General features: G+C 35.1%; 2 protein-coding genes across 2 annotated transcripts; one reads left to right on the top strand and one right to left on the bottom strand.

Annotated features, from left to right (window-relative positions):
- Window positions 1–18,455: 18,455 nt before the first annotated feature.
- Window positions 18,456–34,177, top strand: LOC129226669 (membrane-associated transporter protein-like). Its single transcript, XM_054861299.1, has 5 exons — window positions 18,456–19,782; window positions 22,275–22,595; window positions 26,660–26,832; window positions 33,197–33,356; window positions 34,110–34,177. Exons 1-5 carry the CDS (start codon window positions 18,456–18,458, stop codon window positions 34,175–34,177), a joined length of 2,049 nt encoding a protein of 682 aa, XP_054717274.1.
- A 15,030-nt stretch (window positions 34,178–49,207) lies between these two features.
- On the bottom strand, window positions 49,208–64,507 carry LOC129226668 (uncharacterized). The gene is made up of 5 exons (XM_054861298.1): window positions 64,383–64,507; window positions 61,188–61,298; window positions 60,863–60,961; window positions 60,670–60,780; window positions 49,208–49,481 (listed from the first exon to the last, which is right to left on the bottom strand). The coding sequence occupies exons 1-5, from the start codon at window positions 64,505–64,507 to the stop codon at window positions 49,208–49,210; spliced, it is 720 nt and encodes a 239-aa protein (XP_054717273.1).
- Between the last annotated feature and the right edge of the window lie 7,582 nt (window positions 64,508–72,089).

Genomic DNA, 72,089 nt, shown 5'->3' with positions numbered 1-72,089 from the left:
TGTAATCGAACCAATTGCTAGTAGTCAGTTTTTAAAAAATGCAATGAGAGTCAGTAAAAATGAAAGACAAAAAGAAGCTCGGAGTCGGAGTCGACATGTTTTCTAACGACTCCGACTCCGACTCCTTTACCCCAAAATTAGTCCGACTCCGACTCCACAGCCCTGATTAAAACTGAATTCTTCAGTTTAAAAATCATATCATGTGGTTTGCAATCAGCTAAATGAGCGTCACAAAAGCAACTTTTCTCCACGACAGCTCAATGCAAATGCTTGCTCAAGGCCTAGAAAGAACGTTAAAAGAGATAAAGTTCTATTGTTAGTGTATCCAGTATAAGCGGGAATTCTCAAACGTAAACATATTGTTTCTCCTGAACTTTTTTATCATGACCTCTTATTCAATTTCGAAGCCATCCTCCACAATTTTCGATCGGGATAGTTAAATTTTGTTATCTGTGACCCAAGCAATCTCACGTTTAAGGTTTGTCGAAGATAGTCTGTAGTAATATTGTTTGTAGTAACGAATGTGTACTGATTAAATCTCCACGACAACAGATCACATGACCGCGTTTGGACCACAATCGAAGTTGTTACAGTTGAAATATCAATTTCGGTTTCTGACCTCACCTCGACATTAGGGTTGAAGTCAAAATCCATGCATCGTAATTTCATCGTTTGGATATTTTAGTGCTCGTATGCGGAGTTGCAGATAGAAGTTGTGAAAGAAATTTATGGGGTTGTAAGGCTACCTGCAGGTAAAATTACTTTTTCTTCTTTAGTAAAATGGCTTTTTGAAGTTGTACTTCGACCTGTGTACTTGAAACATGTACTGTCGTTTGGGATAACTTCGAGAAATGTGTGCTAACTTTGCATCTTTTTGAGAAATCACAAATTGCTTATTGTTCTCACTTGGCCGCAGATGATGCTCCTTTGACAAACTCCTCTAGTCTACCGGCCTCCACGCTTGGGAACTCCAGCTGAGAGGTAGAGTCCATGTTACACCTGATGAAGGTGTCCACGTTCCTCCTCCTGGGTGATGACGTCCATATTCCCTAGTATCGACTTTATTTATACTCGACCCTCTCGATTATAAACAATCCTCTTTAGATAAAAGCAGCGTCCAGCACACAACATTTAACATTCAGCCCCAAGCATTAATTTGAAATTTGATATCTTGAATTAAAATTATGTCTTTTGCAACGACGATTGCGATAGGATCCATTTGTAGAAATAAGAAACCCAATGGGTAGAGTCCTATCGCAATTCGTAATTGCGAAAAACACAATTTGAATTCAAGGTGTCAAAATTTAAATTAATGGCCGCGTTTTAGATTTTTTTTTTTCCTTTTTCTTTTTTTTTTCTTGAATATTAAATGATCTATATCGCTTTAAAATGGCCGCTAATGATGCTAAAAATAGTATCTAAGAGAGGTAAAAAACCAGGTTATTTCAGGAAGATCCAAATTCTTCATTTATGAAGTACCAACTGTGAAACAACTTAAAGATAACCAAGTAGCATCTAAATACTTTTCGCATCTTAATCCTCTAGAACTAGCGCCGTGAGGAAAACATAAATACACGAAAAAGTAAAAAAGTATAGCTGGTATCTGGTATTCTAAACGGCAGTGATTCTCAACCGGTGGCCCAGTGGACCGACACCGGTCTGCAGAAATATTTTCCCGTCCGTCAGGGATTTTTGCTCCTACGTCAAAAAAATTTCCTCTTTTCAAAAATCGGAAACACCACGAAAATCGAAAGCAAATATGGTATGCAACATGTTGTAATTAAAATTTGCGGTTAGTTTTCGCACTTTTCTATGATTTTTCAGCAGTGTTTGCGCTTCTGAATAATTCTTACAACAATTACTTATTCTTAACACTTAAACAATTTGGAACAGTTCATTAATGCCAAATAAAGCTTTATTTTTATATTTATTTTACTATTATTATTATACTAGAAAATCGCCCGTCAAGATATCACGGGTGAAAATTGCTTCTACATTTGAACGAAGCAATTGCTTGCTTGGTGGTATTTTGATAGTTGAAATTTTAGCCTTAACTCCAGTAGATAACGTTCATTGTTGATCACTTTTTCATTTCATCATTCCCCTGAAATGACAGTCTATCCAGTAAAACAGTTAAGTTTCCGGATCCAGTTCAGCCTTGTCACAATAAAGCCTTTCCCTGCATGTCAAACATTACCAAAACACATTATCAAATTATCATGCCGTGGCGCGAGTTTCATTCTTGATGACGTCAGGAGCGTTACTCGATCATTGGCTATTATATATATATATATATATATATATATATATATATATAAAAGGGAAAAAATACTTCAGTCGCTCGCAAAAAAATTTCCCAGGTATTTAACGGTCCTCAAGTCTTTTTTTTTTTTTTTCGACATCGGTTTTAGAACATAATTTAACGCAGAATATACTTCTAAACTGAACAATAACATTTTCACATTTAACTTCTATTTTTTTGTCAAATCCGACTCTCTAACTTAGAAAAGTATTTAGGGGAAAGGGAAGCGCAAGTATTCCCCCCCCCCTCCCCCCCAAAAAATATTACCAATGTATCAGCACAGAAATGTTCCCACGCATGGATAGTCTTTTCTTTACGCAATAGAATTTTTTGAAATTTTTTCAAAAATTATTTTTTTACTTTATGGTATTTTTAAAAATTGTTTTCAATGGGGTCGTGTGCTTAAAAACATAAGATCTGACCATTTTAAAAATAATTTGTTTAAGTTTAATACTTAAAAAAAACTTAAATCGGAGCACTTTCATTATTTACGGCTTCTGCCGATGACGTCACAAATGATGAAATGCCTTTCAGTGTTGGCATTCACAGTGCAAAATATTTCATTCGCATCCTTACTCACGTGTATTGGCAATGATATGGCTGATAGTAAGCGTAAAGCGCAATATTAAATTCGTTTCTTGATTATCATAACGTGGAAACGCGATAGAAAGATGCGTCAAATTGCATCATTTGTGTCGTCATCAATACCAAGCTTTGTTTGAAAAATCGGCATTTTTAAAAATTAATTTAAAAAATAACTGTTGGGAAAATAAAAGTATTTTCTGAGTTCAGGTAATTTTTTTTTTTTTTTTGCTTATTCTATCAATTTCAGTGACTAAAATTAACACTTTTGACTGAAGGAAACAACCCCATTGTTCACATGTGCCCCTATACGGGGAGGGAGCACATGTCAACAAGCCTGGGGCATTTATGAACACGATTTAAAAATGCAGGACAAGCATATTTTTAAAGAAAAATAAGTTATTAGGAAACATATATACGTATATACCAAAGACCAATTACATTGAAAAGTTAGTCACTAATATTGCGTCAGTTTAAAAAGTGTACAGTAACTGTGAATTAAGAAAATATTTTTTCCTAAATATATAACTACACGCTGTCAAATTTGAAAGTTTTGTAGCTTGTTCTGATCATTGTATTAGACACGAAAAAAAATTTATAAGACTTCATACCGTATTACCACGCATTAGCCGGCATGCCACAAAATTTGGGGGCACCAGATTTTCAATAACACTTCCCTGGTCTTTTACGGCATGCCGGGAAAATCGAGGTTATGGGAAAAAAAAAACACTAAAAAAATGTTCAGCTTTAAAAATATATTATAACTTCATAATATTATAAATACCTACATAATATAAGTTCTATACATATATTATTAGTATTGATAAACAGTTTAATTTTATAAAAATATTAACTAACAATGTCATTTGCTATTTCAACAAGAAAAATATTATTCAATAACGGATAATGTTATAAATTAAATTAAAACTAAGTAAGCATTTAAGTCAGTAAGTTACCGCCCCTAAGCATCCCTAAGCCAGTGCTAAAGAATTTACCATAGCTATTCAATGAATAAAAATTAAACTTAACTCTCTAAAAGGAACCAAAAATGATTTATTTACAATAAATTATGAACGAATCGCAGTAACAATGGTTTGCTTTTTGATTGGAACTGAATGGGGAGACTTACTTTTGTTTTGTTGCAGAATAAACCTCAATTTATCCGATATGCGAAAAATTTGAATTTCGCGGCTTGCTGTTCAACCTCGCTTTTTTTTCGGCATGCCGGTTAATGAGCGGTAATACGGTATTACAAATGATTTTCTATTATGTAAAGATTATTCGAATCAAGCATTGCTTTTAAGCTTCATACAGAGTATGATAATGTATTTTAATGTGTATTTACACATCTTTTTAACACCTATAACATATGCTACACTTATATTAATATTGCGGAGGGGATACGGAAGCTGTTCACATGTGCTACAAGATGTTGTAGTCACAAGTGCCCCATCATCTACTTACAAATAAAGAGAATTCTTTATTTAATAAAAAAATTCAAACACTATCATAAATTAACTTGAATGTTCATATAATTGTTTGCAATAATTAAGTTTAGCATAATAGTAAGTTTAAAATATGTTTTCACGAGAAATATACGGTGATAAAATTACATAGAAACACCCGCTAAAACAAAAAAATTGCCACTACAGAAACAAAAAATGGCTCAGTGCACTAAAAGTATGGCCAAAAGGTAGGACTGATACTGCCATTGCTTGAGAATTTTTCAAGATTTTGTGCTTGAAGTTTTCTTAGTGCAACATACCATGTTCGCACGTCTCTCGTGTTCACATGATTCCCTTTTCCCCTACCTAGTTCTAGAAAATCGTTCGCAATTTTTTTACGTAAAACTTTTTAAGTATTTTCACTTCCCTGTTACCTGTTCGAGCAACAGAAGCGATCGAGCGTTCGAGCAATTGAAAAACGTCCTACATAACTGACAGATATCTTTTGGAAAGGTTTGGTCTGAACAACAAATATAAATTAAATAAATAGAATGGGGTTGTTTCCTTCAGTAAAAAGTAGTACTTTTAGTCACTGAAATTGATAGAATAAGCAAAAGAAAAACATGGACCCAGAAAATTCTTTCATTTTCCCAACAGTTATTTTTTAATTAATTTTTTTAAATGTCCGCTTTTTCAAACAAGGCGTGGTCTTGATGACGTCACAAATGATGCTCTTTGGCGCATCTTTGTACCGCGTTTCCACGTTATGATAATCGAGAAGCGAATTAAAATTGCGCTCTACGCTTGCTATCAACCATATCGTTGCCAATACATGTGAGTAAAGATGCGAATTAAATATTTTGCTCTGTGAATGGCAACACTGAATCGCATTTCATCATTTGTGATGTCATCCGCAGAAGCATAAATAATGAAAGCGCACCGATTTAAGTAATTTTTTTAAAATATTAAACTTAAACAAATTATTAAAAAAATGGTTAGATCCTATGTTTTTAAGCATGCACTGCAAATAATCGGAAATAATCGGTACGCATTTGGAACATTTTAAGTGTTCCAGATGCTTGAATATGTGCTAAAATGTATTTCGAATGTGTTCTTTACAAATAAAGTAAGCTGAAATGTTTTACTAATCCGCTCCGTTATGAAGAAAACGTTCCAAAAGTGCACCAAATGTGTTTTGCTGGGAATCTCTTTACAACCTTAGTTCGGGAATACACTTGAAAACACATCGCGTGCAGATTTGAGCGTGCTTGTGAAATCACTGCTTTCTTTGCTACGCCATGTTTGTAAACAATCTGGATCGGCTGCAATCATTTTCGTCATGCTTTTGAATGCTCAAGAGGTACGCCACTTACTTATATTCATGTTCTTTACAGATATTTTTTGTATTTGTACATTTACTGAGCTTCATACTATTTGTTTTAAATAAACTAATAATTTACCTCACCGCTTGAAATAAAATTAAATCCTGTGTTTTAAAACTGTGTGGTTACGTTAAGAGTAACGTGTTACGATTCTAATCCAGAAATTTGACGATTGATTTAGGGCTCCTGTCCTTATACTTAGTTTAGATTTTTTTAAGAACATCGGAATTAGAGGTTTAAACAAGGGCTCCTAAACTACAGGTTATGACCCAAAAACATTTCTAATGAAGGTCGAAGTGCACACTGCAAATAAACCTGCACAATTTGGAACACTTTGTTTCAGAAAAAGTGATCCTAATATGTGAATGTGCACTATAACGTGTTCTGAATAAGCTCCGTCAGAAGGAAAATGTTTCAAATGTGTTCTGGATACTGAACCTCTTGTGCAACACACGAGTCCAGACAACAGATGGCTCGTCAATACATTTGAAAGCATATTTGGGTACACTTGTAAAACCATTGCTTTCTTTGCTGCAACGAAAAAGATTGATTGGTTGTACTATATACTGTATGTATACACACAAAAAAAAATGCTATTATTTTTACTGCAAATTTTGTTCAATTCCCTCACTCATAAACTTAATTGAAAGAACTTTGTGCTACGACATTGTTACGTATTTCATCACGTGTGCCAAATTCTGCGAAGCTACGCAGAAAGTACTAGTAAACATTGATGTCGATTTCAGAATTTCATCTGTAACTGTTCTGGTCTGATTTGGAATATTTTAAATGCAAGTTACTAATTTAAATTACTATTCATTATATTATGCTTAAGCATTTGAAAAATGACTTAGAACTCACAGGTCGTTGAGCTCCATATTTTGCGTACATTATGCTTTAGCAGCTGTACATCTCTGAGCATTCACATTTTGTTTTAAATAAACTTTTATTCATGATACTGTTTAAGTTGTAGACGAATCTTAGAAACCTCTTCTACAACTTAAACAGTCTTAACAGTCCTAGTCTTAGAAGAATTAACTAAAGACAAAAGACTGTTAAGACTTAAAGTCTTAACAGTCAGAAATCTTAGAAGAATTAACTAAATTTAAAAATTATACAGTTGTAATCCTGATGTTTGACCATCGATTATGCTTGGAACAAGGATCCCTAACCTTTATTATTATTTGTTACACTTTATAAATTTATGAAATTTGAGTTTCACAATTTAAATTTAACACAAATTCATAGTAAAGCAAAAAAATGATGTTTGAATTTCTACTCTGAGCTCGAAATATATGCAAAAAGTTATATCCCACCAAAAACATTCTGTAAAAAACTAGCCAAGTCTCGATGGAGCTGCTTGTTTATCTCTAAAAAGTAGTGAAATCTAGACAAAGTCATGACAAGTCTAAGGTTCCTTACTGCGATTTCTTTATTATTATAGTTAATGTTGTGTGACTTGGCCGTTAGACATTCTTTATACCTTAGTGGGTACAGGTCAATTTTGTTTACACGTTTTCCAAGTGGCAATTTTCCATCGTCAATGGGTAGTGGTTCTGGCGAAAGATTGGTGCAATGGTGTCATGGAGCACCTGGTTTTGTACCCTTGTGTACCCTTTAACGGCCAAGTCACACAACATTAACTATAATAATAAAGAAATCGCAGTAAGGAACCTTAGACTTGTCATGACTTTGTCTAGATTTCACTACTTTTTAGAGATAAACAAGCAGCTCCATCGAGACTTGGCTAGTTTTTTACAGAATGTTTTTGGTGGGATTTCACTTCTTTTTGTAGAAACATTTAATTTGTGTAATGTTCGAGTAGACTAAAGTTAGGCTAGATTAAGTTAGAAGATGGTGTCCCTCTACGCTGGACTTTTGCAACGACAGTCGATTTTTTTATGTACCAATAGTAGAAGGGGGCATTACCATATCTCTAATACACCTGAGGGTTCTTCATCAGATACTTCAGCTTTCGATTTTTGACATCAAATGAAGCGGCCCGCCAAGTTGAATATTTTTTGTAAAGTTTGTATGTCGATCTCTAATAGATTGGTTGGGCTCTTGTGTTTTCTAATCAGGGTCACTCCAGATCTTCAATTAGCGTAGTTTTTATAGTTTTTCCTTTATGTGGCCATCAAACCCTAACTCTGTACCAAATTTCACCTCTCTGAGTTTATGGGAAGTACTAGTTCTATTTTGATGATCATGAAGTGAGTGAGTGAGTGTCATAAATGCGAAACTTTGCTTTCGCTTAACTCCGGAACTAAATAACCTACAGATTTGAAATTTCGGATTTTAAGTATGTGATTATAGCTTACTGGATGACGAAAATTTCTGCGTTCTAGTCTCATCAGAAGGTTCTCAAATAGGGGCCTGAAAATGCGGCGAAATGGTTCCAGTAAAGGATGGCACGGCAGTGTTTGCTTCGCGCTCGACTTGGCGGGGGCACTGCCGTGCCCCCAAATCAGCTATCTTGGTCAGATTTCTGAAACTACTAAAGCTTATATACGCTTGTATAAATGTTTGTGTGTGTCTCAGTATATATATATATATATATATATATATATATATATATATATATATATATATATATATATATATATATATATATATATATATATCAGACCTGGAATTGTTCAAAAATAGGACTGGGAAACAAAAGGTTTAAAACCACTGGTTCAGAAGGTAATTCTGAGAAATTTACCTTTTTACGTCTTATTTAAATCATTTTTTTCAATTTGTTGTTCGACATGTTAATAAAAAATCTTATGTTTGGAAAAATGACCATTTTCTATTTACAAAATAATGTACAACTTGATGAACTAAAATTAAAAACATATGATGAAAATTTTGACGAAAAACGTGTAATTGTTGTTTATGTAAAAAGTGCATTCTGTTGCAGTTATTAAAGAAATATTTCAATAATGTGCATATATTTCATGCAATCTATTTAAGACTATTAAAGAAAGGCTCAGGGGGCCACGGACTGAAATATTTGAAAATTTCAGGGCTTTTAATTAAAAAAAAGTCTGATTTTAGCTTTAATAACGCAATTTTAGGCCATTTTTTTAATGTTCGGGCAAAGGTGTAGGGATACCTTCCCGAGATGTTTGTTGAAGCTGATGTTTTGAAAATAACGTTTAAGCTGTCTTTAGGTTATGTTAAGGTGAGAAAAAGAAGAGAGGGAGGGGGGCTTTATAGAAAATTGAATTAAGCTGGATTGTTAAAATTGCAAATTTTAGATGGATCTTTAGTAAACTATAAAGGTAAGAGTTTCTATGAATGATACTCTCCGAAAACGACTCAGAGGTGAAGAATTAAGAACATCTTTAGGGGACTTAAGGAGATACCCAACCTTAGTGTTTCAAAATTTAATTTAAAAAGTACAGTTTTAAGCTGAATTTGAAGACGTTAGAGGAAGGAGACTCGGATAATCTCGCCGTAAATTTAAAAAAAAAACTGATATCTTAAAAACATTTCAGCAATATTTGATGATAAAAGGGAAGGGAGGAGGGGGAGGGGAGGGTCGTATTCTAGAAAAACATCATCCAAGATAATTTATTTTTTAAGGTGACAGATATTATTTGAGTTCAAGTAATAAAGTTTAGAAATGTAAAAAAAAGCTTTTATAAATTAAACTTTTATGGAATTTTGCAATAGAATCGACCTGCATGTAAAAACGAGGATTCTGCAATACAGCTGTCCAGAAATGTGATGTACTGTTTGAGCACGGATTGTATGGAATTGGCAAACATCCAGTTAAGGCGACTCCATCTGAATGAGGGGAAAAATAAAAATTTTATGCGCTCATTTGAATGAAACTCTGCTTAATTTAGAGGCTAACATACATCTTCAAAATCTGACATCCCTGAAAACTAATAGATGCTTCCATTTCCGAGGGTAAACCGGATGTTTGCCTTTCCATACAATCCGTGGTTACAGTAAGTTTTAAAAATCTATATATGTATCAAATAAATTAATTTAAAATATATTGAGTTCAATGACTGTTTAGTAGTAAAACTGTATAAAGGATTTCTGCAGATGCGTTTCGAGATTTCCTTTTACTGAAAAGAAATGAGCACACTTCTGTTGAAGCTCGAGTTATGTAAGACTTTTTCGTGATGTCGTTTGTATTTAAATTTCCAGACATTTGAAACCGAAATTCATTTTTTTCGTGCTTTGAAAAGCCTTGAAACACTTAACCTTGCACACTAAATTAAAGTAGACGTTCGACCGAAACAAAATAAGTCGAAGTTGAGCAACACTCAAGTAATTAAACTTTTGCCCAAAGAAGATAAGGATTCCGCAATACTACTTTCAGCAATGTGATGTAAATTTTAAAATGTGTATTAATGTTAATTAGGTTAATTTAAAAAATATTTTGTTTTATGACAAGATGTGTTTATAAACTGCAAAATAGGAGTTCCGAGGTTCTAAGTGCGGCAGTTTAAAATATAAATTAAATACGTGTTTTAATTTTTAGCTGCATTAGGGAACTTATTTCTTCCTAGAGACCATTTAACTTTTTAAAAAGCACTCGGTATTTCAAAGTATAACTAAGCGAGTTTGACCAGGAATTTCTGTGAACTCGTGTTTTTCTTTAAAGAAAATCGCACTATTGAAAAAATTCAAGTACAACTTAAACTTTTTAAATTGAAGTGGCACATTCACCTTAAACAGAATTCGATCCAATTGAATACGATTGTATCTACCAATAGCACAGCCAAAAATTTGCATTGCCTCATCCATTTGAAATCTTTCACTACGCTACTGGTAGATAGCATTCCATCGAATTGAACACAATCGAGTTGAATATGCCATTAAAAGAAAGCAAGTTACGTTGAATAACTCTTAACCAACCTAATAATCGGGTTTCCACAAATTTTATTCCAGAAGTAATTTTTTCAAAAAATCACACTGAAATAACAAATTAGAAACAGTACGTAATGAAATATTTGTCGCTCAATTTGTCACCAAGTGATCGTCCATTCATAACATCATTTCAGGTGCATATTCAACTCTAATAAAATTTATGATTCAATTCGAATGAAATCAATCAAACAAAAGTGCAGCCAGAAATTTCCTTTACTCCACCCAGAAGAAAATGTCTCGCTACGTGACTGGTAGATAGAATTTGATCGAATCGAACATAATCGAGAAAAATATGTTTCTTACTCGTCATTGAAAATTACACCGATTTGGCTCAAAAAAAAAGTGTAAACGCTTCTTTTGGAGCCTCTGCGCAAAACCAAAGAGGGTGATAATATGATTTTGTACTACAATTTCCTGCTACTTTCTTTGCTCGTTTGTCATTTTGCTGTAAACTATTCTATTGATTTTGAGCATGCCATTAGGTTTTAAATTTTCATAATAATAACGCAGATTAATAATCATATTCAGTCAAAGTCTAAATCCATCATCAAGACTGCAGTCTCAACAAAAATGAATTTAGTGAGTATTTTTTCTTTTTATAAGCTTTTTTCATACTTGTGTAGCACGCATTCCGGGAGGATATTAGTGATCCGTAACCGTTCTGAAACATATCCTAAAAACTGTACTAAAACGTGTGCCACAAAATGTTTAGCGCAAGTGTTCAAAAACCATTCTTCTACACTATCCATGAAGTGTCTGAAACGTGCGCTAAAAAGGAAATACATGTTCTGAACAGTGTTTCTAGAAGTGTTTTGAAAACTGACCGAAGAAAGTGTTCTAAAAAAGGAGACAAGTGTACGTGTTCAAAAAGTATTCTGACATGTTCTCAAAACGGTTCTAATGGCTATTACACAAATAGTGTTCTCAAAAAGGAGACAAGTGTACGTGTGCAAAAAGTGTTCAAAAAGAGTTTGATTATTTTCAGTGCATTTCTTACGCTGTTCAATTTCCATCTTTAAAAAAAAAAATCAAGTAATTTTATTTTTCTGGCTAGCAATTGTTTGATACGTTAGTACTTATGCTTGTAAACAACCCATAAGATCGATCATCTTGTGCACAACTTTTCGGTTTAATAAAACCGAAAAAGAACGAATCGCTGGAGGTTCTAAGGCTTAGATACGGTTAAACTTGAATATGACTTATATCTACCACATAGTATGAATGAGATTCGAACCTAGGTCCAGGGATCAAGATTCTTCTAAGTAATGATGTTTGACAACATATATTGTCTAAAGTTTCATATCAATTAATTTTATCTTGAATTTTGAGGATAAATTATTGCGTACCATTTAGTATCTTATTTATGAATAATTAATTTTATTATCTAATGCATTTAAAAAAAATCATTAAGTTTCAGTTCCATGATTGATGTTTTTTAGAAATGCTCATTAAAGTATTGTTCGAATGAAAATATTCGAACATATTCCTAGGCTAGGAGAGCGACATGAAAACCTTTGGACAAAATTTAAAATGGTGTTTTTTGATTAATTAAAAATTTAAATTGATTGAAACAATATTGTTTTACACCTTTCAGTATGCATAATTTAGTACTACAATTTGTTTTTGTTTAATGTTGATACCAAATTTTTAAGAACTGTATGTACATTTGAAAACCAGATTTTGGGACGCGTTTCATCCAGAAAAGAAAAATCGGGGACTTTCGGTTGGTATGTCACTTTAAACATGAGAAAGTCTTTAATACGAGTATTTTTCGCCTAAATATTAGGGAATTGATGGGTAAAATTTGCTAAAATCTGAAATGAAAGAAAAGGTCGTTCAAAAAATATAGTCTCAAGGTTGTATTATCATCCGTTTTTCACCTGACTGCGAAATTCCAAATGATTTGGACGACTAAGTGGAGATTAAATTGACTAATTTCATTACAAAGACACTAGTGAATTTCATAAAAGCGTGTTAAAAATTGAATTCACTAATAAAACTATTTTTTTAATAGAGTACGTTATTTATGACAAATAACCGGCTAAAATCTAGGTGAAACTTAGTTTATGCTGGGTAGATAACTAGCGGACCCGTTCTGTTTTCGAACTAAAAAACCGCATGAGCTTTTGGTTAAAAAATTTAGAGGAATATTTTGCTTAAAATCAAAACAAAATCATAATTACTGATTAAATAATAAATTCTTTTATAGATAACGAATTGTCAATGAATTCGCATTTCAAATTTCAAATACATGTGAACACAGGAAATGGGTAAATATTGAATTGAGAGAGAAAGGTTTCATTACATACATAAATACATCGTACAAGCACAAAAGTAAAGCTAATATACATGAAATACACCGCCAGCTCAGTCAATTCCAGCCGAAGACTGCAGCTTCGTGCTTATTAGCACTCATCAGCCCGGCATAGCTGGGGGTGAAAAACCTCTTAAGGAAGCCAAGAGTGCCAAACAAACTGGTAGCTAATGCAGAAGTAGCACTGACCAGACGAGTGACCGAAACAATGGTTCGGTTCAACTCGAATTTGAAGGCAAGGCAAGTATATTCAGTAAGTTACCACCCTATAACCAGGGCTAAGGCAGAAATACATGAAATACACCGCCAGCTCAGTCAATTCCAGCCGAGGACAGCAGTTTCGTGCTTATTAGCACTCATCAGCCCGGCATAGGAGTGACTGAGCTGGAGGTGGAAAACCTCTTAAGGAAGCCAAGAGTGCCAACCAATCTGGTAGCTAATGCAGAATTAGCACTGACCAGACGAATGACCGAAACAATGGTTCGGTTCACCCGAATATTGAAGGCAAGGCAAGTATATTCAGTAAGTTACCGACCTATAACCAGGGCTAAGGCAGAAATGCATGAAATACACCGCCAGCTCAGTCAATTTCAGCCTGAACCGAACCATTGTTTCGGTCACTCGTCTGGTCAGTGCTAATTCTGCATTAGCTACCAGATTGGTTGGCACTCTTGGTTTCCTTAAGAGGTTTTCCACCTCCAGCTCAGTCACTCCTATGCCGGGCTGATGAGTGCTAATAAGCACGAAACTGCAGTCCTCGGCTGAAATTGACTGAGCTGGTGGTGTATTTCATGTATTTCTGCCTAAGCCCTAGTTATAGGGCGATAACTTACTGAATAAAGCTAATATAATTGTGTTGAAAATGACAGGCACCAACGAGATCAACAAGCAACGCAACATCATCTAGCACAGGGGTTCTCAAACTAGGTACCGTAGGAAGAGGCGAAGGGTGCCGCGGAGTGTCTGTGGTATCAATACATATATTAGGTGGGTTTGCCAAATGAGATCAAATAGACCAATTAGGCCATCGATGCAGCATAGTAAAAATTCGCTAGATCGAGACTTCATTGTCATCAGTAAGCCTAACTGATGATGCTGCGTTGTGAGTAAGCAGTCTTTAATATCCAGACAAAAGTGTATCAAAACTTTTAATACAGACGATAGATGTAAAAACGACCTGATCTTAGTTATGTGCAATTTTCGCTTTCAGGTGGTTCACTGTAGATTACTAGAGTAAAAGAAAGTTCTTTGTGGTTCTTGAAGCCTAATTTATGTAGTTGAAGGATTCACAATGATAAATGTCGCTGTACATCGTCATTATTTTTTCTCTGATATGGTAACCTAGAAAAACAGATTGTTAGCCGTTAAGGTCGTGGTTTTCCTTATAAACACTCCGGTGTCCTTGTCATATGACATCGGGTTATCGGTTTGAGGATATAATTATGTACCTCACACACACACACACACGCGAACGAATTGCACTTATTAGTGACAAAAAGAAAAACAGAAAATGACGAATTATCAGCAGCCCCGAATATGACGATTAATTTTTCTCCCTTCCATAGAAGTAAACGTGAAATTTTTGGTAAATTTCTTGTTGTTATCAAATGTGGTTTAATATGTATTGGTATTAAAGACTCTTTCAAAGTACTTCTTGGCCTTTTTGTCTAGAATTCTGCATGAAGTAATCGTTGCTCAGAGTTTTCCTTATTAGGGCCCATGTTCTTAATAAGGCCAAATCGCTTTTCTTTGCTTAAACTGCTGAAAAACATATTTAATTTTTAAATTTTCATTCTATTTTGTTCTTAGTTTTTTGTGAGTCATCTGATGAAAATGCACAAGTCAGAGCAATTGGAATAATAAAGAAGCGAGATATTAGGTGTTAAACCTTAGGGTAGCCTTATTTGGCACACTTTGGCAGTTATCTCAAAAAATAGAAATGGGCTGGGGTGCCGTAAGAAAATTTTAATTCTTCAAAGGGTGCCGCGAGGTGGAAAAATGAGAACCCCCTGATCTAGCACATAACCTCAAAATGTTTTAACAATTGCTAGTTTTACAAAGACTAATGTACAAGCGGCATCTGGACAGTAAGATTCCCAGATCCCATAAGAAGACACAAAACGAAATTACCTCGGAAGGTTTGTTGCAAAAGATACAGCAATATTTCAGCTACTTCTCAGCATGAGAACCACAAAACTGAAGCACTTGTCACACCTGAGGACAAGTTTTTGTAGTCCAGTACCATAGAAGTCTGGCGCATGGCAATGGAGTCAGCATGTCACAGTTGTCCACCCACATGCGGAGACTTTCCCAAGAAAACCTGCTACAAAATTTGGCGATGTACTCACATCCACCCTATAGTCCCGATCGTGATACCAATGACTTTCACTCGTTCTGTCAGGACATCACTTTTCCACAAACGAAGACAGCACAGCTGTGATGCGAGGCCCCGTTTCCAGGCGGCAGATTTCTGTGATACAAAAATCTATCCCACAAATTCTGACAAGAGTTATAATTCCGATGGCACTTTTGTGGAGAAGTATCTGAAATGTTCTCTTATCTTTTGCAATAAATCTTTCAAGGTAATTACATTTTGTTTCTTTTAAGGGCCACAGGAGATTTTCTTTCCGGTGACCCTCGCAAACTATACAGTACACAATTAAGTATTTTCAGTAATGTAAAGATAAGGGCAATGATTTGATGACCGACTTTCGAACGTTTAGGACTAAACGAAAGAAAAGCACGCTTTTTAAGAAAAATTACTGTACAAAGAATAAAAGCAAAGATCTAATCCACCCGTAAACATTTTTTTCCTTTAAGTAAGGATATTATAAAAAGTAAATCAGAAAAATCTTAGAGAAAAATGCGTCATGAAAAATAATCTTATTCTTCTCTTTCAAGTCTTTATCTTTTTCTTTTACCTTTAATGCGAGAGCAGTACAGATGTCAACAGATAGCAACCAAAAACAAATTAAACGTTTTGTTTCTTTCCGAGGTTAAAGTACTACCTCGGTAGGCCTTATCGATACCAGAACCAGAGAGGCTTTGCTAAGTCTCGCATGAAACATTCTAAAAGAGCAATGAGATATACTTAAAAGTAATCTCGTTTTCTACATTCAATCAAATAAATTTTTTATCTAAAGAATGAGAGACAGAAAAGGGAAGAAAAATTTGCTCTTGTTGAATTTAATCTGGTTTTGATCGGTTGCTTTGACTTCTGATTCAGTCATTTTGGCTTTCAAGCTAAATGAATCTTAGCGGCAAGTTATGTAAAGCTAACATTTCTAGACCAGAGGCTCTGATGAGTGGCCACAGGGAAAATCTAGGGGTTGCACAAAAAGGGGACTATGGTTCAACTACTACAAATTGGTAAACTATTTGAGTTTTATTATTTGTAGTCTGAATGCAACTAAAAGGGTTGGTGCATAAAACTGAACACCATATCGAATCTATATACGAAATTTCATCCTAGCATGTCACACCTTTTTTTGAGTTATGTGATATACGCAGCATGCACACATACAGACGTCAAGAGGATACCTGTGATTAATAATTAAGCGATGGTCAAAATGGATATTTCAGTTGTTTATATGTCCATGACATGATCATAAGGATATTTTTCCTCAAAACTATTTTTGTTTAATTTTTTATTTCAATTAAGGTTGATATTTACTGGCAAAAATGTTTCACTTCGCTTTTTGATGCCTTTCAGGGGAATTTTTGTGAAGGTTGATTTCTATTTGAATCCAAATAGATTATTAATTGATTAGATAACTAATCAAACTCGTTAACGCGACGCATTGATGTCACGATACTTCAGATGTCATGACAATGTTTCAAAGTCCAGCACTATCAGTACTGCACAATTTTTAAGTTAAGAAACTTCGGATTTTACGGCAGTGTGAAGCTCCTGTTACCACAGCGTTTTAAGCTGTTCAAACAAGATCTACACTAAACAACTGAAATTTTTCCAACAAAATAATACATCTGTTTTTAAGTCAAACTTCGGTTACCATAGCGTTTAAAGCTGCTCAGATATGATCGATTTAGTCCTTGCAAGTTACAACTAATCCATTTTTAACACGCTTTTATTAACTTCACCTGTATGTATGTATCTTGTAACGGAATCTTGCAGCTCAAATTTCGCCTACTTCTTTCGATCGGATTCTTTTGAAATTTGGCACGTGACCTCAGACCCGATGACAATGCAATATTCTATAATCAAATTAATTAATTAACTCTTTTAATTGTTAGTTTCCTCCAATTTTAATCAATATTTTGTTATAAATCCAACAATGTGAAAAAGGAAAAAAATTAAAAAAATACATTAAAAAATGCTCGCAAAAATTATTTAAAAATATCTACAAAAACCTTTAATTTTTCTGCATCAGACAAAATTTGTTCCAATGCTCCAAAGTAATTAGAACATGAAATATAATTGTTTTTAACTAATTTCATGCCAAAATTTAGGTGAGCCTTCAATTGGAAATTCATTGCTGATCAGACCATTGTTGAACAAAGCTTTTATTCAAATGCATCTCAAATTTTGAAAGTAATGTAGATATGATTTCCGCACACATACATCTATGACTGAGATGGATTAGCTGCATTAGACAATTACTCCACAGGCAATTTATCAGCGAAGTTGAATGTTTTTAGAGCTCGGCTATTACACTTTAAGGGGTACAGTTACTCTTTTTGGAGCTCGAGAGACCACGTTTCGAATGCCACCCGAGACCTTTAGTCGCTTTTTTTGGGCAAATTTCATGAATATTAAAGATTTTGAACAATGTTGAAATGAATATTTTTTCGTAAAACAAGTTAAACTAAAAAGAAGAAAATAAAATAATAGTTTAAAAAACTAAAAAAACACGCTTTCGTAGGAAAATGAACTAAAAAGTGAAAAATAATCTTTGGATGACAGTAGTTGACAAATCACTTAATTTTAATGTAATACAATAAAGCGTGGGGGCTTCTTATCAGTTGTCTTGAATTTCTTCCATTTGTTGCCCATGCAAAAATGTAAATAGACGCACGCTTTTTTGTATTACATTAAAATTAAGTGATTGGTCAACTACTATCATCCAAAGATTATTTTTCACTTTTTAGTTCTTATCATAAAACTGTAAGATCATTTCTGTGCTTGGGAGGTAAAAGGCACTACGTCAAGCCAGGAAAAGAGTTTTAAAGTGTTTCTTTTTCGATGACCTATTACAGGATTGTCATTCAAGTGTTTATAAAATGAAAATTTGTCGGTCAAAATCTTCGTGCTTTACATCTTTGAACATAGTATACAAACTTGAGTAAGATGGTGTTTCTATCCTGATTATGAAAAGAAAAATCGAAATAGTGCTCTTTACCTCCCATATTCAGACTTGTGAACTTAGTTGAAAAAGGTTGATCAAAGGAGCTGCTTTGTAAAATGTCTTAGATGAAACACAGCAGTGCAATGTAAGAAGTTTTGCCATTTTAAGGCACATATGTAATAAATATTCTTTCCTTCCAGCAGCAATACAAAACGTCACTTATTGTATTTTTCAATTTCAGGTACTAAAATGAAGAAGCAGTCTTCACATGTACGATCAATAGTAACATTACACAGCATCAGGAACAAATCCAAAGAATCCTTTGAATACATAAAAGAAAACTCTTGCCTAAATATCCTAGAAGATTTCTGGAATGGAGTCAAATTCTGTGCCAGCTCTGCTACGGCTAGGTGTTTCAAGCATCCGAAAACTGTACCAACAAAGCACATCCCGAAAAAGTATGCCTATATCTTCCGCCGGAAGAGTTTGTGGGAACTAATTCTTCTGAGTGCTACGGTATGTGGTATTGAGTTTTGTTATGCAGCAGAGACAGCGTTCGTTACGCCATTGCTTCTAAGTCTGGGGATGGAAATCAAATTCGTAACTATGATTTGGTGCTTAAGTCCGTTTATAGCGTTCTTGCTAACTCCGATTTTAGGTTCAATAAGTGACGTCTGTTCTTCAAGAATTGGACGCCGGCGGCCGTTTATTATAGGACTGTCTGCGTGCATTCTGATTGGTTTACTCCTGGTGCCATACGGTAGGCAAATTGGCATCGCACTAGGGGACGTGCCATCTTCAAAAGACATACAACTAAATAACAGCAACAAAGTCGATGGTGATGAACTCATTCCATCTGAAAGAACTCACGTATTTCATAATTTGCTAAATTTTCATACATCCAACACACATAACTATGAAGCATCAAGAACAAACTTCTTCAACAAAAAGAATTTTGAAGAGCTTTTAACTGAGAAACCATCCTTTAAACAATTCCCATTGCCTGAAGCACTTGATAACATTAACATAAGCTCTAAGACTGATAATTTCACAGAATCTACTTCTGATAGCACATTATTAGCCAGGAGCATTGTATTCACAGTGCTAGGGACAATCCTCGTGGACTCCTGCTGTGATATTTGCCAATCTCCCTGCAGAGCGTATATGCTTGATGTGAGTTTACCAACAGATCATGCTACGGGGCTTAGTGTTTTCAGCCTGATGGCTGGTCTCGGGGCTGGTTTAGGTTACGTCATAGGAGCAATTGAGTGGGATGTCCCTGTGTTTGGAAATATTCTGGAAGGACAAGTAATCGTCGTGTTCGCTATCATCACCGTTGTTTTCCTCGTTTTCCTGGTTACATCACTATGTGTCTTTCCCGAATTACCACTTTCGGTCTTTAAAAATCCAGAAACTCATAAAGAATATAAGGAGAGATATTCGGACACTCCAGTACAATATGACACCGAAATGAATAACGTAGGCAAAACTCAAAAAGAAACGATCATGTTCTCTCAAGTGGATGCAGTAGCAGAAAGGAATGGTGATTGTCTTGGAGCAGTTGATTCAATAACAAGTAAGCAAACACCAAGTTACATTAGCCTATCTCACAGAAGAGAAAACAGTTGAGGAGGTATCAATCAAAACCACAAATGTCCTATTTCAATAAAAATTAAGTTAGCAGTTGATTCAAACATTAAAGGATGGTTCCTACAACACTGTATTGTTAGTTTCAGTAAAAGAAATTAATTTTAGATTTAAATTCTGTTTTAAAACTTAGAGACCTGAATTAAATATTGTCCATAGGCTTGTTTCAATCTAAAAATTTGGCCGATAGGAGATCTTTATTTTGGTCACTTGACCTGGAGCTGATCTGCACTGTCAAGTTTCGTGCTACTTGCTGTTGAGGTTATGAAGTAAGTCTGAATGTTTTCAAGTTCTTAATTTGTTCAAAAACAAGCATGATCATTATGATTTTATTCAAAGGAAAACATGTCCAGAAAATCCAATTAAATAAATATTTATCCTAATTTAAAAATTTAACTACTGGTTTATTGGTTGTCCTATATTTGAAAGTTTTTCCTTAAGAATATTAATAAGACTAAATCAATCTCATGAGTGGTTTTGATTAGTACCTCCTTAGTTATGCAGAGTTATTTTAACCCGTTAACATGCAATGACGTTTCGGAGACGTTAAACATTCCGTAGTGGTGCGTGAAATGAAGGACGTCTCAGAGACGTCAGTCTATAATGGCGCTTTAAATGACTGACATCTCGGAGTAACCATTCTATATTCAGACACTTTAAGTGATAGGAGTCTCGGAGACGTCAGTCTATGATGCCACTTTCTGGCTGAAATCACGGAGACCTCAAAGAGTCTGTGATGGGTAACCGAAAAATTGCAGTATTAAAAATCATTATCATTGTAATCAATCGGCAGCCGATAAATCGTTATCCACCGATTATCTTCTGCCTCTTAATCGGTAATTGGCCAGTATACTTATTGGTGTATCTCTAATGATGTGCATCATTCTCGTGAAAATGATCCATCTATAATGACACACGTGGTAGCAGAAACAGTGCGACGCACATCGCAGATTCTTGAGAAAGTCTAAATGCTATTTCTTAGTAGGGAGTGAAAAAAATCTGAAGATTTTCAAGTTCATACCTTTTAGATCGAACCAAGATTATAAAAACAGTTTTTAAAATTAAAATTTTTTTTTTTAATTTATTATTTGGCACCCGTCTTATCTAGTGGTCAGAGAAGTCTGACTGCGACGGAGAAATCCCGGGTTCGAATCCCGGCTCAGGCATGGATGTACTTTCACTAGACGTTAAATCCCGGTTATCACAAATTTGCCATTTCAACTGCGCTTGCGCGCAGACTTAGCCTTTTTGGGCTTTCTGCTTTAAGATTTCGTGTTGCTTGTTTTAGTGTTATACAGCAAATTAATAATTGCGATTAGAATATTTTCACAGTGATTTCGCGATGTATTATATGAATAACTGATAATCTTTATAATGTAAAGAGAAAAATGACCCTTCAATATTTATTGATTTGGAAATATTTATCTTTATACATAAATGGCTACTTCTGCGTGTATGTATGTCCAGGGTAATCTTCAAAACTACCGGACCGATTTCAACCATTTTTTCACCATAGATAGCTACATTGTCAGGGAGCAACTTAGGCTATAATTCATTCCTAAAAACTGTAGTTTAAAAAGGTAATGATGGACAGATATCTGTCTTTTGCGGATATTTTACGTTAGGCGTAAACAGCTTAGTATTATACATTTTTATTCAGATTCATGGTTTGTATTAGAAGTAATGCTGCAGTTTTAGTACTCTTCTGAAGTTAAAAATTTGGCCATGAATAAGGTCTTTGTTTAATAGAAAAATCAGACTCCGAATCCATTAATAATTAAGACGCAAAATTCAATCTTTACCGAGGCCTAAAAACTAAATCAGAGAAAGCTTTGTGATTTCGAATTTTTATCTCTTGCTATCTCATATTTATTAACAAATTTAAAATGTTTGTAATTAATTTTAGCAAGATTTTTGAAATCAGCAAAGTTTGCGCGCAAGCGCAGTTGAAATGGCAAATTTGTGATAACCGGGATTTAACGTCGAGTTGTACTTTCTCTCTCCTCTCCTTGTACTTTCTTTGTGAGAATGTGGTGTTGTGTTATGAATGGTTACTTACCCTATAAACGGGTCCTTATGACATGTGTATACTGTGGAAGTCGGACTTCTTACAAATTACGGTACAGTTAGAAAATTGAAGCAGCGCATAAATTACCGGCTTAGCTGGCGCTGGCACACGCCAACAACAATATGTTATATAATTTTTAGAACTTATTTTAAGTATTTTTAATGTATATTTGCACACATTTTTTGATGATTTTTTTTTTTTTTTTTTTTTTTTGGTGTATTCAATCCGGACTTTAACTATCATTAAATTAACTTGAGGATGCTGTCGAACCAAGATAAAGCAGTTTGAAGTTTCACCATTAATTACATAAATTCTTACATAAATATCTATGTTTTCATGTGAATTATTTTCAGGTATAGAGGAAGGGTTGCCACCAAGCTCCGAGGACATCTCCCTGACACAACATTTGAAATCGATAGTACGAATGCCAAAAGCACTTTTCCGTCTATGTTTGGTGAATTTCTTCACGTGGATGACTTCTGTGTCATATTGCTTGTATTTCACCGATTTCATGGGCGAATATGTTTTCGGCGGCGATCCCCACGCGCCACAGAATTCTCCCGAGTACATACTTTTCAAGGATGGAGTTCGTTTCGGCTGTTGGGGGATGGCGTTTTCGTCCCTCTTCTGTGCCATCTATTCTCTCTTCATTGGAAAGCTTATCAAAAAGTTTGGTAAGTTATTCAACACGTTATTTATTAATAGTTTAATTGCGATTTTTTTTAATTCAGTAATAATACAGTGAAATCCCGAAACAACGAACTCAATCGCAAACTTTGTTCCTTGTAACGGGAACTTTATTGTATTGCTATTTGTAGTAACGGAATTTCACTGTATAATCATTCACACCGAAAGTAGCTCAGTTTCTCCCTCCCCCCTTTCTTTTTTTTTTTGAAAGGTTTTCTTTGAAGAAATTCTCAGTTAGTTTTGTTTCCTTTGGACATTTTTGAGGCAGTGAGAAGCAAAGGGATATAAGTGGACAGTTAAAAGTTTTAAGTAAAACATGTTTAATGATTACAGATTAGGTCCTTGAAATGTTTTTTAAATTATGCTGTGTAGCAGCACCTACCAGAGCTAACAATCTCCTGCCCAAAACAGAGGAGAGGTTCACCTACTATTTGTACTGGTTTATCTCCAAATTTTTAGTTTTGGCACTTACATCCCTTTGCTTCTCACTGCCTCATACAATATCAGAAATTTCTAAAATACTTTACTAAAAATAAGAAACAAAGTGTTATCAAACATCGTATAAAGTCATGAACGATTTTAAGAAAAAGGTATAAAGTGCCACCATAAAATTGATTTTGTGCCATAAAGAATGAAGTATTTCATATAAAACAATCATAAAATATTTTGAGGAAAAGAAAAGCTGGGAGTATACAGTAAAATTCGGAAAACCCGAGCTTATGTGGACCGAAAAGTGGCAGAGTTAGTGAAAATGCTGGGTTTATGCGAATAAACGTGCATCAGGTTTTTCGCGCTGGGTTTTCTCAAGGGCTGTTCACTTATCGGCCCTCCGTTACGTCCGCACCGATTTTTTCCACCCGAAACAGGTTTTCTTTGCTGGTTGCCATGACAGCAGGCCGTCTTGGATGAGACCGGTTTCGATCAGAAGAACATAGATATCTGACTGTCGTCAAAAGTAGGACAGTATTTCGTTGGTTTCCGCCAAGCAGCTCGCTCTTCTCTGTGGTGGGTGAATTCAGCTACCTGATTGATGTACGGTGACTGTATGTGAATGCTACTCTGTTTTCGTCGGCAGTCCGTCCCGTCATTAAACGGGATGGACGGCCTATAAATGAACAGGGCCTCATCCGGCCAGAATGTGGCCGAGTTTTCAAGAATCGAACGGGTTATCGAGTACCGAGTTCTCGAGACTCTTCAGTATACAGTATAACCTTAAATCTCATCAGGAACTCATAAAATAAAACATTTTGAGAATAAGGATGAAATATTGTTGCAAACCATATCAGATCTGAAATTCACAAAAGCTTTAAAGGAAAAAAAACTACAATATTCCGTATGAATTCGTAATAGATTAGTAGAAAAGGGGATGGAGTGTGTATTGCCATAAATAATATCACTCTATACGAAATTCATTAAAATATTTTAAGGAAAAGAAGAGTTGGAGTATTACCACTAAAATTGCTTTAGAAATTCATAAAATATTTTAGGAAGAAAGGGATGTAGCAGTAACAAATAGTAACGCTAAAAATATTGAAGTAAAATTTATGAAAATGATGAAAGATTTTAGCACTTGAGAAGATTCCTCTCAAACTAAACGTTTGCTAAAATGATTGTGAAATGTACGTTATAACAATACCGACATTTTCATAACGCATATTTTTGAATCCCAATGTTTAAAATATGCCCTTAACTACCTTACAGGTCCTTACCGACTGCATTTTATTATGTAACATTGAGAAGAAATTAGAAAAACCTTAAATTCGAAATTAAAAAGCTTTCTGAAGCAACATTTTTCGCAACAAATGCGCATTAATACTCACCAGGGAACCACACGAATGGTGTAATAATAAAAATTGTTTTAAGAGCATGAGGGGCTGAGACATTCATTTGACGCAACAAGTACTTCCCCGCATCTCCGTGATATCGAGATATAAGGTCTAAATGTCTGCCGAAATTTTAAGCAAAGCACTAAATTGTCTTATCATGTGGAAAGACATTTACAAAGCGCGTGAGAGATTTCTTCCATTACCCAACGAAAATCGCTAAATCTGGCAACTTTTTTTTTAAATATGGCAAACATAAAGCCATATTTGAAAAACGTTAACACGAGGGCAAATACACTGCTCGACATTAAAAATGCAACACCGAGAAATAGTGTTCAGAAATTTATGCAAATTTTAGAGTAGCCGTACATCACTGAGTTATGAAAATGATGTGAAATGCGCAGCTCTCCGACGCACGTGAAGTAAGATATAAGTCGGACTGAGAAGGGGAGGTTGGTCCGTACGTCAAATCGGAGCTGATACCCACATGGATGAGTGCACGGTGCATCGTTGTGCCGAAGATGGTTGGAACAACGAAATGTGGTAATATTAAGGCGTGCAGGGGCAGCCAGAGTGACATCAGAACGCGTGGATCGACGCATCCACCGACAAGCTGTGGCAGACCCACAAGTCACTTGTTCCTCGATTCTGCAACAGGCGCAAGACACCCGGAATGCTCCCGTGTCAACCAGAACCATTTCCCGACGTTTGGTCGCACATGGTCTGCAATCACGGCGTCCGCTAAGAAGACTGCCATTGACCCCACAACATAGTCAGCAAAGTTTAGTATGGTGCTGGACTAGAGCGACGTGGATGACAGAAGGGCGAAATGTCGTGTTCTCAGATGAATCCCGCTTCTGTTTATTCAGTGATTGTCGCCGCATACGTGTGTGGCGTTGACGTGGAGACAGATCTAATCCGGCAGTAACTGTGGAACGTCCCACCGCACGACAACATGGCATAATGGTTTGGGGCGCAATTGCGCACAGTTCCATATCACCTCTAGTTCGCATTCAGGGACTATGACGGCCCAACGATACTTGGATAATGTGCTGCGGTCGGTGGCAATCCCTTACCTTCAAGGGCTACCTAATGCAATTTTTCAGCAGGATAACGCCCGACCACACAGTGCTCGCATTTGCCAACATGCTCTCCAAGGCACACAGATGCTTCCCTGGCCACCATACTCTCCCGACCTGTCACCAATCGAACTTGTGTGGGATGTGATTGGAAGCCGTTGGCAGCCTCTGTCCCTGCCTCGTTCAGATGACGAACTGTGGAAAATGGTTGAAAGCGAATGGAGAGCCATCCCTCTGGACACCATCCGCTCCCTTATTGACTCTATGCCTAGACGTGTTACTTCGTGTATCGCTGTCCGCAGTGGTCCTACATCCTACTGAGCCAACGCCGTTCTCGCTCTGTATTCTGCCTATCATTTTGAAATTAAGATCATTTATTATTCCTTGCTGTCTCTGTCTTTTTTCATCACTTTCTGATCACTCCTTCTTGGTGTTGCATTTTCAATGTCGAGCAGTGTAATTTATGCGACTAGAAACATGTTTTACTACACTCTTTCAATAGTTACTTATTTAATTTTATTTCATTATTTCACTGGTTTCGTGGTTAGCATCAAATATCAGAAAGAAATAAAACTGAATAATAGACTTAACCACCGAGGCGGCTAGATTATCCACCTACATAGCCCGTCTCGGCCACTTCTCCTACGGCGGCTTGCTCAACCCGCCTGTTGCAGTACATTAATCAATCAGCAGTATGCATCAATTAATTCCCTTCTTGCTGCTACGCATAAAACCGCGCATCTCATTTAATCCACTTACTTTCGAACCAGAGGTCTCGGTGGCCAACTTTTCTTCTGCCTCAAGTTAATCCATCCTTTCGATCGAACCAGGAATTATTGGCAAGCCGTCAGCTGCTTTCCGCACCTTCCGAGCGGGGGAAAAGTCGTTATGGACTTTCGTTTTAACTAATATCTCTGCTAATTAAAGTAGTACAAAGGTGATACAGGGCGATCGAGATTCCCCGAAATATTACGAATTTTTCAGTATCTTGTTTAACTCTCACCTCGCTTCCGTTCTTGGGGAGATGAGATTATAGACAAACAGACAGAGTTCCAAAGATACTTATGGGAGAGAATAGTGCTAAAAAGAATCATACAAAGCTTTTCACTGTTATAAACTTATACATAACATAAATGACTTCAATTGCAGGCATAAAGCTAGTGTATATTGGTGGACATATTGTTGCGTGCATTGGCTTCATTATTACGGTAGCATCCAAGAACCGCGTAGCAGCAATCATTTTCTCATCAGGGAGTGGCATCATATACGGAACAGCTTTCACTATACCTTATTTGTTAGTCGCCCGATATCACAGCAGTGGGGTAAGTAAAACTTGAAATTGTTTTACAGAATTATTTTTTATGCCTACATACCTAAATGGTTTTGATAATCAAGTTCGTTGTATAACGATGAGCAAAAGAGCAATACAAGATCTATACGAATCGTTCCACGTCAACTGACCTAATTTTTCAAATCGTCCCCACTCGACCATCTCCGATTTAGATGAAATTTTTTTTGAGGTGTAGAGATGCCTTTGAAACTAACCTACGCAAATTTTCAGCTTCCTAGATCCAAATCCTGAGGACTTAGGATCTCCGAAAAATGTGATCCAAAATGGCGGATCAGCTTTTTGTGCCAAATTGCCAAGTTTAGAGTAAGTTTACAGAAAATTTTATCACACTGGAAAGTTGAAATTTCGTTCGCTTGGCCGTTAACATATTCAAGTATTTTTGTGAATTTGAGCTCGTTAGAATTTGTGTAACATGCGCGTAAACTTGTGAAAAAGCGCAATGGGGAAAATTTTTCCTGCATTTTAGGTTGTCATAAAATCTCAATACGAATAATTCAAACGCTCGTGTTTCGGGATTCTATTGTAAAAATACTTGTTTTTAATGCGTTACAGTTGCAGAGCTTAAACATCTATTTTCTAAAAGACATTGTCATCCAAAATGGCTATCAAAACTGTTCAAGTAAAAATTAGCCAATTTTCAAAGCGCTATAGCTCAAGTTTGTCACCTCGCATTTTCTTTTCATTAAAACCATTACAAAGAACAGGTTTTTTCCTTTCAAAATAAGTGTTTTCTTTGATGGTGTTCTTTCGTTTAAGGATAAAAAAAGAGCTCGAAATTCTGTCTGTCGTAACGATATGCCATGTTTAAGAGCAGGTTGCAAAAAATCTTATTATACAGGAAGCCTGAAATTTTAGGAGCTCTAAGTACTTTTGGCTGTCAATTCGTTTTAGTGTTTTTTATGAATTTGAGTTCATTAACTTTTGTGTAATTTTTTCCTGGATTTCAGAATGTCATTAATTCTGAACAAAAATTATTCGAAAACTCGTATTTCGTAATTATATTGTCAATATACATGTTTTTGATGTGTTATAGTTGCAGAGCATAAATATTGATTTTCTAAAAGATATTGGCATCCAAAGTGGCTGTCAACATCGTTCACATGGAAAATAGCCTATTTTTAATGCGCTGTAGCTCAAATTTGTCACCTTGCATCTTCTTTTCGTTGGTACCATTAGAAAGATCATATTTTTTTCTATAAAAATAATTTTTCTTTACGACGGTGTTCTTTCAGATAAGCGTAAAAAATGAGCTTTAAATACTATTTCTCGTTAGCGAGAAAATCTCGTTCTACAATCAATAAAGAACGTTGAATGGCGTGGAAACCGACTAATAGTGATTTTGCGACTGTTATGAGTGAGAAATTGTTTTTATTTATCTTTTAAAAAGATACTTTGCAAATAAAATATGATAGAAAAAGGAATTTTTTTTTTCTTTTTTTTTTGTCTGATGTATCAGTCTGCTTCCAGAACAGGATATTTTTCTATTTCTATCATATTTAATTGCAAAAGAAATTTTTAAAAGAGAATTAAGCAACCAAATTTCTCGCTAACTACAAACAATATTTTAAGTTCCTTTTTTTTTTTTCTTACACTTATCTGAAAGAACACCATCGGTAAGAAAAACTTTTTATAGGAAAAAATATGTTCTTTGTAATTGTACTAACGAAAAGAAGGCGTAAACTGACTTGAGCTACAGCGCATTGAAAGTAGACTAATTGCGAGTGACCCATTTTGATAGTCACTTTGGATGCCAATATCTTTTAGAAAATCAATATTTACGCTCAACTACTATTATCGATTAAAAACATGTATATTGAAAGTAGACTTACAAAGTATGATCATTGGAATCATTTTTGCTCAAAATTTATCAGATTTTAAAATCCAGGAAAAAGTTTCTCCATTGCGTTTTTCTTGCGACTTTGCATGCATGCTACACAAAAGTTAATGAACTCAAATTTATAAAAATACTGAAACGTATTAACAACAAAAAGTACTTTGAGCCCCTAAAACTTCAGGCTTCTAGTGTGATAAAATTAAACCTGCTCTTAAACATGGCGATTCGTTACCGAGATATAAATTCGAGTTCATTTTTTTTTATCGTTAAACGAAAGGACACCATCGAAGAAAAAACTTATTTTGAAAGGAAAAAATTTATTCTTTTTTTCTAATGGTTTTAACGAAAAGAAGATGCGAGGTGACAAACTTGAGCTAATAGCGCTTCGAAATTAGACTATTTTTCACTTGAACGGTTTTGATAGCAACTTTGGATGACAATATCTTTTAGAAAATAGATATTTAAGCTCTACAACTGTAACCCATTAAAAACAAGTATTTTTACAATGGAATCACAAAGCACGAGTTTTTGCATCATTTTTGTTCACATTTGAGGCAATGAGAAGCAAAGGGATGCAAATGGCAGAGTTAAAAATTTGGAGATAACCAGTACAAATAGTAGGGAACTTCTCCTCTGTCTTCGAGCAAGAGATAGTACTAGTAACTCTGGTAGGTGCTGCTGTACAGCAAAATTTAGAAAAAAAAATTCAATGAAAACCTACCTAGGAAGTTATTTTTATACGTGTTTTACTCAAAACTTGAAAATGTCGACTTACATCTCTTTGCTTCTCACTGCCTCATTTTATGTCTACCTAAAATCCAAGAAAAAATTTCTCCATCGCGCTTTTTCACAAGTTTACGCACATGCTAACCAAAATCTAACAATCTCAATTTCACAAAAATCCATGAATATATTAACGACCAAACATACTTTAAGTGCCTAAATTTTCAGGCTTCCAGAGTGATAAAATTTTCTGTAAACTTACTCTAAACTTGGCAATTTGGCTCTTAGAGCTGATCCGCCATTTTGGATCACATTTTTCGGAGATTCTAGATCCTCAAGATTTGGATCTAGGAAGCTGAAAATTTGCATGGGCTAGTTTCAATGACAGGTCTACACCTTTATGAAATTTCATCCAAATCGGAGATGGTCGAGTGGGGACCCTTAGGTCACTTGACATGGAATGACTCATACTTGGCGCCCCAGCAACTCCGCACCTCCCAGTTTGATTGGTTTATCAGGTTTAAGTGCCACGGCAAGCCGTGGAAAGTGGGTCACTATAACTTCTATGGCATGATTCTTGGCAAGGAAGCGGAGGGTCTTCAGTATGCTGCACACAAGGTTAACTACTAGCGACCGACCTCAGGACTTACGGATCCACGAATTTTACAAGCACGTACTCCGTCAGAAGCATACTATATATTTCATCTACACTTGTCTAACCCTGAATGGAAATGTATATTTCCATATATAGGGCAAATGAGATGACGAATTCAGCGTTTCTGTAATTATATCACTGATGATACCAACATCTGGCAAAGTACTTCGTGATAGCAAGGAGTTGTGTAAAGAAGTTCACTACTGTTCTAGTATCTTAATAATCATCTAAAACACTAACGGAAAAATACTTATGTACTCATATTTTTTAAATCATAAAACATTTTTAAAAACTAAATCATACTTTGATGACGAATCCAGCGTTTCTGTAGTTATATGATTGATACCAACATCTGGCAAAGTATTTCGTGATAGTAAGGAGTTGTGTAAAGAAGTTCACTGCAAATTAAGTCAGAATTGATATGTTTTGCAAGCTGTAACCAGCAAGGTGGATTTTTCTTGCTTGAGGTTGTAATTTTTTTAACAATTTTAGTTGGTAAAAAAAAAACAAATGTCACAAGTAATTTTTCAAACAAACTCATAAGTGATCAAATTCTATTTTTTTCTTTTTAAACAGCTAAACATTAAAGTAAGAAAAGCCCTTTTAATAGTGGAAAATTAATCTAAAAGAATTTTTACATCAGAACCATCCAGTTGAGCTTATTACAACTGCGGAACTGATTGCTTGGGAGATAAGTGGACTTAGCATGCTTACGAACATGTGGTTAAGGGTTTTGGACGGGAGAACATTCTGGTCCAACCAATTTAATCTGTTCGGACGTATTTTTAGTCTCATTTTTCTCTCTTAATGTTTACCTTTAGCTGTTTGTCATTTTACAAGGTGGGGTAAGATAACGAAAAACTTTTCGCTTTTTGACGACATATTTTTCATATTTCAAAAGAAGACACCAGAGTTTCAATTGTTTTTCCTTAAACTTAGGTAACAATTTAGGGAAGTCGTGGGTACAAGTATCAAATTTTTAATTCACATCCTAAAGCGACAAAATGTTTTTAAAGCTTAATATCGTCATCTTAACACAATTTCTCAACTAACTACAATTGAATCAAAATATTATATTAATAAAACCTGTTGTTGTTGTTTTTTCCCCTATATGTACAGGGTGTTCGGGCTTTAACCTGTAAATACCTTTATTTTCGCAACCGTTAATCCTAGATACATACATCCAATTCAAAAATGTTCAAAATCAGATACAGAGTGAAGATAGTGAAAGTTTGAAGCAAAAATAAAAATGAGTCAAAAAATACAAAACTTAACTTTTTATACGGATCTTATGTCCCCTTACTTATATTTAGGGAAATAATCTTCATTGAAAAATATTACTAACACAAAAAAACTTGACACCTGCGCGACTAAAACTCGAGGAGATATTCGAGTTCAAAGTTTTAAGGGACTATATACAGAAGATGAGATTGGAACGTATCGCTCTTTCAGAGGAATGAGAGTGTGGAAGTAAAAATAATATATATTTATATTTTTCATTGCTTTTCCAAAATAAATGCAACTGTTATGCCACGATGCGCAAAAGCACACTACAAAACCTCGAGCAATTTGAAAAACCGCACTCTATGCACACATATAATTTTAAACCCTTGTTAGCCGCTATATTTTCACCCAAAAAGTGTTATTGACCGCAGATTATTTCCCTAAACATAAGTTAGAAGACCTAGGGCCCGTATAAAAAGTTAAATTTTGTATTTGACTAATTTTATTTTAGCTTCAAATTTTCAACACCTTAACTCTAAATATGATTTTGTAAATTTTTGAAATTGGAAGTATGTAGCTAGGAGTAACGGCTGCGAACCTTGGAAACGCGAAAATAAAATGGTTAACAACTTGAATGCAGATGAGATCTTCCAAAATTGATTTAAAAAGGCTCGTAACTTTTTTTCCTTTGGAGATAGAAGTTTAGTTTTTCTACCATAGGACGCGATAGATCTAAAGTAAAAAATGTCGCTTTTCCAATGGTGTCAAAAAGAAAACTGTCGGACAATTTCTTTACTTTTTAGTGATATATGTAATGAAGAAAGTAGTGCCTAAATTTCAGCTAAGCCTAAAAAAAATTCGAGCTAAAAACGCAATAACTCCCCCCGTAATTAAGGTAGAACATAGAAACAAATTGCATAGGACGCGAAAAATTCTACCCTTTCCTACGATATGTAATGTTAATATGTGTGCAAGTAATTTTTCACCCCCATATTTGGGAATTAATGTGAAAATTGGGCCTAAATTGGAATTAAAAAAAAGAACTATTCATCAGTTTTTTTTTTTCGAACTGGTCTGCAAACTTTTCCGGTGCTGAAAGAAAGATACTGTGAAAATTTCTGCGAAATCGGCCGGGTAATTCTGGAGTTTTGCGCGCTTACACAAACAAACACTTTTTTAGAGACTTCATTTTGTACTATGTAGAGATTTTTAACTTTATGGTTTTCAAAATTCATCAGCTACAATTGCAAAAAGGTGAATAAACTTCAAGAATTATTATTAGTTATATGATCTTGGGTTTTATGCTTAGATCTTGAGACATTTATGAGCGCAACCCTGTGTTTTGAGAAAATTCCGAACGGCAGCCTTAACCAAAACATACTATAGTTGGGGCAAACCTAATCCGACATCTGGCAGCATTGTAAGTGTTACACATATCCTAATCACAGCATTACCACAGGCCATGGTGGCCTGATCGGTAAGGCATTGGACTTGGGGCTGGAGGGTCTCGGGTTCAATCCTCGCTGGTCGAAGATCCGCTGTCGTCATTAATGGTGACTGGGCGACGTTAAATATGCTCGTGATCACAATGTCTTCCAGGTGAAACGATATCTTTGGGGGTGCCAGACCAGAAAGGCTCCTGGCCTGGTTCTAAATTCTCGAACTGTCCATAGATGGCACCACCATCTATTGTGTTGCCTTCTGAAGGCAAGGCGCCTGGCCTCTGGCACGCAGTCCTTCATTGTTTGAGGGCTAGAGGTCCCGTTGATAATTGATAGATAGCATTACCACGCTGCCAGGTTAGGTTTGTCCCCACTATAATTTCAGCGTGGGGACCTCGCAATTTTATTTTCCATGCGTAAATGTACATGAATTAAGTTTCTGCTTTGCCTCCCACAGATGGAAGTGTTCGCCCTACGCGGCATGGGCACTGATGTTGCTGCTGTCACGTGTATGATGGTGCTTTCTCAGTTCATAGTCTCACTCACTTTGGGGAGCATCGCTGACGCAATCGGATCCAATGCTGTAATAATAGGTGCTTCTGCAGCAGCCAGTGCATGTGCAGCCGTGTCAGCATTTTTTGTCACATATCCCGATGCAAAATAAAGTAAACTAAGATGATAGTTCATAATTTTGTTTTTAGAAGAAAATCAAGTAAAGTTCCAGAAAGCTCAGCAGGAACAGCGATATTGGACTATAAAAAACACTAACGGAAAAATACTTACTCATATTTTTCAATTCATAAAACATTTTAAAAAACTAAATCATACTTTAATGACGAATTCAGCGTTTCTGTAATTATATCATTGATACCAACATCTGGCATGGCAAAGTATTTCGTGATAGCAAGGAGTTGTGTAAAGAAGTTCACAGCAAATGAAGTCAGAATTAATATGTTTTGCAAGCCGTAACCAGCAAGGTGGATTTTTCTTGCTTGGAGGTTGTAGTTTTTTTAACTTTACAACATGAGGAATTATACGACAACGACAGCTCCTTTTCTTTCCCCTTCCATTAATTGTTTGTAAAATGCTAGTTGTAAATCAAAAAGCATGATATATGGTGCTGGAGGATCACGATTCGCTACGAAAAAATCGGCAGAATGCGGCAAGATGCATGGCTGTGTTAGTGGTTTTCTCGTTTATCAATCTATCTTACACGTTTTTGAGCACCTTTTCTTCCTATGTAAAGCTCTAGACATCAACATTTATGCAGATAAAGACTGTCAAGCTTCGTATACAACTGATGCTGTTGAAACCAAAAAAAGAAGGGAAGGAGGAATGCCCAAGCTATTGATTATGCTATTTCCTTCAAGTTACTTCCGAACCTAATCACGTCAGCAAGACTACCAAGGGAAATAAAGATAATACTTTGAGAGTATAATCTTTATTTCTATCCACAAGACCTATCAGATCACAACATTAAAATAAGTAAAACAGAAAAGACTGAATATTATTTTGAAGAAAGTTTTAAAGTTACATCGGATCATTGGAAGAAGAGCGTGCATGTTAGAAAAAATCCTAGCAGGAATATCATAGCAGATGTAAAGGGCGAATGCTTGAAATCGCTCATTTAATGAATTTTGGCAAGAAATGTGAAGCAAAATAACTTCTTTGCAGAGTTTCTTCAGTTTTTGTTTAGAAACTCAACAAAACATACAGCAGTTGCACTAGCTGTATGTTTACAATTCCATAACTAAAAATATGTATGTGCTGATAAGTGAAATTTAAATATTCCAGCTTTGTTTATCATTCGTTTATATCCAAACAGGTACATATACAGGGTATTCCGTTTTAACCTGCAAGACCTTTAGTTTCGCAACGGTTAGTCCTAGATGGATACTTCTAATTGCAAAAATGTTCAAAATCAGATGCAGAGTGAAGACGTTGAAAGTTTGAAGCAAAAATTAAAATGAGTTAAAAAATACGAAATTTAACTTTTTATACGGTTCCTATATCCCATAATTAATATTTAGAGAAATAATTTCCATTGAAAACTATTACTAACACAAAAAACATGATATTTGTGCGACCAAAACTCAAGGTGGTATTCCAGTTTAAAGCTTTAAGGGACCATACAGAAGATGAAATTGGAACTTATCGCTCTTTCAGAAAAATGACAGGTCGTCAAAGTAAGAAAAACAAGACATTTATATTTTTCATTACTATTCAAAAATGAATGCAAATGTTATGCCGTGATACGCAAAAACACACTACAAAACCTCGAATAATTTGAAAAATCACTCTATGCACACATGTAATTCCAAACTTTTGTTAACCACTATATTTTCCCCCAAAAGGTGTTACTGACGGCGCACAGTATGCAAAAATCCACCGAACTCACATATTTAGAGCTAGGATCTTCTATTATAGTTCAAATTTCGGCAAAATTCTTCAACTACTTCGTACTGGTGCAACAATTTTGAATTTCGTAACCCCGTAAGCCCCGCAGAGCACAGAATGGACCCAAGTCGCGATTTTGAAAACTAAAAAGTATGACCATACTTTTTTCCTGATATGTGGCTCAATGCTTAGTATAAATCGAGGAACTGGATGCTAAAGCACAACTTTTGATCACCTGTCGGGTGCTTAAAAAAAGCTTTTTTCCACCGAATAAGTCAATAAAAACATGATTTTTCAGGTTTCTCCGTTAAAAAAATGGGTTTTAACGGTCTTCACACATTTTCCGCGCAAGAACAAATACATTTTAATTCTAAACTACAACTTTTCATTCATTTTCCAAAGTTCAAAAGGTTACCTTCCTAAATCACCGAAAAATCGCTCAAAATCCGAATTTTAGCTCCAGATCCTACCACTGTCCACGAGAATACATCTGTGCAATAGCGGCAAACAGCTTATTTTATACTATATATATATATATATATATATATATATATATATATATATATATATATATATATATATATATATATATATATATATATTAACCTTAATATGTGTCTTAACGTTTCATAAAATTGCTATTGAACAGAATAATTGCAATCTAATTAATCTATTTAATGCGTTCATTACCTATTTGTATTTCTCCGAAACATAAGACTTTTTTTATTTACTTCCTGGTGCAACCAGCTGCAATGTGACTTCATCACTTTTTTTAAAGTTATTACATTTATCTATAATCTTTATGCTGTTACCAATATAAAAACTGAAAGAAAAATAACAAACATGAAATCCGCAGACGATTAAGAACCTGTAAGTTTAAATGTAATAATTTTAAATAAGTGATAAAGTCATATTGTACCTGGTTGCTACCAGGAAGTAAATAAATGTCTTTTGTTTCGGAGAAAGACAAATAGGTAAAGAGCGCATTTAACAGTCAAAGAAATATTGCAATTATTCTGTTCAATATCAGTTTAAAAAACGTTAAGGCACATATAAAGGTTAAGGCATACGTATAAAAATTCATATAAAATAAGCTGTTTGCCGCTATTGCACAGTATTCTTGTGGACAATGGTAGGATCTCGAGCTGAAATTCGGACCTGGAACGATTTTTCGGTGTTTTAGGGAGGTTTTTACATTTTGAACTTTGGAAAATGAATGAAAAGTTGTAGTTTAGAATTAAAATCTATTTTTTCTTGCCAGGGAGATGTGTGAAGACCGTTAAAACCCATTTTTCAACGGAAAAAACCTGAAAAATCATGTTTTTAATGATTTATACGGTGGAAAAAAGCATTTCTAAACACCCGGCAGCGATCAAAAAAAAAGTTGTATTTTATCCTTCATTTCCTCGATTTAAGAGCCATTATTTTGAAATTCAGACAAAAAACAGAAACTTTGGCAGTGACCATTTTTGATTTTCCTAAGTTTTTTATACGTCAAAGTAGGTCATGAGAAGTGAACATTCTGAAATTTTTAGCCTTCCAAAAATTTTTTTTCACTCGTTAAAAATTCCCAAAGTTTGACGTTTTGCAGCGCTTTTTTAGAAAAATTCTAAAAGTCGCATTTCAGTGCGCTATAGCTCTTTACGGAAACACTACCTCACGGTTATGTTTATATTTATTGGTTGTACTGTATCTAGTGATGATGACTTCATAGTTATTTTGGTTGGGGGTTGTTGCTTTCTTCAGATAAGGGATCGCAAAGTACTGATTTTATCCGTTCTCGCACAAGTTTAACCTGCGTTATTTACCCCAAAAAGCCACCCCCTGAAAAAAATGTAACATATACTGAAAGTTTATACTATGAAGAGAGTAAATGGCACAAAATTTGTTTGAGGTTTAATTTTTTTTTAGGTGAAAAATACCCTGATATTTTTCAAATTTTCAAAAATTGTGCTTTTTTGATTGCAATTAACTCAAAACAGCATCACTAGGAAAAAAAAACCTTTTATATATTATGGTACCTGGCTATGTGTAAAACATCATGAAAAAGAAAGCAGCATGGGATCTCTTCTTGTTTTCCAGAAAATAATTTTTTTGTACCTCATTTTATGCGTTTTCTCGTACGTAAAACGTGTGTCCAGTATGCGGATTAGATCTGCTAAAACTTAAAGGATGTAGCAAGAATGTATATATGTGTGTATAGAAAAAGAGAAAAAGACTAGCAATACTTTTATTTTTCTGATTTTTACAAACTGATGGTATTTTAATTGCAGGTAAATCGGAAAACGATAAATCGATATCATATATATATATATATATATATATATATATATATATATATATGTATTGATTTATCGTATCAATCCCAAAATAATTCTTTCTCATTTATGTCCACAGCAATGGAAGAAATTTCATGAACAATATCTGCTTCACTTTTCTCTAAATGTCTATTTTCTATGTCATCTTCAAATACCTCTAAAAGGCTCTCAGTTCTTGATAAATCAGTATTATTCGCTTTTTCTTGCTTTGTATATCGGCTAAAAACAGCTTGAATTTGATTTTTTGTCAGATATTCGTTCGGTTGGAATATTTTTATGTCTTCTACTCTGTCGGGCGTCTGTTTTCTCCCGGTTTTCTCACCATAAAAGAACTTTTCATAAAGAAACTCTTTTTGTTTCAATGAAAATCGTGTACTTTTACAAGTTTGGAGAGCCCACACATCACATGAGATTTCCAAAATGTTTCCTTTGTTTTCTCCTTTGTTGTAGAACATGCAATGAGAACAGAGATGATTGAAGACATAAAAAGATTCCAACCGAACGAATATCTGACAAAAAATCGAATTCAAGCTGCTTTTAGCCGATATACAAAGGAAAAACAAGCGTATAATACTGATTCATCAAGAACCGACAGCCTTTTAGAGGTATTTGAAGGTGACATAGAAAATAGACATTTAGAGGAAATTGAAGCAGGTATTGTTCATGAAATTTCTTCCATTGCTATGGACATAATTAAGAAAGAATTATTTTGGAATTGATACGATAAATCAATACATATATATATATATATATATATATATATATATATATATATATATATATATATATATATATATATATATATAATATAAATTTATCGTTATCTGATTTACATGCAATTAAAATACCATCAATTTGTAAAAATCAGAAAAATAAAGTATTGCTAGTCTTTTTTTCTTTCTTTATACACACATATATACATTCTTACTACATCCTTTAAGTTTTAACAGATCTAATCCACATACTGGACACACGTTTTACGTACGAGAAAACGCATAAAATGAGCTACAAAAAAATTATTTTCTGGAAAACAAGAAGAGATCCCATGCTGCTTTCTTTTTCATGATGTTTTACACATAGCCAGGTACCATAATATATAAAAGGTTTTTTTTTTCCTAGTGATGCTGTTTGGAGTTAATTGCGATCAAAAAAGCACAATTTTTGAAAATTTGAAAAATATCAGGGTATTTTTCTCCTAAAAAAAAATTAAACCTCAAACAAATTTTATGCCATTTACTCTCTTTATAGTATAAACTTTCAGTATATGTTACATTTTTTTCGGGGGGTGGCTTTTTGGGGGAAATATCGCAGGTTAAACTTGCGCGAGAACGGATAAAATCAGTACTTTGCGATCCCTTATCTGAAGAAAGCAACAACCCCGAACCAAAATAACTATGAAGTCATCATCACTAGATACAGTACAAACAATAAATATAAACATTACCCGTGAGGTGGTGTTTCTGTAAAGAGCTAAAGCGCACTGAAATGCGATTATTAGAATTTTTCTAAAAAAGCGCTGCAAAACGTCAAACTTTGGGAATTTTTAACGAGTGAAAAAAAATTTTTTGAAGGCTAAAAATTTCAGAATGTTCACTTCTCATGACCTGCTTTGACATATAAAACTTTGGGAATTTTTAACGAGTGAAAAAAAATTTTTTGAAGGCTAAAAATTTCAGAATGTTCACTTCTCATGACCTGCTTTGACATATAAAAAATTAGGAAAATCAAAAATGGTCACTGCCACACCTTGTCTGAACTTCAAAATAATGGCTCTTAAGCATTGAGCCACATCTCAGGGGAAAAACATGGTCATACTTTTTAGTTTTCAAAATCGCGACTTGAGTCCATTCTGAACTCTGCGGGGCTTAGGGGGTTAAGAAATTCAAAACTGTAGCACCACTATGAAAGAGTTGAAGAATTTTGCCGCATTTTGAGCTATAATAGAACATCCTAGCTCAAAATCCGCGAGTTCGGTGGATTTTTGCCTACTATGCCACACTGTGCGGCGAGTGAAAAGTGGTGTAAGTCACAAAACGCTTCGTTTCATATCTCAGTGAATATTGGTCGTACTAATTTCAAACTTTTTGTGTTGGAATTATTTTTCAATAGAGAATATTTCCCTAAACATAAGTTAGGGGACCTGGGGCCCGTATAAAAAGGTAAATTTAGTATTTTCTGACTCATTTTTATTTTTGCTTCAAGCTTTCAATATCTTAACCCTGCATCTGATTTTGAACATTTTTGCAATTGGAAGTATACATCTAGGACTAACGGTTGCGAAAATAAAGGTCTTGCAGGTTAAAACCGAACACCCTGTATGTGTATGTTCACCAGTATTATATTCTGGAGGGAGTTTTTGATCAAAAGTGCTTACATGTGTATAAACTACTGTATTAGGATCAAGGGGGGGATTCAAGGGAGGGTCAAAGGGTCAGCTGACCCCCCTGTGACAAGAATTTTATTTTTATTATTATTCAAACTTCAAATTTTTAAGTATGAAAGAGTATATGGAACTTATGTCAACCTTTTTTTGCTTCACTCTGTAGGGTTTTTTTCCCCCAGTACGACATAGTCCAAAGGATATGACTGAGTTCGTTTATTGTGCTACTTCTATTATGACTTTTTTGTTCATTTTCAACAGAACCAGCACCTCAAATGTGAGCTTAATGTGTTTTCAGAGCACTCTTCCACTTCAAACCACACGTTGCGTGTGCTATAAAATGTTCATGTAATGTAGAAATATAATTTTAAGTGAAAATTTGGGGCAATATGATCCACGGCACAGGTTACACCATTGAAAAATTTAGGGAGAGAGGTTAATTTGAAAGGGTTTTGATCTCATTTGGTGGTGTGTCCCTTGGTCGTAGCATGTGAGGAGTATGTCAACATCCTTGGGGGGGGGGGGACACCCTTGTTTAACTGACTTCTTTATGCGGTATAAATACGTTGACCATTGAAACTTGACCTCCCCCATTTCAAAAAATTCTCGATCCGCCCCTGATTAGGATTGGAAATAATGCTAAAAGTAAGGTCTCTGGGGGGTCTTTCTACCCCAAAACCCTCTTTTTGCTGCACCACTGAGCAGTTGTTTCATACATAAATGTCAGTTTAGTAATAACATTTAAAAAAAGTTGTTAATCAAGTTTTTACTTTAAAAAAAACCTCTTAAAAAGTATAAATATATTTTATTTATGAGTTACATATAAACACATACAGCATGGTACAGTATTCACAATACTCCATTTGGACATAGAAATTTATTCTTGTACACATAAGTGAGGTATTAAATTTTTGCAAAAAATCTTACAATTCATCAACAAAGAAATGTATAATGCTGACAAAGGAAATTTGAATATTCCAGTTTCTATTATTACTTCCAAACAGGTACATATTTGCATATATTCACCAGTATTACAAAGGTCATTAAAAAGAAACATACACCTGGCATTTAACTGTACAAAATTATTTCAAAATCAACAAGCTCTAAAAAGTTGCTTTTTTAGAATATTTTTAAATAATAGTTTTAAAAAACAACTGAGATGCCATCACGTTTGATGAAACAAAAAACCAGAGGTTATTTTTACTTGGTACATATTATGTACCAGCTAATTCAAAATGGGATGATTAAAATCGAAATGAATTCCGTATAATAATGATAAAACTCATTTGTTATGAGAAATATTCTCTCAATATCATTGATTATAACAGTTGGAAAAAAGCAATTCCATTGCAGTTGGAAAAAACATAATAGGAAAAAGAAAACCTAGTACAGTAGTCTCTAAAATTATAGTCTCAAAAGTCTGAGGATCCAGTTAATTCAAGGTACTTTCTTAACATTTAATTTTGTTTGTTTATTTATTATTATTATTTTCTAAAATAGCTAAAACCCTATTTGTTTTAACACCTGAAAATCAAAATCCTTTGCAATTGTAATATTTCCTAAACTACATACAGTAAAGTAATAAAACGGTATTAAGAGATTGTTGTCAAGAATATTCGCCATGGCATGCAAAATTACTTGACTACTACAGACAGATTAAGAGATGCCTTTGAAAAAATTCCTTGATACAAAAATAGTCATAAAACTAACATTGTTTTGCCACAAAGAATACACAGCCCATCTGGAATATCCGACTGCAATCAAAAAGTGAAGTGCACAAATAAACTCTGTAGAAGTCGTATATACGAAATTTAGACCTTCTTTGACAAACTCTCTTTGTGTTACAACCATTGTTGTGTTGCTGGTACTCACATAGCCGCAAGGGTCACAGAAAAAAAAAAACTTGTAGAGTCGGTAACAGTCAAAACGCAATGTTTTATTGCCTACAAATTTTCACTCATCAATATGTTCATGAGAAAATCTAATCCAAATACATTTAGAGGTAAATGAAATTGAAATTAATGTTAAAATTTAAGTGCTAAATTTTTCGTTAAGACAATACTTACTTTTCATTGTACAAGGAAGTAAAAGGTACAGGTTTGTCTTTATAACATCCAAATAGCAAAACATTTTAATCACTAAGAATTTGTTTGATAATCTGAGTTTTTGGTTACCTGAGATGGGTTGAGCTCTAATTACCTCAGATTTTTGAGACTCTACTATATATATTTTAAATACATATGCTCAAAAATTATGCGTATTGCTATTTATTTGCTTTTACATAAGACAGAACATTATTTTTGCTAATAATAAATAAGTTATACATGCGTTTGTGGGTGACTTTTTTTTCTATTCAAGACAGCAGGGATTTAGTTTTTTAATAACTATATGCATCAAGTATAAAAAATACTTCCAGAAGCAGGAATATGATTTAGTAAAAAATTCTTAACTTAACAATCCTTTAAACCAGGGGTTTCCAATGTGGGTGCCAGAGGAAAAGGTAAGGGGTATCGCCAAGTGCCCATGGTGTTGATATATATAAGTATGTATACATAACAGAGATAGACTAGGGTGTTGTAAGAAAATTCTACTTCTACAAAGGGTGATATAAGTCATAAAAGTTCAGGAACCTCTGCTCCAAACTTTTATTTCAAGTATGGACCAAAGAAAATTTATAAAATCATATTTGAAAAATACATAAATGCAAAGTTCAGTTAAAAACATAAATAATCCTAACTAACCCTAAAATGTGGAGGATTGACTCGTTGACAAGTTTAAGCAACTAGCTCAAAACTACAGCATAGGCCCTTCCAAGCTCTTGACAAACTACCAGCAGTTCCCAGCCAAGGATCATTGTCATATAGCCCATTGTCCCAGATCCTTATTATATTTTTCTATTGTAGTAATTATAGTCTAAAAATGAGTTCTTTCATTTTTCAACTTTTTTAAAAAAAACAGTTGTTGATAAATTAGATAGACATCTGTGCTCTCACAAGTCAATAGAAAAATGGTAGCATAAAAGCTTGATCATTGACATCAAAACACTGAGGTTGCAGCTTTTTGTAATAGAAATCAGTTTATCTTCATTGTTTGCTTAAAAGAATATCCCGGTTTTAAAAATTTATAAGTCATAACTTTACACTTAGCACCAAAAATGATACATAAAAATAAACTGAAAGTTTTTTTCCACTCACAAATGTTCGTTGTGTGCACCTTTCGTAATGCGACACACTTCAATAACATAAATTTTGGAGTGTTTTTACAGTCGAACCTTGTTAAAACCGTCAACCTAAGTGGCGGGCTGAAAGGTGTCGAAGTCAAGGGTGGCGGTTAAACGAATTTCCCCAAATCCAGTACAAATGCATGTTTGAAAGAGCATGTATTTTCTGTTCCAAATAAACTTCAAAAAAAAAAAAAAAAAATACAGCAATTAGTTTTCCTGCAGTTTGTCACTGATAGCTCCCCCCCCCCCCCAGAAGTTGAAAAATTATTAGCTATAAATTGAGGGCTTGCGGCTTTATTTTATTCTGAAACACCCAAAATAGAAATTTTTTCGTGCAGGTTTAAGATTGCTGTCGAAATTTTGCAGAATGAAGCAAAAGAAGACAATATCACAGAATTGTGCTACGAACTGCCGTTTGCTGAAGTCTGCAAACGATGTCAATTACAGATTAAAATGAAGTTGAAGAATGAATCCAAATAGTTACTTTTTAAAACAGTTTATAAAGTGTAAAGAAAGTTTTCTTTTTACAATTATGGGAAAAAGTTGGTATTTTGCTTAAGTACAAAAATGCATACATAGCAGAAAATAAATTTTATAGTTTCTTTCTCAAAAAAAAAAAAAAAAAAAAAAAAAAAACATATAAATAAACAATATATAATAACAATAACATAAACTACAATCATGTATTTTGGAAAGAACTAATGGCAGCCGGGCATCTCACACATTTCATTTCTTTAGTTCATTTGATAAAATCGCACAGGAAAAAAAAAAGCGCTTATGAGAAAATGTAATGAAATATTACGTAGATGGAATTTCTATTTGACATTAATGAGAAGGAAAAAAAAAAAAAAAGACAGAATAATGTATCAGCATAAAAATTGCAAAGACATATTTGAATATTTAAAATAAAAGCATAAATACTTTTAAAGTGTTTCAATGGTTTTTATTATCTTTCACGTTCATATACATATTTTGTGACCAAGTTGTTAGACAATTCTTCAATCACACTAAATATTTTATATACATCAAGGAATGCTCAAGTCCTCAAGCTGAAATGAAATGCGTAATTTTACAAAAGTAGATTTATAAGTAACTTTTTCATCTATTCTGATAGAATGAACAACAAAACCAAAAATTAACAAAAATGAAACATGTTCAACTGTTTCATTCTAAACCGTTCATGCATATTTGATTTTAGTCAACCAAAACAGGCCAATATAGAGATGAAAGCACAGTAACTGCAACTTAGTATAATGACAACAGTCCAACAGATTTTGAAACGTATGATTTAGAAAACCAAGCCATACTTTAAGTACAAACAACTTCGATTTCCCATACCCAAACATATGTCACTATACCATTAAAATAACAAAATATAGTAAAACTAAAAAAAAAAGACTGAATAGTATTAAATGTTTTGAAGTTAGCTTAAGTTTCATAATTTTACGTTTCCATTAAACTTATTATTATTACTATTAAACTTATATTACAAAAGAATTATAATATTACGATATTTTTAAAAATACTTAATATTGATTTTGAAAAAGAAAAAAAAATCACTTTCGTAGCGTTAACAAAGATGAGTCGTTTTCCTTACCAATTCACTGAAATTTCAAATTTTAATAAAAGAAACAAAGGGCTTTGAAATTAAGAAGAGAGAGAGAATAGAGAAAAAAGGAGAGAAAACAAAAACTTCTATTTTTTAAAAACTTGCTGAAAAAAAATTAAAAATAAAGCACCTTTTGCAACAGGCCACTGAAAACAAGCCCTTTCAAGGACAAGTTGGAGCCTTATCTAATACTAGTAGCATCTGCACTGCTTTGTCCGTAGTAGAAAATTAAAAGGTCTTTTGGTTCGCCTGTATATTTACAAATAATGTATGATGAATTTCTCGCCAATTGGCTTGCCCATGTTATGGTTCCATGTTATGATAAATTGGTAATTAACTCTTCCATCTTATGATTATTTTGCTTGGGAAAATGTTCTTAAAATTGGAATAGAAAAAGAACAAAATCGAATTTTTGAAAACTCGCTTTGAGGTGCACACCCTTATGCTACAAACAAATTCTGTGCCAAATTTCATAAAAATCGGCAGAACGGTATAGGCGCTATGTGTGTCAGAGAGATCATGACAGACAGAGAGAGATCCAGACAGAGAGGCTCTCAGCTTTACTATTAGTAAAGATAACAAGGGTAAATTGAGACTTGCTCTATACTAAAAGAGTAAACAAAGAATTTAATTCTTAATTGTCATAAGACATCTTACAATGTCAAAGGACTCTTTCTATTTCCTCTTTTATTATAGAGAAAGTCTCAATTTACCTTATTTTAAAAAAAAATGACTGAATGAATTCCTTTGATTGAAAGACACTGCTATTATGATTGTGGAAAAAAATGTTCATACAGATTTGATTTTCCTAAGTTGTTCCTAATAACAGGAGGCCCAACTTCTAACAGCAATTGGATAATTAAATAGCAGTTACTGCACTTAATAGATAACTAAACAGATTTTCACTGATGGTTGGAGAGTCAGGTTTATTGGGATGAAAGAAAGAAAACATTAAAAGTTCATACACTCATCATTTTACATGTAATCAAAACCTGTCACACAAACTTTAAACATACATGAAAGCAGACTTGTCATTTAAACAATGGGGAGGGGGGGGGGATTTTGAAAACAAATGAAAACATGCATTCAGCATGCATTGTGATGAAGTTTTTTTTCCCTATAAAATGCATCAAGAAAAAAACCTTTGCCTCCTTCCCAACCCCCACCGGAAAACTTCGACATGATGGTGCTGCACGAAAGTGAAGTAATGGGGAAGATAAATAAAATTAAATTTAAACTTCTAGTGCATTACTAAAAGAACAGACAAAACTGAAAATGAGGCATTTTCAAATACAGTAAAATCCCTCTAATGTGGACACTAACAGGACAAATTTTTTGTCCGGCATAGAGAGGTGTCCGCAGGACAGGGGTTTAATAATGTTCTTTGCATTGGAACCGGAGAATTAAAAATTGTCCGCATAAGAGTAGTGTCCGCCTTTGAGGAGTGTCCGTTAGAAGAGGTTTTACTGTATAAGTGGAATGGTCACATCGGAACATTTAATATTTTACAAGATGAAATGAAACATTTTAAAGACTCCTTTAAAAGTATTTACAAAACTAGGCGTTATGACAAAAGAGCTTTTAAATAAAAATATTGACTTTGTACATTGCGGACACAAAAGATGTCATCATATACCTCAATACTCTAGAAAATAAAAACTATTGCTTTTTACAATTCATCTACTGTCACGTCATCCAGGCAGGTCTATAACAAGTGATTGTGTTGCAATTTACAATATGTGATGCTGAAAGAGAAAAAAATATTTGTTATTTTAACTCAAGCATTAGTTAATCAAATTGAAAAGTGCATCAAAAGAGTTTAGTATCTAAGCAATGCCATGGCAACAGATGCATCTTTTTTTTCACAAAATCTTTGTTTTATACCATGAACTTTTGAAGAACACAGACTCTACTTTTATATAGTGCAGAAAAATTTTGAAGATTTCCAGAAAACAATATTTAAATAATGTTTGCTCAGTAATGGATAGATTACATAAGATACTTCTGCTACTGACTACCAAACAACACGACCTTGGAGGCCACAGATCTGGACGAAATTCTAGATTTAGGTCAGTTTGCACTGGATATGAACCGAGGTAAAGCAGTTTCACCTCATAAGCCCTAGTTTTTCCCGTTTTTTACTAAATTTCTTTTTTTTTATCAATCTGAATGAAAGTATACTTCAATATGCCAAAACAAAAGTCGAAAATAATTTGTAGCAGTGTATAATATTCCATGGATACTTTTTTATTATTGCGCAATGTGCCCATAGAGGCAATAAAAAATCATATTTATACTAAAAATAATTTTGTACTTTTGTTCAATAGATTTTGTATTGCGTACTCTTGAGAAGAAAAAAAGGAATTATTGTTAACCTAAAGTGGTTGATAAAAGATTGCTGCACAATTACAGCTAAATGCTTATTTATGTATAAGGACGTGTCATCGAAAAAACATTTATAAAAAAAAGCTGAACTGTGTTTTTAACAAGTTTGGGATTCCAAAATTGGGGTCCCATACTGAATTTTATCACTGAAATATTCAAACCTCAGAATACATTTCAGGGATGTAAACTAAAATACTATGACCTTTCCTTTCAAAAGCCAAAAAAAAAAAAAAAAAAAAAAAAAATGCTAGAAGCGTCTCACACTCTTTGGGATGTTTTTTTTAACACTTTTACAATCACAAATTATACTCACCTCACCACATCATACACTAATGTACATGCAATCAAAAAGTAATAGAAATAAGCGGTTATTAGTCTTATTTTGAAAGACAAAAAAGTTTCATTTGGCTACTTTCTCGTCTGACTCATAATTAAAACTCTTGATTGATGTGAAGAAAACATTTGTTAATGTGTAATTGTTTATTTCTTATGTTATATTAGTTCATATTATTTAACGGTTTGTATATTATTGGCGGGTTATTTTACTTTTAATGGCTGAATTCCATTATTTAGAGGATAATTTTTCATTTTAATAAAACTTTTAGTTCTGTTTCAAGGCTTGCTTTGCTTTTGTATTTAATGTATCTCCAAAACAGTAGTAAAGAAGTTATTTTAAAACATAATTAATTTTGCCTTTGTAAAAAATTGTCTTTTTCCCCTGTTCTTTTTACAGATTTTTTGAAATCTACTACAGGAAATATAACACATTTTTATATGCTAATTTTTTTTTTCTTTTGCATACATTTATATGTATACATTTGATTTATTAAAAATGGCGCCCAGATTGTTTGTCTTTACACACAGAAATTTATCCTATGCCACATCATGACCCCTAAATTTAAATTCTTATTTCTAACATTGCAATTCACATTTTATTACTCTATACACATCAGATAAATTCTACATTTAAAACCATACCTATTGTATTTCCTAACTTTGTATTGAATCCACAATAGCAGTACCACGTATCATCATCAACAACAAGCTTTTTATGCCAAAGAACTTGCTTCCTAACAAGAGGCATTCGCTTCCCGAAAAGAATTCTACTTCTGTGTTCGAAAAAGGATTTTGGACAGTTTGTAGTAAACACAGTCTTTTTACAGTCTGAACAATCAAATTGTTTGCTGCAATACAAAGAAGAGATGAAAAGTGTTAATGCAGTTTTGCAAATAAAACAAAAATCAACATAATTTCAGAATTGTCATTTAAAACCTTTGCTCTAAATTGTCATTTTAAACATAAATGGTACTTATACAGGATATCTGCTACATTTCGTGTTTTGAAATCTATTACTTTTTATGATTTTCCATGACTCTTGCTCATAACTTTCCATGACTCATTGGCTGCATTTTTCCAGAAAAAACATTAATTTTTCACAAGAATATCTAAATTAGTGTTTTGGGAGAGTTAAATTGTAATCATCTGACCTATGCTTTGGACATATGTTTCTAAAAATTCAAATTAAAGTGAAATGTAACTAGTTCAGCTACTATAACTGAAAAACAATTTATGCAACAATGACTAGTGGTACACATGGAATAATTAAGAGTTTTTAACTGAATTATTTTGCTACCAAGAACATACATTTATAAATCTAACTTTTTTGAAAATATATTTCGGATTCCAATAAATCATACAAAATTTTACAAACATTAAGAATTTACATGTATATAATTTTTTTTTAGTTTTTTTCAAAAAAATATGATGTTATGTGCATTAATTTTTCAATCACTAAAAATACTGAAAAAAGTTTTAATTGCAAATTGATTTTTCCAAGTAAAAGATGTTTCAAACATGCAGCAATAATGATGTAAAACTACTAGTAAACAGCTACACATTTAAGCTTGATTCTTATTTATTTTTTCTTTCTTTTGAGGTTTTTAAAATAAATATTTCATTTTATAAATAAATAATGAATCTTTTCTTTTTTTTTTTTTAAAAAAAAAGCTAGTAGGTTTCTAAAAATCCTATGACCAGCAATAATTTAGTAATACAGAGCAATAATAGCATTAATACGGAAAAAGTAAGGAAAAAGCAAACAAAAAAAAGTTACGAACAATTTGAGCAAATTAATCAAAAACACTAGAAAGTAATACTTACGCAAAATGTGATAAATCAACAATTTCATCACATTCAATACATTTAAACTTCGAGCTTTCAGTGTCTAGAAGTTCCATGGCAGTGGAGGAACTTCCAATCAAATTTTCTTCAGAAGTTTCATTACTAACAAAACCATCAGAAGTAACAAGCCTATTTATTAGAGCTTTCTTTTTATGTGCCCTACTATAAGTATGTATTGGTATTTCCCCAAACCCTTCAATAGACGCAAATTTTCTTTTTGCAGGTTTCTTTGAGCTTTTTGGCGACTTCCTAAAATGGCAAAAATATTCACTGTTAAATATTGGCTTAAACAATATAGGATAAATTTCAGCAAAGAACCCAGTATGCTGGAATATCATTATTCAATAACATCACTCATGATATTGTTACAAATTCTGTAAATAGTAATTATTGTAGTAACGTAACCTGTAAATAATTTCCCGTAATGAATATACAACCCCTTAACATATGGCTAAAGTATACAACCCCCTATTCTTTTTATTTTCATTGATAAAATTTGATAACGGTCTACGCATTTCTCGAAGCAGAAAGAATGTTGCGGAAAATTCTTGGATGTTTATAAAAGCCGTTAGCGATGGATAAACGGAGAGTTTCGATGGAGATTTCGAACTGAGTGCATTTTTGCTCTGTTTATTGCGAGGCAGTTCGCTGTGTTGTTTTCGTATTTGGAAGTAAATACGTGTGTAAACGTTGAGTTTACGGTGTTGTGTGATAATTGCTTAATTGCTGATGAATAATTTAGCAGTTGTTGAAGATATTTCCTGTACATAGTGTAAATAAATTTCCTGTGTTTTTATCAAGAACTGCGTCTTCATTTCAAGAAAGTGGAAGTCGCACCGAATCCGTTACAATTTGGCGCCCAACGTGGGGCTACTTCAGGACTTTCTTGCAGTAAGTGTGACTTTGGACATTTTTTTTCATAAAGACTTTTTAAATTTGGACTTTGTTTTTATGGTGATTACTCGCGCAATGGATGAACAATTAAAACAACTTCTTGACGCAATCACCTCTGTAAAAAATGATATGGCAGCTAATCAAGGACAATTAAAAAATGATATGGCGGCTAATCAAAACCAATTGAAAAGTGATTTAACGGTGCTGAAAAATGACCTAGTTTCTAACCAAGAGGAAATTAAAAACGATCTTACTTCGGTAAAGACTGTGATGGAAAATAAATTTAATGAGATAGAGCATTGAGTTGATGCTATTGAAGGAAAGTTTGAGGCAGTTGAAGGCCGATTCATCGCAGTGGAAAATAAAATCGAAGAGAAATTTGAAGAAAAATTAAGTTTTGTTGAAGGCCGATGCAATGCTGTAGAAAATAAACTGGAAGAAGAAGATAGAAAATTTCATCAACTTAAAGAAGACATCTTTAAAGACCTGGAAAGGAGATTGGCGACCGCGGAAAGCAGCTCTGTACAGTTTAGCGCTCCCACATCGGTTGCTCGACCGTCCATTAAACTTGCCACATTTGATGGGAAAACTTCGTGGCAGGTTTACAAAACTCAGTTCATGATAGTGGCGGAAGCGAACGGATGGGACTCTGCTACCAAGGCCTGCCATCTTGCAGCATCCCTGAGAGGTGACGCAGCGGACATTCTTCAGACCCTTCCGGACAGCCAGCGCCTGGATTTCGCCGCCCTCACAGCTGCGTTGGAGCTTCGCTTCGGTGAGAAGTGCCAGAAAGATTTCAGCCGACTCCAGTTGAAGTCCCGTTTCCAGAAAACCGGGGAATCCCTGCAAGAGCTAGCGGCGGACATCGAGAGACTGTCTCATCTTGCTTTTTGCGACTGTCCTGCGGATGTTCGAGACAACCTGGCACTCAACTACTACATCGACGGGGTTCGAGATCCGGAAATCCAGAAAGCTCTACGGGTGGCGGATGTCAAAGACCTGAATTCTGCTGTTGTGTATGCGATGAGATACGAGGCCGCCCAAGAAGCAACCCGTGTGGATCGCCATCTAATCCGGACTCAGGAAGCTGATGAGTCTGATTCCAGGTCGTCCCACCTCGCTGAACTTGAGAGACAACTCGGTGATTTGACAAGACATCTGAGCAGCATAACAGCCCAAAGGAAACAAGAGCAGAAGTGCTGGAAACGCGGTAGCGAAGGACACCTGCGAAGGAGTTGTCTGGCTCGCCAAGCTAAGCGAGGGAAGGAAATCACCACCACCAGAGCTCTGCAGATTTCCTCTTCTAGTAGTGGCAGTGATGGACTTTTCATTTACGCACATGTAAATAGGAACCCCTGCAGACTGATTGTCGACATTGGAGCCAATGTGACAATCATTAGGACAGATGTGGCTCGTGAATTTGGATTGAAACTGCTGCCATGCGTAAGTCTCCAGACTGACAGGTGACAAAATCGAGATTGACGGTAAAGTGGACTTGGAAATAGTGTTTGGGAATGCCACCTACCATCATACGGCATTCGTCGCTAATATCACGGACCCCTTCATTCTCGGATTGGACTTTTTGAAGAAATATGACTTCACTCTCGACTTCAAGACTAATGAGCTGCACTCGATGAGAGAAGACATAGCCGTTTTCCCTGCAGAAAGTGATGTAAAATCCGCTCATCAAATAATAGCTCAAACAGATTTATCGATTCCCTCAAGGTCAGAATCATTAATACCTGGCTCCCTTGAAGAAAGCAATAGTTTTCGATTTGGACTCATTGAATACCCCAACTTAAGCAATAACCCAAAAGGAGTGCTGGTGGCATCTACGCTTGTGGACCTTTCCAAGGATGTAATTCCTGTGAGAGTCGCCAACGTGAGTGAAAGGCCAAGGAATATCCGGAAAGGCGAAGTGTTAGCAACTTGTACTCCCGTAAACTGCATCATTAGAAGAATCAATTCCCCCGAGACTGTGTCTTCTGAGTCCTTGACATCGAAGTTAATTGGGAGTGCACCCTTACCGAAGGATCAAAGAACTGCTGCGGAACAATTGGTGGACGACTTCAAGTATCTGTTTTCATCTACATCGGAGGATGTGGGCCGGACGAATTTAACGCAGCATAGGATCTACACTGGAGAACACCCCCCTGTTAAACAGCATCCAAGACGACTACCGTTCGCCAAGAAGGAAGAGGTTGAGACCCTCCTGAAAGAGATGAAGGAGAATGATGTAATCGAACCCTCATCCAGTCCTTGGGCCTCTCCCATCGTCCTGGTCCGAAAGAAAGATGGCTCCACCAGATTTTGTGTCGATTACCGACGACTGAATGAAATCACCAAGAAAGACAGTTACCCTCTTCCACGGATAGACGACACCTTAGACACTCTTTCCGGACACAAGTGGTTTTCGACCCTGGACTTAACGAGCGGCTACTGGCAGGTTGAGATACACCCTGATGACCGAGAGAAGACAGCGTTTACAACTGGACAAGGCTTATGGCAGTTTAAAGTGATGCCCTTCGGCCTCTGCAATGCACCAGCTACGTTCGAGCGTCTTATGGAGACAGTGTTAAGAGGACTTTCCTACGAATCCTGTCTGGTCTACTTAGACGATATCATCATCGTGGGACGCAGTTTCGAAGAACATCTGGCAAATCTTAGGAAGGTGCTGCAAAAGCTTAAGGAAGCCAATTTGAAGTTAAGCCCGTCCAAATGTAATTTGTTCCGCCGGGAAGTGAACTACCTTGGTCACATCATCTCTTCTGAAGGTGTACAAACCGATCCAGAGAAGGTATCTGCGGTCAGGAGTTGGAGTCGTCCCGAAAACATCCATCAGTTGCGAAGTTTCCTGGGGCTCTGCACGTACTACAGGAAGTTTGTGAAGGGTTTTTCCAACATTGCACGACCTTTGCATAAGCTGACGGAGAGCAAGCAAAAGTTTGAATGGTCCAAAGAATGCGAAGATGCATTTCTACGACTGAAGGAGGCTTTAACATCAACGCCTATCCTCGCCTATCCTCAGCCTGAAAAATCCTTCATCCTGGACACTGATGCGAGCAACGAGGGCATCGGAGCTGTTTTATCCCAAGAAATTGACGGAAATGAACATGTCATCGCTTACTGGAGCAAATGCTTATCAAAGTCGGAGCGAAATTACTGCGTCACCAGAAAGGAGTTACTGGCCATAGTGAAAGCTGTAGAACACTTCCATCATTACCTCTACGGCCGAAAATTTCTGCTTCGGACAGATCATGCCTCATTAACTTGGCTTTTGAACTTCAAAAATCCGGAAGGCCAGATAGCCAGATGGATACAGCGGCTCCAGGAATATGACATGGAGATCAAGCATCGAAAAGGGTTATCTCACGGTAATGCTGACGCTTTATCAAGAAGACCCTGTCCTGAGAACTGCCACTATTGTTCCCGAATCGAGAAACAGTATGGAACGACTAGCCCTACTGCCTATCAGGTGACAGTGACTCCAACATCATCAGAACCTGATCCATGGAGTGATGACCAAGTTCGAAAAGATCAACTTGAAGACCCCGACATAAAACCAATTTTAGAGTTCATGGAAAGTGACAGTCGACGCCCTAGCTGGCAGGACGTTTCCATCTTCAGTCCTGCAACAAAAAGATACTGGGCTTTATGGAACTCACTCCGTTTACGGAACGGCGTGCTACACCGGAAATGGGAATCTGACGACGGCAAGACATCTAGGTGGCAGTTACTACTTCCTCGATCCAGGATTTCAGATGTTCTGAAAGAAATACATAGTAGTGCGACTGGAGGACATTTTGGTGTCTTGAAAACTCTCAATAAAGTTCGGGAGCGCTTCTTCTGGAGCAAGGCGAAGGATGATGACGTGGAGAAGTGGTGCCATTCTTGTGACGCCTGTGCTGCTCGTAAAGGACCGAAGAAGAGAAGCAGAGGGAAGCTACATCTGTACAACGTTGGAGCTCCTTTCGAACGAATTGGGATCGACATCCTGGGTCCTCTACCAAGAACTGCTGATGGGAACAAATACATTCTTGTTTCCATCGACTACTTCACCAAATGGCCGGAAGCATATCCCATTCCAGATCAAGAGGCTACCACCGTAGCAGAGACTCTAGTCCAACATTGGATCTCGAGATACGGAACACCTCTGCAGATTCATTCCGATCAAGGGAGGAATTTCATCTCTGCTATGTTTAAGGGCCTATGTCAAATTTTCGGAATTGAGAAAACTAGGACAACACCACTACACCCACAATCGGACGGCATGGTGGAGAGATTTAACCGCACCATCCTGAATAATCTCTCGCTTATGGTCTCCAGAAATCAACAGGATTGGGACAAGAAGCTACCTTTGTTCCTGCTGGCCTACCACAGTGCTGTCCACGAGACTACCGGATATGCCCCATCTCAGATGCTCTTCGGACGAGAGCTTCGGCTACCTTGTGATCTCGTCTTCGGTCGTCCTCCGGATGCGCCTTCATCGCCTGAGGAGTACATCCAGGATCTCCAGGCCCGGTTGGAAGACGTTCATAATTTCGCACGAGAGCGAATCAACATCGCGGCGGAGAAGATGAAGACCCGATACGACACAAGGTCTACTGGACATGAATTCAACGAAGGCGACAAGGTTTGGTTATGGAATCCCATCTGACGGAAAGGTCTGTCACCCAAATTGCAGTCGCATTGGGATGGACCCTACAAAGTCCTTAACCGACTAAATGACGTCCTAGTGAGGATCCAAAAATCACCTAATGCAAAACCTAGGGTTGTACATTATGATCGGTTAGCCCCATACTATGGCCATAGTTCATAAGTATTACGTAAACAACCATGGTTGATAACATAAAAGTTGTAGATAATTCTTTTGCTTTTAATGTTTAGTAATATTTCTTGTTATTATTGTGTTTCCTATGTATCTGTTAGTTATTAATTAATGTGAATATTTGTAAACTTTTGATAGAAGTTCGACACCCTTTCTGGGGATTGTACTGCCCGGGACGTGCAGTCCTTAGGAAGGGGGCAATGTTACAAATTCTGTAAATAGTAATTATTGTAGTAACGTCACCTGTAAATAATTTCCCGTAATGAATATACAACCCCTTAACATATGGCTAAAGTATACAACACCCTATTCTTTTTATTTTCATTGATAAAATTTGATAACGGTCTACGCATTTCTCGAAGCAGAAAGAATGTTGTGGAAAATTCTTGGATGTTTATAAAAGCCGTTAGCGATGGATAAACGGAGAGTTTCGATGGAGATTTCGAACTGAGTGCATTTTTGCTCTGTTTATTGCGAGGCAGTTCGCTGTGTTGTTTTCGTATTTGGAAGTAAATACGTGTGTAAACGTTGAGTTTACGGTGTTGTGTGATAATTGCTTAATTGCTGATGAATAATTTAGCAGTTGTTGAAGATCTTTCCTGTACATAGTGTAAATAAATTTCCTGTGTTTTTATCAAGAACTGTGTCTTCATTTCAAGAAAGTGGAAGTCGCACCGAATCCGTTACAATATTGTGCTACAAATTCAGTTATGAGGATAATCAGATATTGTTTCTCCATCAGTTTTAACCTATTAAAAAACTACCCGAATTGAGCAGCAACACTCAATGATTCAATAGGGATAAATTTTCTCAGTTCGCCCCAAAGCAGAATACTTGACGATGTTCTGCAACGTAAAATCATTTGACCAAAATTGTTCAGCAAGTACTTCAAGCATTGTATGCACAAGCAACCAACGTGATCTTTTCCACAAATCGGGAGCGTTTCATACAGGAGTTTATTTTTATTTTATTTATTTATTTTTTTTTTTCACTTTTTAAAACTTTACTGCTGCTGTGCGTCTCTGTGGAACCTAAACCGATTGAGATTCTCCAAAAATGTTTTACATGCTTCCTAAAATGCATAAAAAGAGCAAAGATACAAAATTTTCTAAAAATTCTTCTAAGAAATTAAAATAATGTTTAAAAAAAATAATAAATTACTTAAATAATAAGTAAAATGAGTCGAGTTAGGGTAGCAAACAATAAAACACTTAAAAACTTTCTTTTCTGGATACAAAAGGATTGAAATCTCAAACAAGACACGTAATTTTCGGCGATAGACGTTGGAATGTATAAAAAAAAAGGTTTATGGAGGAAACTGCAGTGGATGAGGGTCGATTGAGGGAAAAACCAAAAGCGTTAGAAAAATCAGAATCTTTTCAGATTTAAAATATGAAATTTCTGCAGAAGCTTTGCGCAAATTCTGTAGATTTCTTTAAGTTCAAAGTAAATCTTAAGTTCCTGCAGATGACTTATCGAATTCAACATTTTTTGCGAGTTTTCCGCCGAATTATTGTAATTTCCAAGAATTTTAGATTTAATGGTATTTTAAAGATATCTGCAGACTTTTTGAAGAATTTTATCTTGAGTTGGAAGATATTTGCAGAAAAACTGCAGTTTCTGTAGAATTTCTGCAGAAAATTTGTCTGAGTTTTTTCTCTCACATTTGAGTAGCATTGTTCTGCAGTTCAGGCATCAGTTCTGCGACGTGCGTCGCAAATTTAGTAGTATTCTGCTTTGGGGTCAGTTCGCAGAGATTATTTGCCTACAATATCTATTTTATTACACAAAACATTTCACTTCAATGAAAATGAATGATAATTTGCACAATATTTGAACTTTTTTAGAAGAATGTGTACAGCTAAAAATTAAAATAACTTTTCCTAAAAAAAGGGGGTGTGAGCATAGGCGGATTTAGAACTGAGTTCCTGGGGGGGGGGGGGCACCATTTTTTTTTTTTTTAGCATTATCAGTTGTATTGATTTGATTACAACTGGCTGGATTTAGACTTTGCGTGCCCCTAAGCTATTTCAGTGTTTGGGTCTCTTTAGTGGTCTGGTCAACTTTTCTATCGGTGACAAAAAAAAAGGCCATTTTTTAAAGCCCCCCCCCCTCCCCATCCATTATACATAAGGTCTAAGGTGGAAAATGCAGTCCCTTTTATGTAGCGGATAAAATATCTGCAATTTTAGGGTGTCCAGGGGTTCCTCCCCCGGAGGAATTTTTGTAAAATAGATATAAAATTCTGCATTTTGAAGCCATAGAAGGGGTAATTGGAACTACTAAAATCTCGGAGACAAATAGCAAAACACTCTTTTGCAAATTACGATAATACACAGTAAAAATTGTTTTCGGGTTTACAAATCAATTACAGCAGTTCTCAGAGAGAAAAAGCGAGAAAGGATAGAAGATTATGCATTGTTATTTGCTTACTTTGGCTGTCGGTTCAATTCAATCAGTTTCTGATCACGCCTCCAACCCACCGACAAATACAACAATGAATTAAATACAAAATGATCAATAGTAAAAAAATGCTTTAAAAGAAATGGTGTATAGATTTAGAAAATAGGCCCATTTGGACAATTCATAATTTATACACTTGATAAGAAATAAAGTTGAAGCATACTTTGCTTAGGAATTTCAAAGACTCATCTAATCCGTTTCAAGGACTTGAGAACAGTTAAAATTATTTAAGGCACTTAAATTGGCCTTTCCAGTCTCTGAAATTTAGTACTTGATTGTACTGTTTTACAGTATTGTTCTAACTTTGTAAGAAACAACTATTTTAAGTTTGGGGCCTCGGTGGCAGAGCGGTATTGCTCAGCAACTGTTTGCATGCAGACAGGTACGGGTTCGATTCCCCCCTACTGCCCTGGGTGTTCTTCTGGTTTCCTTGTATTGTAATAAATCTGAATTGTGCTATCTGTCAAATGTGTCTGAGCAAAAGTCGGACTTCCAAATAAAATGGGGCTCAGTCAAACGGAAGCCGCTCATATTAGCCTAAAAAGTGGATTAATGCCTTTATTATTCATTACATCAGGTGCTCCAAGGGCCATCATGAACAACAACATTTTAAGTTTAAAAGAAAAAAAAATCTATTGATTTCTCATTACAACAACTTTTTATTTTCAATTACAAGTAGTGCAAAAAACGAAAAAAAAATAGAGGTAGTGTTTTCTTTTTCCTTCTGGGCTGAAGAGATTAACAATATGCAGAAGAAGTAAGATAAACACAAGTAATACAAAATAATTTCCAAAATTACTGCATTCGGGATTAAATAAACAGCAATATATGAAACATGCGAGTCACAAAAATTTATCTCAAGTAATATGCTACAGAAACGTGAGAACCATGATTTTTATATTTTTGATGCAGGATGTGGCAAGGAGCTAAACTTGGCACATTTCGGCATTTCTTCCGCCCCCCCCCTCATTTGTTATAAATTTTTCAATTTATGGTTTGTATCCACACTTTTCCAAATTTTCAAGCACTTTAAAATGGAATTTATTTTTTCAAGTACTTTTCTTCAAAGAACAAATTATGAAATTTTCCGGAGTTGGGGGGGGCCTTCAACAAAGCGGGTGCCCTCAACTATAGCTTGTTTAGTTTATAGGTAAATCCAGTTTCTTTTTAAATCTTTGTTTTAGTTTCCAATTTGTTGAAACAGTCGTTGATTATTTTAAGTATAGCGGCTGATTACTTATATACATGCTCTAATGGTTTTCAATTCAAAGTAGTCGTTTTCAACACATTTCAACCCAGTAACAGCTTTACTCTTTGTAATACAGTGTACGGTGCCCCCCCCCCCCCCCCCATCAGAAAAGGACAGTCGCTATTCTATTCATTTTCACTTCTAAACTTTTCAAAAAAAATAAAAAAAAATCATGATTTTTTCTTTTCACATTTTTGAAGGCGTGTAGTTACCATGTATAATGTTCTCCCAAGACTGGGGGGGCATTGACCCCCCTCGCCCCCCATAAATCCGCCCATGGGTGTGAGAGAAGGGGGGAGGGGGAAAAGGAGGCTACATTTTTAAGGACATGCATCTTAATTATTTTTCTGAAAAACTTGCATCTTTTTTAGGACATTAGATATAAATTTTACAACAAATATAGTTTATTCAACAATTCTGAATCCTTAACTCTTTTCGAGTTAACCTTCAAAACATAAAACCAAGGTTTGCAAAATTTAAAATAATAATAAATTTTAAAAATTGGATTTTTTAAATTTTTTTAGACAGACTTCTAAAATTTTAGTTATTAATTATGTTGCATTGATAAACACGCACGATGTTCTTAAAATAAATTAAAGAACATATTTTAAACTATTTTCATGGCATTAATTATTTTAAAAGTTGACAGACATAAACCAATTTGTATTTGCATGACTCAAATCATTTATTGTTTAGAACACCAGAAATAACAGTATACTGTGACTATAGAAAAAAATGTGTTAGTTTAATAAGAATTTTCTTTCACTTTTGAAAGTTGAAATAAGCCAAAGAACAGGGTCATAGACAGTGCAAGGACCGTCTATGACTCTGTTACTTGTTATGTGTCATTTGAAGAAAAAAGAGGGTGACGAATCCTTCTCCGAAATTCAAGGATACATCCTTTTAATATTTCCTTCTTTAAACCTCCCCCCAAAAAATAAATAAATGAAGACTGACAAAGCAAAACTCTTCACTTTATTAATCTTCCTTCACTTGACCGTATTACATAGCTTCTTTCAGTCAGACCCCCCTCCCCCCTCGACACATGCATAAAAACTTCAGTTGCCAATTATGGCAACAGGAGAAGGAGATGAGCAGTGATACATTGGAAATGGTGTAAAAAGACTCTTCCTGACTACCAAGTTAGGTTTGCTGCAACTATTGAACAATTTATATTCAGTAAATTACCTACCAATTAGCCAGGGCTAAAGCAGAAATACGTGAAATACAACGCCAGCTCAGTCATTTCCAGCCGAGGACTGCAGTTTCGTGCTTATTAGCACTCATCAGCCCGGCATAGGAAAGTGACTGTGACTGAGCTGGCGGTGTATTTCACGTATTTCTGCTTTAGCCCTAGCTAATGGGCGGTAATTTACTGAATACACCTTGCCTCGCGTTCAATCTTCGGGTTGAACCGAACCATTGCTTCGGTCACTCGTCTGGTCTGCTACTTCTATATTAGCTACGAGTTTGTTTCACACTCTTGGCTTCCTTAAGAGATTTTCCATCTCCAGCTCAGTCACTTTCCTATGCCGGGCTGATGAGTGCTAATAAGCACGAAACTGCAGTCCTCGGCTGGAAATGACTGAGCTGGAGGTGTATTTCACGTATTTCTGCTTTAGCCCTGGCTAATGGGCGGTAATTTACTGAATATACCTTGCCTCGCGTTCAATCTTCGAGTTGAACCGAACCATTGCTTCGGTCACTTATCTGGTCTGCTAATTCTATATTAGCTACCAGTTTGTTTCGCACTCTTGGCTTCCTTAAGAGGTTTTCCATCTCCAGCGCAGTCACTTTCCTATGCCGGGCTGATGAGTGCTAATAAGCACGAAACTGCAGTCCTTGGCTGGAAATGACTGAGCTGGCGGTGTATTTCACGTATTGAACAATTATTTAATAGTTCAGGCCAAAAGAACTGAACTGTACCTAAGCAAAGTTTATAATATTTTATCCTTCAGATAATTATTATTTGAAGAAAAAAAAAAAAAAAAAAAAAAACTTACTGTAATTTTGCAGAACTTTTACCAGCAGCTTTTAGCACTGGATTTCTTTTTTTACCCTCTGCTTTGATAACAGGCTTAGCAATAAAATCACTCATGCTGGAATCATCTTTCCTATTAACATAAAATAGATAATAAGCAATCAAAGTAAATCTTGATTGAAATTAACTACAACATTTAAGGAACACAATCTTACAGCTTTGACTTGGATGAGCTTTCTGAAACACCTGTTTCTTCTTTTAATTTCCTTAATTGAATAATAGGTTTTCTTTTTAAAGTGCTTGGTTCCTGTCTCCTGAAAATTTTAAGAATTTTCTTAGTTGTAATTTAGCTTTTTTTTTTTTGAAAATTCTTTGTGGATCTACTCTTTAAAAATTCTATATTAACTACTGTAAACAACCATCACTGATAGAAATGTGATGCATGTGGCAAAGTTTGTAAACTTTGACTTTCAATCTTTAAAAATTCTTTCATGAAACGTAACACACTTTAAATCAATTGAGCAATATAAAAAATCTTACTGTTTCAAATCTGAAGAGCTTAATACAGTATCTGTTGGTATTGAACACTCCTTTTTAATTGGTACCTCAACGGCGGGTGCTGCATTGATAATTTTCGGCCTCCAATTTTTCCTAAAAGAGCACAGAATTATTACATAGGCTATGAAATCTTCAAGTCAAAAAATTGAATAAACTGATTCAAAAACATATTTTTTACTGAACTCTGAAGTTATTAAATCAGTTTAAAAATTCTATATTAACTAAATGTATTTAGTTGTGGAGAATTACATTTTGAAAGAGGTTCAACGATTACATTTTTAAAGAGACATGCAAATCGCAGCCAGGGGAGCCACATAGTTAAATTTTTGGGAGGGCAGGAATTCTCAATTTACCGAATAGAACTCCAAATTTTGCTGAATGATGATAATTTTGCTAAACAAAACTCCAAATTTCCCTGAATGATGATAATTTTGCCAAATGAAACTTCACATTTTGCCAAATAGAACTTGCAAATTTTGCTGAATCGTCAGATAAAATTTGCCGAAGAAGGAAATTTTTGGGAGGTCACAGTGACCTCCTATCGCGGTCCCTCTGATTGTAAGCTACTCTATTTAAAAAAAATGAATAAATAGCATTAACACTGGAGGAAAAAATATGCAATGGCTATCATATGGACTACTCTAACAAGTGAAGAAAAATGATGTCACAAGATGCAAATGGAGCATCATATCTATGAAAGGCCACCTTATGAGAATTGTAGCTCAATTCAAAATGGTCATTCTGTGTAATTTTGTACCATTTGGGTTAACCTAACACCACTTCATATTTTTGAGTATAGCGCAGAGTAGAAGGCCCAATGCTGCACTCAGAAGAAAAGTTTATAATATTAGCTTTCTACATTTTGTTTTACAAAATAGGTGGCAACACTGTACACAGATTATTGTATAATTCAATAATTCTGTGGCAGTTACTTTTGAATGCTTATTTAAGTTGCTGAAATCTCACACTCTGTTACATTCTCTACAAATAGAAACCTTTTGATACTGTGAAATACAAATTGGGAATTTTTAAACAATTAGAAATTTTAGTTTCCTGGATCAAACTTGCAGTATTTTTATATTGTAACGGATCCAGTGCGACTTCCAACTTTCTTGAAAGGACAACACAGTTCTTGATTAAAAACACAGGAAATTTATTTACACTATGTACAGGAAAGAGCGCCAACAACTGCTAGACTAATCACCAGCAATTAAGCAAATATCACACAACACCGTAAACTCAACGGTTACACACGTATTTACTTCCAAATACGAAAAACAACACAGCGAAATGCCTCGCAATAAACAGAGCTAATACACTCTCAGTAAATTCTCAATCGAAACTAAACTTTTTATCATGCATAACGGCTTTTTATACACACCGAAAGAGATCTCTCAACTATTCCAGAAAATGCTACACCGTTCCACACTTTTTATTTCTTTTCATTCACAAATCTTATCAATGAAAAAATAGGGGACCATATACTTCAGCCGAATGTATAGGGGCTGTATTTTCACTACGGGAAACTATTTACAGGTTACGTTACTACAATAATTACCATTTGCAGAATTTGTAACATTGCCCCCTTCCTAAGGACTGCACGTCCCGGGTAGTACAATCCCCAGAAAGGGTGCCAAACTTCTATCACAAGTTCAAATACACACATTAATTAATAACCAATAATGCATAGGAAACACAATAATAACAAGAAATATTACAAAACATTAAAAGCAAAAAAATTATCTACAACTTTTATGTTATCAACCATGGTTGTTTACGTAAATACTCATGAGCTATGGCCATAGTAGGGCGCTAACTGATCATAATGTACAACCCTAGGTTTTGCATTAGGTGATTTTTGGATCCTCACTACGACGTCATTCAGTCGGTTAAGGACTTTATAGGGTCCATCCCAATGCGACTGCAATTTGGGTGAAAGACCTTTCTGTCGGATGGGATTCCATAACCAAACCTTGTCAGCAATTAAGCAAATATCACACAACACGGTAAACTCAATGGTTACACACGTATTTACTTCCAAATACGAAAAACAACACAGCAAAATGCCTCACAATAAACAGAGCTAATACACTCTCAGTACAAATTCTCAATCGAAACTAAACTTTTTATCATGCATAACGGCTTTTTATACACACCGAAAGAGATCTCTCAACTATTCCAGAAAATGCTACACCGTTCCATACTTTCTTATTTCTTTTCATTCACAAATCTTATCAATGAAAAAATAGGGGACCATATACTTCAGCCGAATGTATAGGGGCTGTATATTCATTACGGGAAACTATTTACAGGTTATGTTACCACAATAATTACTATTTACAGAATTTGTAACAATATGTTTATTTTTATTTTCTTTTTTTTAATCTATTTATTTTTTGTGTCACAATTTTTACATGGTTCAAAGTTACTCTAAGTGGCAAGACAACTTTGAACCAAAGTATTTTAATTGGTTTTTATAACTAGTGGCTCTTAATTTTGGATAATTCAAAAACACTTAAGGAGTTTTCTTCAGTTTTAGGCCAATGAATACAATAGCACTATTACGTTATGAGTGAGGTAGTTAAAATAGAGAAACTGTGGATCAAATTTAACCTGAATAATTTTACTCATTTTGAATGTGCTTAATATATTTTCAGGCATTGTCACAAATACCAATCCCAGCAATGTTACTCAAAAATAATGTTAAAGTCAAATTGGCACAGGGTACCAGAACAAACTTACAATATTTTGTAGTAAGTTACCGCCCTAAGCCAGGGCTAAGGCAGAAATACTTAAAACTTACTTTTAAGTATTTCTGTCTTAGCCCTGGCTTAGGGCGGTAACTTACTACAAAATACCATGCTTTGCCATCAAGGGAATTGAACCGCACCATTGCTGCGGTCACTCATCTGGTATGCTAATTCTACATTAGTTACCAGTTTGTTTGGCTCTCTTGGCTCCCTTAAGAGATTTTTCGCCGCCAGCTCACGTGATTCCTATTCCGGGCTGATGAGTGCTAAAAAGCACGAAACTGCAGTCCTCGGATGGAATAACTGAGCTGGTGGTGTATTTTAAGTAAACTTACAATATATTTATGTGTCAAAAACGAGATGGATACTTTCTGGTTTCTATACGAAAAAAAAACACTAAATATAGAAAAAGCAAAATAATACTTACAGATTAGGCTTTGACAAATGTTCAGCATTGCTGTTAGGTACTGACACTTCCTTTTCGATCTGTGACTGCACAGAAGATTCCAAAAGTGGAAGGTCTGGCTTGGAATCTTCCCTAAAAAGGGTCATTTTCTAATGTTATATTAGATCACTTAAAAGAAAACATATTGATGCACACACTCAAAAACAAAAACTACAAATACTTAAAATTAAATACTGAACTTACGGGTCAGAATCCAAGCAAATTTCGTCTACAGGTTTTGGGGATCCTTTCCCACTTTCTGATTGTGGCAAGGGTTCTATGATTGAAATCTCATCCTCACTGCTGTCATTACTAAAATGATTAATAGTTTTGACTAAGATTTTATTCACTTGCTTCTCAGAAAACATTAAAAAATTGAAAATTTAATCAAACATAATTCAATATTTGTAATAAAAAACAAAATACAGTCGAAACTCTTTAAATCGCCAACTTCAGTGATGGGGAGAAAGTTGGCGAGGGTGGCAGTTTAACGAGTTTTCCCCAATCCTTCCCAAATGAATGTTTTCAGTTTGAAATCATGTATTTTCTGTTGACGAATGAACTTTGAAAAAGAAAAGAAAAAAAAAATGGTTTTTGTGCAGTGTGTCACTGACAGTTCTTTGGCTACTTTCTTGACCCCCAGAATTTGAAAAATTATTTGAAATGAATTGATGGCTTGTGTATTAATTTTTATTCTAACATACCTAAGTTAGATTTTTTTCCCCGGGCATGTTTAGGATTGCTTTTGACATCTTTGGAGAACGAAGCAAAAGGGCACAGGGTTACAGAATTATGATACAAACTGTGGTTTGCTGGAGTCTGCATACAATGCCAACTACAAGCTAAGCCTCACCCCACCCTTCTCCACCCGACTGGAACAGATACAGGAGTAAAGAATGAACGTTCTCATAGCTGAGTAGTGAAATGTCAAAATGAAAAGGTTGAAAGAGCTGATAAGATCAAGTTAAAAATTCGTGGAGATGTTGGAAACAATGCATCTTGGGGACTGAGTGCATAAGGAGCCGGTTTAAACAGAAAAAGAAATAGGAAAGCTGGACACCTTTACCTGGTGTACCAAGTGACTAATGTAGGTGCATTTGTCTCAGGCTTATTGGCAGGTGTGCGTGACATTTCATGATATCCCTTTGTGCCTTGTCAAGGACATTCACTCTCCTAAATGGCTGATCTAAAAGTTTGAATTGTCTGACATAGTTTTTCAAGATGGTGGTTTAAACAGTAAATAATCATACCAAATACGCAGTTTCCGTGAGAAATCAGTGACCGTTGGCAGACACTGGGGCGGTTTAAGGAAGGAAACTAGTTTAAGAGGCCAAATTTTTTGTTTTACTTGAGTTTTTTTAACAGGAAAAAAAATCAGAATTTTTTTTTAACTTGGAGGATATTTTATTCATCTTTTGAAGTACACCTTGTAATTTTTAAAAGTCATTTCTACCAGAATTAGTGGAGTTAGAAGCTGCTGTTCATAGGCGGTCACCATCAGAGCTTGTTGCTGGTGGGCATTACCAAAGCCACAATTTTTGTCAGTAATCATTACAATTTTTCTCTCTCGTAAACAACATATTTCCAAAGAATGAACCCAATTGTGACCAAAATAGTTGAAAATTGCACGTTTTTGAGGAGTTTGATAACAATGTTATGTTTTTCTTCCATTTTTTCACATTTCTTGCATTAAATTTTTTTTTTCCCCTTAATAATATCATCAAAAATTTAGGTTCATCTAGAGTATAATTGAATAAAGAATATTCACACAAATTTTCAGAACGATTTGGTCAATAAATCTTTGTGCTAGAACACCCACCAGTTGAAAAAAGTTGTTTCGAGAAAAACATGTTTGAAAAAAAATGCTGCGAACATTTTCTCTGCAGTCACTTTAAGTGCTCATAGCATCAGAACTAATCGGAATCTTGCACTGAAAGTTTAGCACCATATTCTTGAATAGTTTAACTAACATTTTATGACATTAAAAAAAAGTGGATTTTTGACATGTCTAAACTGATTTTCCCTCTTAAGAAAGGAAATTGTATTGCATTTCTGTACAGAATTTTTTTTTCCACCGCCTTTTTTTGGTGAACTAAGAGGGTGGCGGTTTGTCGGGGGGCGATTTAACGAGGTTCAACTGTATCAGAAATAATTATTTGAAAAATTTAACTTACTCTTGAGATGCTGAAGAACCTTTATCAGATAGTTTTTGCACAGGAGACTGTTTAGTTTGCACTTTTACATCAGCTTCAATGATTGAAACATCAGGCTTAACATCATCCAAGTTTGTTTCTGAATCAACAACAGAAGCATCACTTTGTTTCAATTCATCACCATCCGTACCAGAAGAGGGTTTCTTTGAGACTGAAACATTGCTTAAACCAATCTTCCACCAGTTACTCAATGCATCTTTGGTTGGGGATTTCACAGTCTGGACTGCATCTGTGTGAACAATGCCTTGAGAAATAACACTTTGTATTTTTATACTACCCATAGTATTGACAGGAGTTGCAGGCGTCTGTTTCATTTCTGCCATTTTACTTAAGTTTTTCAGCAAGTAAGAGGCTTTGTATGCTTCCCAAGGAGTCTCTGGACTTTCCTTGGCACAGGCTTCTTTATCAAGAAGGGCTTGCAATGCACTAGCTGAGGTAACAACTGGAAGAGAAAAAAAAAAGGATAACAGCAAGAGGACAACAAAATTAGAAACTCCCAAAAACAAATTGCCATAGTATAAATTTGAAAAATCAAAAGAGACTGGATAGTTTTTAAAATCAAACAAAGGGAAAACCTAACATTTCCTGCTTCTTAGTTTTCGAAATCTTTACAATCAGCAAAGAAAAAAATAAATGTCCCCTTCATGTACGTACGTTTATTAGTGTTATGAAGAGAAATTTTCTAAAATTCATACTTCAAGGCAGCTGAAAACTTAATTCTTCAATAGGACCAAAAATTATCCATATCATTTTCATTTGCTGGTAGATTTTTTCCCATTTCCAAATTTTCTTTAAATTATTTTTTAACAATTTCATGTTTCTAAATCGAAACAACTTTTTTGAATTCAGCTTTAAAAAGTTGCTTCAGCAATTTTATCTTCAATCGTTTGTTAAGTCCAACAGACAGGTTTTGCAAATTTTTAAAGGACATGCAATTGAATGGAAATATTCATACAGTGTTAAAAATATCACAAGAAAAACTATGCATAACAACTTCAAGTTCCACACATATCTACTCTTTTGTTCAATAATCACTTATTTGTGTACAATATTCATTGTTCATTTGTACTAAAAAGTCCAGCTAATTCATACAATTCAAAATTTTCTGCTTTTTAATTCAAGAAAACATACAAACAATCGAGATTAGATGCATTATTGATGGATTTCGCCGCTAGAGGGCGCTACAGTTGCTGGGGAGTGATTTTGCTGCTCCTGAGATAAGTGATTTTTTACTGTAATTGTTTATTTTACTACTTTAGTTTCAGTATTTTTATTGTATTTTATCATATAATTAAGTATTCTTGTGCTTTTAAGTCTTATTTTTGATTTACTTGCTTTCTTAAAGTGTTTTTCTATTCTGTGTAGCTAAGCCTAAATTGTGCTGATTTCTTGTTAAGCCTGACTGCTCTGTTTAGGGTGTAACTTGTTTATTTTAATTTACTGCTTGTCTTAGGATTTAGTAATATTTGTATCTTTTACTTCCAATGCTTTCTAATTCTAATAATTAGCATTATTTCTCCAATTTTGTACTTTTGTATTGACTTTTTAAGTGTACCTTTTTGAGCTAGAATGGGAATTATATGCATAATGAAGGAGGTTAAAAGTGGTAAAGGGGACAAGTGGATTTCTTGTGACCTATGTCAGATGTTCTGCTTGTTTAAGGGGAAGGATGAGTCTGAGAAGGATTTCATTTGCACAAATTGTGTTGAACTCTCAGAAATCAGGGTTAGGATGCTTACTTTGGAGGGTGAGTTAGCATTAGGCTGTAGGCATGTAGATGGGGTAAACACTCCAGAGGGAAAGGGGGAAGTTAGTAAAAAGGATGTGGGAATTAGCTGTGTGTTAGATAGTGGGAAAATTCCAGAGGTAAAGGGGAAAGTTATTGCTGAGGCGACTAACTGGGAAACAAAGGGTATAATTTTGGGAGATTCAATGGTGCGTGAGGTGGGAAACTCAATAGGCAGAGTTAGACGTAAGGTGGCTAGATGTTGTTTGCCAGGGGCTCGGGTGAGAGATGTAAATAGGGTTGCTGAAAAGAAGAGGGTATTTAATAAAGAGGATGTAGTTACTTTGTGGGTGGGAACTAACGATGTAGGCCATAGTAACAATGATGAGTTTACAAAGGAATGGGATTCCCTGTTGGACAAAGCAACCAACTGTTCGGCAAATGTCCAAGTGGTTGGTTTGCTTCCCAGGTATGGAGTGCATAGGAGTTGGTTAAACCAACGGGCTAGGTGTATGAACCTGGTACTCAAGGAAATTTGCGTTAAGCGTAGTATCAGGTTTATTGATGTGTGGAGTAGATGTAAACGAGATTGGATTGCTAGGGATGGCCTACATCTGAGCTCTACAGGGGTCAAAATGGTTAGTGGTTTGGTTTTAGAGGCTTCAGAATCAAAAAACTAAGTTGGAATGGGGGGCATGGTTTAAGGAGCAGAATTCGAAAGGGTACTAACTATCGGGATTTTAGTAGAAACGGAAATAGGGTGGCTAATAAGAGAAAAGATTTTAACACTTGGGATTCAAACAATCGTGCAGCATTAAATAAAAGTAAGATGGGCTTACTTAAGGTTTTTTATACAAATGCTCGTAGTATTAGGAACAAGATGGAAGAATTGAAAAGCATAATTATAGACGAGAGGTTGGATATTATTGGAGTTACCGAGACATGGGCTACCGAAAGTGATGATGATTTATTATCTATTGCTGGGTATAATTTGTTTAGACAAGATAGAGTAGGTAAAAGAGGTGGTGGGGTTTTATTTTATGTCAGAGACACTTTAATTTGCAATGAATTGGTAATTAATGATAAACCTAATGAGAATGATATGATTTGGATGGAGTTGATTAGTAATAAGGGCAAAAAACTACGTTTGGGGAATATTTATAGGCCACCCAACTTAAGCCAGGGTCAAGACGAACAGATGTTTAGTATTATTAGTGACATTTCTAGCAAGGGGTCAGTCATCATAATGGGAGATTTTAATTTTCCAGGAATTGATTGGAATAATTTTTACCATAGTAATAGCAGAGAAGAGGATTTTTTGAAAGTAATTGGTGACTGTTTCTTAGATCAAATTGTAACTCAGGGTACTCGACAGGACGCGATTTTAGATCTAGTTTTCTGCGACATGGAAGGCTCTGTTCAGGGGTTATGTGTAGGGGAACACATTAGAGATAGTGACCACAACAGTATTAGGTTTGGGATTAAATTTGATATGCACAAAGTAGAGAATTTTAGGTTTGTGCCCAATTTCAGAAATACTGACTTTGTGGCACTTCGGCAGAGTTTGAAAGCGGTTTTTTCTTCTGGATTGGACAATAGCGATGTGAATCTTCAGTGGGCAGAGTTTAAGGAAAATCTAGCGAATACGGTTAGGGATCATGTTCCTTTTAGGAGAAAGGGTGTCAACACTAAAATTTGGCCAATGTGGTTCTCCAGGGAAACTAAAGACGCTCTAAATTACAAGCAAGCTGCTTTTCATAGGTTTAGAGAAACAGGTCACAGTGCAGATAGGCTCCAATATTGTAAGGCAAGGCGTAAATTTAAGTATTTGGTACGGATTCAGAAAAGAGAGTTGGAGCAAAGACTGGCAGATAACATAAACAGGAATCCCAAGAGGTTTTCTGCATATGCTAATTCGGGGAAAGCTCGAAATAGTCATATTGGGCCACTGGTTGATGAGCACGGAATTTTAATTCAGGACGATAGTGATATTGCTAATGTTCTTAATAACTTTTTTTCGAGTGTTTTTAACGATAACTGTATCTCAACAGTTGACACCAACAAGACACAAGCTATAGTACAGCTTGAGGACTTTGTATTTTCCAGGGATGACGTTTTACTTCATTTGAAAAAAATTAAAGAGACTAAGGCTCCGGGGCCAGATAATATTTATCCGAAAATTTTAGTTGAATGTGCAGAGGAATTAGCAGATGTAATCGCAAACATTTTCAATGCTTCTTATAATTCAGGGACAGTGCCAGAGGACTGGAAGCTGGCTAACATTACACCGCTCTTCAAGAAAGGGTCTAAAGGGAGTGCGGGAAATTATAGACCTGTGAGTCTAACTTCGGTGGTTTGCAAAATTTTTGAAACATTGATGAAAATTAAGATAGTGAATTTTCTAGAAACTAATAATCTATTGACTAGTTTTCAGTACGGTTTTAGGAAAGGTAAATCTTGTGCAACTAATTTATTACATTTCTATGACAAAGTTACCATGGCTTTGGACAATAAGAAGCCTGTAGATGTTGTTTACATTGATTTTCAAAAAGCTTTTGATAAGGTACCGCATGTTGCTCTACTTAGCAAATTAGCTGATATAGGAATAGGAGGGAAAACTTTCATTTGGGTAAAAAATTGGCTGACCGAAAGGAAACAAAGAGTAGTTGTAAGGGGAAATTATTCTAATTGGAGTGAGGTCTTAAGCGGGGTTCCTCAAGGATCAGTGTTAGGGCCTGTTTTGTTCATTGTCTTTATGAACGATATTCACAAAAATATTTCTGGGAACATGAACTGTTTTGCTGATGATGTCAAAGTTATGGGGACTGTAGAAAATGAAGAACAAGCAAATCAGCTGCAAGAGGATCTAGATCATATTACGGAGTGGGCTGATAAATGGGGTATGGCTGTTAATGTTGGGAAATGTCAAGTGCTACATTTAGGGCATGGAAATAAGTATACAAGTTATTATTTGCAAGGTTCAGTCATTAGTCAGGCAGACAAAGTTACTGATCTGGGGGTCCTAATAAGTCAGGATTTAAAGTTTAGCCAACAGTGCAGCATTGCTAGCAACAAAGCCAATAAGATGCTTGGGTTTATCAATAGATCTATTTCAAATAAATCTAAAGAAGTTCTTCTGCCCTTATATAGAAGTTTGGTAAGACCCCATTTGGAGTATGCTGTTCAGTTTTGGTCTCCTTATCTTAAGAAAGACATTAATGTATTGGAAAGGGTTCAAAGGCGGGCTACAAGGCTAATAAGTGGACTTTCCAACTTAGATTATGATTCCAGGCTTAGAAGGCTAAAAATGTACAGTCTTGAGCAAAGAAGAGACCGAGGGGACATGATTCAGCTGTTTAAATTTATTAAAACGAAAGATGTTACGGGGCTAAAGTTTAGCACTGAAAACAGGACAAGGGGTCATTGTTTTAAGCTATTTAAATCTCAGGCTAACATGGATATTAGGAAAAATTATTATTTTAGCAGGGTAGTGGAACCTTGGAATAGCTTACCGGAAGAAGTGGTAATGAGCAAAGGAGTAGACAGTTTTAAGAGGGCCATTGATCTTCACTGGGGATTGTAAATTGACTAGGACCAGTCTAGCTGGGCCCAGAGCCTGTTGCTGGTCGTCACTTTTGTATTTGTATTATTGACATACCATGCATATGCTTTAGAGAATACTGCAGACACATATCAAAAATTCATTTCAGTTAGTGTAAAAAGTCTGAATAGTGCATTAATTTCAGTACA

Source organism: Uloborus diversus, chromosome 7 (assembly GCF_026930045.1).
Source record: "Uloborus diversus isolate 005 chromosome 7, Udiv.v.3.1, whole genome shotgun sequence".
NCBI classification, from domain to species: Eukaryota; Metazoa; Arthropoda; class Arachnida; order Araneae; family Uloboridae; genus Uloborus; species Uloborus diversus.
The sequence above is the reverse complement of the archived record's forward strand: the minus strand, read 5'-3'. Positions and strand labels throughout refer to the sequence as shown.

Coding starts and splice junctions, on each gene's coding strand:
- LOC129226669 (XM_054861299.1), top strand. CDS start 18,456: ATGAAGAAGCAGTCTTCACATGTACGATCAATAGTAACATTACACAGC. Junction 19,783..22,274: donor AGCAGTTGATTCAATAACAA/GTAAGCAAACAC, acceptor AATTATTTTCAG/GTATAGAGGAAGGGTTGCCA. Junction 22,596..26,659: donor AAAGCTTATCAAAAAGTTTG/GTAAGTTATTCA, acceptor CTTCAATTGCAG/GCATAAAGCTAGTGTATATT.
- LOC129226668 (XM_054861298.1), bottom strand. CDS start 64,507: ATGACCCTTTTTAGGGAAGATTCCAAGCCAGACCTTCCACTTTTGGAA. Junction 60,962..61,187: donor AGCTCTTCAGATTTGAAACA/GTAAGATTTTTT, acceptor TAAAATTTTCAG/GAGACAGGAACCAAGCACTT. Junction 49,482..60,669: donor AAAAGTTCTGCAAAATTACA/GTAAGTTTTTTT, acceptor TTGCCATTTTAG/GAAGTCGCCAAAAAGCTCAA.